The sequence below is a fragment of the Daktulosphaira vitifoliae genome, unplaced genomic scaffold, assembly GCF_025091365.1.
Source record: "Daktulosphaira vitifoliae isolate Bord-2020 unplaced genomic scaffold, ASM2509136v1 Scaffold_3, whole genome shotgun sequence".
Lineage (NCBI taxonomy): Eukaryota > Metazoa > Arthropoda > Insecta > Hemiptera > Phylloxeridae > Daktulosphaira > Daktulosphaira vitifoliae.
The window spans coordinates 43,227,705-43,299,793 of NW_026099574.1; the positions used below are offsets into that span (position 1 = coordinate 43,227,705).

The window sequence follows — 72,089 nt, forward strand, 5'->3', positions numbered from 1 at the left end:
CAGGCACCTGGAGCTTTACATAGAGCTAGATGGATGGCTAAGATTATCTATAGTATGAAAATCTACTTATTTAGATCACAAATCAAATTAACCGCACAAGAACTATCGTCACTACAACCTTTCAATATTTTTGTACTACAAGTTTACATAAAATTTTGGTACACTGCTCCTTGTAGGGAATCAGCCCCTTTCAACGATTTAAATCTATTGAAGGAGCTTAATATATATCAAAATACTCATGCAATTATAGCTGATGCTGCTATCAAAAGTTTCTCTAGGCATTTATAGTATTTAAGTGACACTCTCTTGGANGGCATTTATAGTATTTAAGTGACACTCTCTTGGAACTGGCTTTTTTTGACAGAAAAGTGCCAACTGAAATGAAAATAAAAATGGTGAAATCATTGGAAAACAAGGGAGCCGTCAACCAACAATGACGTATTAAAATCAAGTTGAATGCAGTTCACACAATGCAGTTGTGCGATTTTGTAACTAATAATATCTTAAAATTATTTACAGCGCTAAGTATACCACAAGATTTTTTAACTCAACATCCAAGTACTTGGGAAGAAAACGCTAATTACATTGATGGGCGTAAAAGGATTCAAAGTTTAAAAGTAGTAAACGACGCTGCCGAACGTGGGATATCTTTGATTCAATCATTTAATGGGATACTTACTAATCAAGAAGAACAAAAACAGTATCTCTTGCAAGTAGTTGAACAACATCGAAAACAATATCCTAACCCAAATAACAAAAACGGTAGCACAGTGGGTTCGCGGCATAGTGGAGACATTGCATAGTTGGGTTCAGTATAGATTTAATCTGACAGTGATTAAAATCACTATCATAAGAAACGCTTCGATGCAAATCTGTAGATAGTGTTTAATTCTAAGAAATTGGTGGATAATTACAAAAGCTACATTATCTGCTAGTTTCTTATTAATACCCTGATTAAGATAAAGTATGTCGAATGAAAAAGGGATTATTAAAAAATATTATTTCTCATAAAAAAATTGTGTTGATTCGTACACTTTTCAATGAGTTATAGCATTATAAAGTTAAAAATGTAACCAACCCAACCCAACATCAACTCCTATTTCCTTAATTATATCCAGATTAGTAATTATTTTAATTATATATTATATAATTTTTATAATTAATTATTTTCAAATTATTATTGATTTTTAATATGTTAAAAGTAATCATTTTGAACCTACTTCTTTTTGTTCTTTAAAGTGAAAGTTTTAATAAAAAAAAAATGAATTTATTACCATAACTTTTAACTCAACTTGCAAGTTTGAAATAAATATTATTAAATAGAAAAAAATGAAATTGGTAGATTATTTCAAAAACAACAATAACACTTATTCCCTTAATTTTACCCCGATTTATAACTATAATATATGAATACATAATAATTACAGTAATTAAATTGAGTATGAAAGTGGTATTCACTAATATAATATTGTAATTTTTACGGAGATATTATAAAAATAAAAAGGAGCTGTATATTCATATACTTTTAATGCGTATACAAATTTAAAGGAATTTATGCAATACTTTTTAATAAAAAAATTTTGTTACTTATGAATAAATACACTAAACAAAAGGAACTTTCATCAGAAAAAAAATATACTTTTCTAAATAAACTTTTCGTGATGTTTTCAAATGTGCAATTAAACTTTTTCTATTACTTCTAAGTTTTAATATTATTACTTATTATTAAAAAATAAGTATTTACATATAAAAAAAAATAATTAAGAACAAAAAAAATTGTATTAAATTAATACTGATTTTGATTTTTAATATGTTAAAGGTAATCATTTTGAACCTATTTTTTATTGTCTTTTAAAGTGAAAGTTTTAATGAAAAATACCTTCTCAGCTTCGCATCGAAGCTAAAAAATGAATTTGTTACCATAACTTATAGTTCAACTTGCAAGTTTGAAATTGACATTATTAAATTGAAAAAAATGAAATTTTTAAGATTAATATGCAATCTGGAAATTTTATAATTACTAATTACAGTACATTTGTCAGAAAAATTCGATTTTTTTACATTTTTATCGTAATAGATAACTGAAATAGAAAGAATAGTAATCATATCCTAATAACTTTTGGTGTTTAAAAAAATTCTGCAATTGAAATATTCAGAACTTAATTAATTTTAATAATTTACTTTAATTAAATGAACCAATCAAACCAAAGTAGTTAAAAAGATTTACTCAATTGAGCATATTATCAAAAATATAATTATAATTGTAAAACTCCATCGTTAACTTCAGGTGAAACTAAAAATCATTTTTTTTTTAAATTTATGATTTATATAGCAAAATATTACTAAAAAATTTGGCATATTATAGACTGGTAGTAGCACACAGAAATAGAGTTAAAAAATTAATAAATTATAAAGTAAAATTATTTACTTTTGTAGTTGAATACTTTTATCATATCAAATTTAATTCGACAATAAATAATTTAAGAATATTAAAAATTAATGATTTTAATTGTTTGTATGGACAAATCTAGTTAAGCTACTTTTTATTTGAATAAGGAATATTTTTTTGATTTTTAAGAGTAATAACTTAAACTAATCATTAACTTAAATATCATAAACTTAAATGAATCATTTGACGTATCGTTGAAAAAAGTAGGTCTAGTGAGGGTTGGCAAAATAAATCGTAGCCAGAAAAAGAACCACATAGTAAAATAATATTAACATGAATATCAATTTCTTCTCACGAGGGGAGACTATAGTGATAAGATCCTTTATATTTATTGAAATTATTGAATCTAAATGAGATAAATATCAAATGATTTGAAAATTCTATTCTAACTCAAAAAAAAAATGCAAAATTTTAGAAGCCACAAACGGATTTGAACCTCGTACCCTAGGCGTTAAAGATCAAGGTGTTACCCATTCGGCAACTATTCGTTGATTTTTGTTGCATGATAAAATTGGCTATTTAAGCTAACTCAAATTTAAAAATTACTTTTTCGACTTTAAAAAAGTAAAAAATGTTAATAAGTATAATATCATATGTCTTATGAACTTTATTCTATGTCAATGAAATTATATAATATTCATGAAAGTCAGTTTATTCCCCTAATAAAATATTTTAAAATAAAATAAAATACAAAACCTAGAATTTTAATAAAAAATAGCATATTTTTAAATACGGTAGCCTTTTGCGCATAGAAGATAGGTCGTCGGGACAAATTTTTTTTTTTCATTTAGTAGTACATAAAATAAGCTTTAATTTGATATATGTTTAAAGGACGCAGTATTTCCGGAACATTTTCAAAAGTTCAGTTGAAAAAGTTCTATTTTTTATACAATGTTTCAAAGTTTGAACCCCCCCTATATAAGGGGAAATTGTCTAATTTTAATAAAAAGTATGTCAAATGGAAGATGTACTTATAATGTATTTAGAAAAAAAAAAATTGTGCTGATACATGCATTTTTCAAAAAGTTATAGCATATTTAAGTTGAAAATTAAAAATCGAAAATCAAAAATTTTAACACAAAAATAGTGTTTTTTAAACTACGGCAACCGTTTACATGCAGAAGATAAAGTGTCGGGACAAATTTTTTTTTTTCATTTTATAGTACATAAAATAAGCTTTAATTTGATATATGTTTAAAGGACGCAGTATTTCCGGAACATTTTCAAAAATTAAGTTGAAAAAGTTAGTTTTTGTAAAAAAGTTGCAATTTTAAATCCCCCCCCATGAGCAGGTTAAGTGTTAAATTTTCAAAAAAATTATATCAAATGAAAGGAAAATATCTAAGGTTTTAGTTTAAAAAAAAATTATGTTGATTTGTTGATTTTTGAAAAAGTTATGGAAGTTTTAAGAAAAAAAAGTGAAAAAAATGACAAAATTTGTCGATTTTTAAATTTGTAATTTTTTTGGATATTTCCCCCATTTGCGGGGAACGAGGGAAAATTTTTAAATTTTTAAGGGTAATGTCTTCAACTAGATACAATTTGTGATCTTTTGACGTATTGTTAAAAGAAATCGGTCCAGTGAGAGCTGAGAAAAAGTAGTGACAGACACAAAAAAAAAATAAACGCATCATGGTAAAATTAATACCTTCTCAGCTTCGCATCGAAGCTAAAAATTATAGTTTGAGAGTTTTTTAAATAATTATATATATTTTTAAAAAAAATTAGTTTTTTATTTTTTTAATCTTTGTGATGTAAACAATTAAAAATAAAATCATGTCAGTAATTACTTTTATTTTTTGTTGAATTTTTTTATGGACCTTTATATTATAAATACATATAATAAAGCTTACCTCTATAAAGAACTATATTTTTCATCCTAGATTATATTTTCAAACCAACTGAATATATATATATTATGTACTTATTATATTACATATTAATTAGACTCCGCGTAAGCCTCTTCGAGTTGTCATCATAAGTAGGCCACTGATTCCGGTAGGGTACCCGGCTACGCAGGGCACAATAAGTGTTTTGCAGAAAAAATATTATTATCAGAATAAGTGTAACAAAAATATATAAAAAATATTATTATTAAAATCAGGAAAATTCAAAAAGAGAATATAATAAAATGTATTGGGTATAAGGTTGTCGTTTGTTAAGGAGGTATTCCCTTTAGGCCTATTCAAAAATTATTTTAGGAGAGTATTTAATATTTTTTACTTTATTAAACATGTTATAGAATTTTTTTTGCTAAAAATTAAATTAATGATGAAAAAAAAGGACATTAGGTCCTTATTTATTAGAAGTTGCCTAAAAAAAATATTGATAGCGCTGGTTCAAGGGAGGCCCATATCTCCCTTAAATACACCCCTGGTATACACAAAAATGATTAATATTCTAAATATAAACCTGTTTCTGTTACGACTTATGGATTCATATTTAGACCTCCTACTCATATTTTCTTTTGGAATCCTTAACCATCATTTAATTATTAAGAGTATTTTTTTTTTGTACTTCTGTTAATTTGAGTCTATATATTAGCTTCGATACGAAGCTGAGAAGGTATTGGTTTTACTATGATGTGTTTTTTTTTTTTTTTTGTATGTCTGTTACCACTTTTTCTCAGCTCTCACCGAACGGATTTTTTTCAACGATACGTCAAAAGATCACAAAACGTATCTAGTCGAAGACAATACCCTCAAAATTGAAAAAATTTCCCTTGTTTCCCGTAAATGGGGGAAACCTCCAAAAAAATTACAAATTTAAAAATCGCTAATTTTCGAAATTTTTTCAATTTTTTTAAATTAAAACTGCCATAACTTTTTCAAAAATGAACAAATCAACATAATTTTTTTTTTATAGATGCTTGATGTCTTTACCTATCATTTGGTATGTTTGTTTTATAAATTCGACCCTAGACCTGCCCACAGAGAGGGATTTAAAATGACAACTTTTTTACAAAAAATTAACTTTTGAAAATGTTCCCGAAGGTCTGACACTTTTATATATATCTTAAATTAAATCTAATGTAATATACATTAATCTAAAAAAAAAAAATTTGACCTCTGGACTTGTCTTCATGGTAAAAATGGCTACCAAATGCTATTTTGTAAAGTTTGGCTGGTATATATTTCTGTTTAGCTTACAATGTCTTCGTAAAAAAAGTGAAATTCGTCAGGTTATTCTTAAAAAAATTTATAATTTACAGGGACGCCCAAAAACTAAAAACATAAGGAAGTAAAAAATTAATTTTTTCCGATTGAATAATTTTTTTATTAAATTGTGAAATATTTTTTTAATAATCATGTTTATTTTTAGTAACATCTTCATTAGTGTGACGAATAGAATAGTGTAACATACCCACATTTTCTTGAAAAGGGCCCAAAATGCATATGTATTCCACAATTAAAAGTAAATCATCTCCTGTCCCTCTAAAAAAATTTAGATATAATATACAATTTTTAATTAGTCTAATAATAAGTATTAAAAAAAAAACAAAAATTAGAGAGTAACAATATTTTAAAGAGGAAATCGACCTAATAACAAACATATATATATAATCCTGGATAATAGTAAGTTTATTTTTTTCAATATCTGAGTTCGATTAACTAATTGGTGCAAATTATTTATTATATATAGAAATTTCATATACAAATAACGAAAAAAACAACTTTTCCTATTAAGTTTTTATTTAAAACCCTTCCTAGTATTTATAAGAGAGATTTAGAAATGTAATAGTTTAATACTCCCCTTAATTAAATAAGATTTAAAATTACAAATTCATTTAAAATTTTTCTTAAATTATTTCAATAAAAAATTTTTTAATATATTTATTCAAACTTAAGTTAAAACTAAACGCCATAAAACAAAATTATTATATTATTCTTGCAAAAAATGTATAAGTGCGACTTTAAACTATCATATACAAAATAACCCATCACTTTTTAAAATTTTAATAGCTTTTGATCTAGTAATTATTTTTCTTTACATTTTTTAAAAATAAATCTTACATTATAGACTACGTTGAAAGTATATTTTTTGTAATATGTTTATAATAAGAAAGAAATAATAATACAATTTTGTAACCATTATATTGTAAAAACTGTTTTACGAGTCGATAATAACTTTAGAATAAGTAATTAATAAGTTATAAGCATTTTAATAAATAATAAATAATAAATAGAGTAGTTATTTGATGTATGTGGATTAAGTTCGTACTAGTGTATACAGGGTGATTTTTTTATCATAACCCACTCAATTACTTGCAGAATAATAATAATTTAAACATTTTTTTTTTCATTATCTTTAGTTACATATTATTTTTGAATTTTTAACTATGTAATACTTTTTAAGTTCATCCCTTATGCCTTGGAAGGGGGTCAACTTTGTTTTTTTAAATGGTAACACATATTTTTAATTTAATAAAATGTTTGAGTTTTTAATTTAATAGTAAATGGCATTTGAATTTTTAATATAACTTTATTAGCTTATTAGATATAAACATTTAAAGTTTCAAAATTTTGAGTTAATATACATGTATAATACACATGGGATTGTAAATACAGGTAGCTAATTGGATTTTTATGACATTGCTGTCTCAGTCACGGATTGTTTATTATCAATTATGATTATCAATAGATATACTTTCTGTATTGTCAGTTAGTGTATTTATAAACTCATAACAATGTGCCTTACTACAATTGATAATAACAATGCTGTGTACCTGCTAATATCGATGTTATAAAAAACCAATTAGCTACCTGTATTTGTAATCCCTTGTGTATTATACCTGTATATTAATTCAAAAATTTGAAACTTTAAATGATTATATCTAATAAACGAATTAAGTTATATTAAAAATTCAAATGCCATTTACTATTAAATTAAAAACTCAAACATTTTATTAAATTAAAAATATGTGTTACCATTTAAAAAAACAAAGTTTACCCCCCTCCAAGGCATAAGGGATGAACTTAAAAAGTATTACATAGTTAAAAATTCAAGAATAATGTGTAACTAAAGATAATAAAAAAAATAAATGTTTAAATTATTATTATTCTGCAAGTAATTGAGTGGGTTATGATAAAAAAATCACCCTGTATATATAATACTCAATTCGCCCAAATATAAACTATTCTATTTAGTAAAATGCTTAAAATTTAATATGTATATTATTTCAAATTGCAATATAATGTTAAATGACAAATGAATCAAATATATTAATAAATTCCAATTGTATTTATTCTTGTGTTATTTATTCTAAAAAGCATTAAAACAATTTTGTCAGTCACAAATATTTCTTAAAAAAAATAAAATAAGAGTAAAAAATAAAAATATAATTATAGAAAGTCTACCTTATAAAATGAACTGACTATTAAAAAATATTTTTATTTGATTATAATAAATTTCATTCTGAAATTAAAACTTCCTTTTAATTAAAAAATATGATTTTCAAAACTGTTTTGACAATCATATTATTTAATGTCACACTGGTAAAATCTGATAACAAACAAAAACATTGCAGTTATTCTAAATATATGTGGAACTATTTTAAACTTAATGAACATTATTTGTTACAAATGTATAAAAATATTGAAATTTATACTGAAGAAGATTTAAAAAAATATGGACGAGCTATTCAAACTCATGGAGATGTTGTATTATTAATGATTCAAGATCTAATGAATATTGATAGTCATCATTTTCCATATGACTTAATGTCGGTAAATTTGTATTTAAACAATAATTCTGGTTCGATAAATGTAAAGTATAGATATGAGACAAGTAATAATATTGGATATAACAAAGTTTTTCTTGGTATACAAGGTTTAAGATTACAAAATTATTCTATGATGATACAGTTAGAACGTTATATCGATTCTTATTGTTCTAATGATTTATTATCACAATTTGTCGAATATCCTAACAATAATATATCGAATGATTTAAATATTGATAAATTAAACATATTTACAAATGATTTAAGAGAAAGAATGATTAGAGAAATAAATCCTGGAAAAGTTGAAATATGTAAAATAGCATTATACCATNAGAAATAAATCCTGAAAAAGTTGAAATATGTAAAATAGCATTATACCATCCTATAAATGTGTTATTTTACAATATAATGTCAATTGATTCTGATAAATATTTAACGAAAGGTACTGAATCAAGACAACATCAAGAATTTGTCTATGGTAAACCCAAAAATATTTTAGACCTACTTCGATTTGCTCCTCTTGATATACAGTGTACTGATGACACTAACTTGACTATACATGATATATTTCGTTTTGCTAATTATCAATATTTATCCATTGATATGAGAGCATTCCAAATACTTTTACTTGGTGCATCATTTTATCCTGTTGGAATACTTATAGCTAACTACGTACATTTAGTATCTGAAATAATTCAAATTGATATAAATCGCCATAATAACATAAAGAACGATATTTTTTCTATAAAATGTTTGGGTGAAAAAATTAAGATAACGCTACAAAGTTTTATCAATTTAAATATTTTCGTAGAACCCGCAAAAAATTTTCTTAAATCCCTCCTTAATCATTTATATGTGATTATATATTGGTTTCGTGGCTTACGTTCTATAGAAATAGAATTACCAAATGAAATCTTAAAAAAATTAAAAGATTTTATGAATGATATGATGTTAAAGTTCAATATAGAACCAGAAACAATTGTAACAGAGAGAAATCTAAAACACATACATGACATTATAAGAGAAGAAAATCATCAAATTCAAATATATGTTAAAAAACTCAAATATAATGCAAATTCATTTAATTCAATTTATGTCATACAGACTGTTGGAAGGCTTAATACTAAAGACATTAAATACATTCTAACACCAAATTTAATTGGTAAGCTTTAATATAGTAATATTTTACAATTTTTTAATTTGTGGACTCCTCGGCTTTATACAACAAAGCTAAAATATATTTCTTAATTAAAAGTATGATCTAAGTTAATTTATTCGATGTAAAATTCTATCAAATTTTTAAGAGACGACCACAATATGTTTGGATTAGCCTATGGTAATAATGATGATTCAAATTATAATAATGACGTATAAATAAAGTAATTTAACTTTAAATATTACCTCTTTTTATTATTTATAGATATTTTATGCTCAAATAGTCCGATAAATTATTGTAACAGTAATAACGATGAATGCGATACTAACGACAACAGTAGTGAAATTAATGTTGACGACCTAGGAAATAATGATGGTTTGGATGAATTCAAAACTGAAAATATTGAACATTTTAAAAATATAGCTTTTAAAAGAAAACAAAATGAAAGTTTGAATTTATTTATTGACATGAAGGACTTCCCTAAACATATGGTGGATTACTTTATTTGTTCTGAATAGAAAATTATATGCTCATACTAATATAGAGATTAGTATAAAATACCTTGTATTATATTAATACCCAGAAACTTAAAAACTACAAGGTTATCTAAATTTTGTAAGACATTCATGATCTTAGAATCTTTTAAATCTTTTTAAAGAGAAACGTTTAGAAAACTCTAAAATAATACATAATAAAGAAAATCCTTTTATTTCATTTTCTTATATAGTAGCCTTTATTTTTAACTTCATAATATAAGAGTAAAAAAATTACAAAGAAATTTAGTTTTTCTTTTTTCCAATCAACCATTTATCTTTTAGGATTATTTAAATATTTGGATTATAAATACAAATTTGGTTAATTTGGTTTTATAATACCAGTGGCAGCAATTATCTGTTTTAATAGCCCATAAATTATACAAAATGATTAGTATATCAAAAACCACTCGATTACCCGCAAAATAAATAATTGTAAGTTGATTTTCGTATAAAAAATGTAGTAGCTATCCAAAAAATTAAAATATTTATAAGATACAGAAAATATATAGCTCAAGAAAACAAAATCTGAAAATGGCCAAATTGAGCTTAATCAAGAGATTGAAGGCTTAAATTAATAATAATCTTCTTATAATTCGCTGACGTCGACGATGCGGTATCAGGTATGGTCATCATGAAAAGTTATTAGCGTTAATGACGGCGGTGCCCTGGTGTGGTATCAGTTCACCCCCTGTCCGGTCATGCAACACTGGAGCCGGTGGCGTACATTTTCAACGACATAAAGAATTCAGCGAATACTTGTGGAGGTTCGTCGTCGGCCGTGCGTCATTTGTTGGACCGCGGTGTTGGTCGAACCAAATATACGTAGTAGGGCAGCGGCTGGCATAGGTGTTGCGGGTATCACGAAGCGACGCAGGACTCTATCATGGATTACCTAAATTATTATTTAACATAAAATTTCAGATTTAAATGTAAATCAACTTTTATTTTTAATATTGCCATTTAGTTCTTAAATGTAAAAGCTATTTAAAATTAAAAATAGTTATTAAGTAAATTGGAATTATTTATTGACACGGCCCCGCGTGCCTTTATCAGCCGTCGCTCTACTATGAGTATTTATCTGACCAATACCGCGTGCCATACGCCACGGTGCAAAGTCCAGCAAGTGCCGGGCGCCCGACGACGATCCGTCGCAAAAGATACGTGGAGTTTTCTTCCCGTTGTCAATGTGACAACGTCGAGGATGTACGCCACCGGCTCCGGACGTGCCACACGACCGGACTCGACGAACCGATCCGCACCCGCGTACCTTCGCCATCAACGCTGCTAACTTTTTGACGTCCGAGATTCATGCCGGACACCATATCGCCGACGTCAGCGTAAGTGCCGCAATATTATGCGAAGATTATTGTTAACTGTGTCCGTCTTTTCGGTTTGTTTGGTTTTTTTTTTAAATGATCTGTTGTTGCTTATTAATAAACGGCCCACGGGTATTTGCCATCAAAACCAGTGTCGACTACATTATTACGACGTAAGTCGTGTCATTATTTTATATCGGATATTTCACAATATATTTCTAATAAATTAATAGAAAAATATATCTGGTTGCATCAAATAATTATTTCTTAATTGGAAAATCTTAAGACATTTATTATCACATGGAATGGATAAAAATGTTAAGGATTGGTTTAAACTTATAAGGTTAATTACTCAAATGATTGCAAATTTTTTAGAAGAGCAAAAATAAATGAAAATTACAATAATGACTAATGCTAATCACCACTTTTTTACAAAAAAAGGCTAATTTTTGCAATAAAATTGGCTCGTCATTTTTTGACACACGACAGAAAACATTTATACTTAATATTATATTATATAATATTTGAAAATATCAATTTCATAACTAATAACTTACAAAAAAAAGTCACAGAGTTAAGTGTAAACATTAGAATTTTAAACTTTGTGCTAAATTCATATATTTTCAATTAACAAAAAATTTGATAAGATAAACTATTGACTTATGACTTTAAGTCATGCTGAGAGTTCTTATTTTTTGAGAGATGGCTCAATAACTGAACCAGTTTTCTTATTATTCAAAACAATATTTTAATAAAAATTGCATAAATTAATAGAACTAATAATAATAATAATTTCTGTATTAATTTATTCGTGAAAAAATATTGCATTAGACTGTATTAAAATATTACGCAATAATCTATTGACTATTCAATAAGTCTATTAATAGTACTACGAGAGAGTGGGGCAAGTTAACGCTTGGGACAGGATAATATTCTTGAATATAAAAAATAATGTAATTTTTGCCAATATTTTATAGAAATATATTTAAATATACTAATCAAACAATGAATAATTTTTCGAAAATAATATCAATTACATATGAACACATTGTTTTATATCGAATTTCCACCTATTTTGCATAAACGACATAATAATGTTGATTTACATCATAAGGTTTTAACTTGAGTTTGAACAAATTAATTTACAATTTTTTTATTGAAATAGCTAAATGAAAATTTATTAATAAAAAGTATTTAAAATATTAAGATTTGTCTGGGTTTCTTTTCCTTAAAATTATAAATTATAAACTAAGTAAATTTAGTGTGCTAAGTAATTTCATATTTTCAATATTACGTAGAATTAAAATAAAACTATGAACCAAAATTTTAATCAACTAAGCTTTATGTCCTCTTTTTGAGAAATCCGTACTTAAATGTTGTCAAATATTTCATGAATTGTCTGAAAAAAATAAATAATAGACGTGGTGTAGGCAGTGGATCATTTAGTCGCCGCCTCAGCGCTGAGTTTCAGTTACGCTGTTTGCTGTTGGTTTTCAGATGGGTGACCATACGTGAACTTTAACAGTGACACATACATTGTCCCTTACTAGCTTTTTTAGCTATAACAAGGTTGTGTCAAGTCGACAGATGAAAAATTCCGTCATATCATTAGAATCAGAGCTGATTAAAATAGTTGGGATAAAGGCTATAGTGATGATGATTATTATTTAAATAATAGTAAAAAAATGTTTGACACATGTTTGAATATATTTGGGTATCTGATATTAAAAAGATTATTTAAAGTATTGAGACTAAAACTGATTGTTATTCATAATAACGGCGATTTTTTTTTAAATTAGAAAAGGATAAAAATTTGTTAAACCTAAATTATGTTGTTGTAATTCAGCTATGAGTAACACATGATATTAATGATTGTCCAAATAGTAATTGAAAATTATACGACAAACAAATCAATGACAAATATTTGATATGTAGTTCAGGTTTAAAAAAAAATTTTTCTAAGTATTCTATTTTTATCTTATTTATTTATAAATATACAGTGTGATTTTTTTATAATAACCCACTCTATTACTCTCAGAATAAATATAATTAAACAATTTTTTGCTTATCTTTAGTTACACATTATTCTTGAATTATAAACTATGTAATACTTTTTAAGTTCATCTTTTATGCCATGTAAGGGTGTCAACTTTGTTTTTTAAATGGGAATACATATTTTGAATTAAATAAAATTTTTGAGTTTTTAATTTAATAGTAAATGGCATTTGAATTATTTATATAACTTTATTCGTTTATTAGATATAAACATTTTAGGTTTCAAATTTTCGAGTTAATATACAATTATAATACACAAGTTATTACAAATACAGGTAACTATTCGTTTTTTATGATGTTGCTGCCACAGTCATGGAGTTTTTATTGTCAATTATGACTATCAATAGGTATACTTTCTGTATTGCCAGTTAGTGTATTTATGAACTCACAACAATGTGACATACTACTATTGATAATAAATGCTGTGTACCTGCGAATGTCGACGTGATAAAAACCATGTAGCTACCTGTATTTGTGTTCCTTATGTTTATATCTAGTAAATTGAATGGGTTATGATAAAAAAATCATTCTGTATATATATTTGTGTCTGTCACCACTTAAATTGTGAAAACACCCCAAAAATACTCCTAGTTTTAAGAATTTGAATTTATATGAAAATTAGTAATACATAAACGAAAGATTATGTTACATATTATAAGATAAAAAAAAAATTGTTTCGCCTACTAGTCTTCTATTTTCAAACGCTCTCTGAAGTAAACAAAACATGTTATTTTGGTAGAGAAAATTACCGTTTTTCGTGTTATAATTTTCGATTTCAATTTTATTTCAATTATTTGTGTCTATAATTTGAGTAAACTGTTTTGTTTTTTAATAATTACTTTTAAGGAATCACGGTAGAAACAATTGACATGTTCTCTAATAGTTCGATGTTATATTCTAGGGTAATATGTGCGTAAATAAAATTAAAACTATATTAAAAATATTATTAATTTAAAAAACCCAGCACAGGGGGGTCGCGGCACAGTGGTGACGTGGCATAGATGGATCAAGTATAATGATATCTGACAGTGATTAAAATCACTATTATAAAAAACGCTTCGATGCAAATCTTTAGATAGTGTTTAATTTTAAAAAATTGGTGGATTATTCCAAAAGCTTCATAAACTGCTAGTTCCTTATTAATATCCTGATTAAGATAAAGTATGTCGAATGAAAAAGGGATTATTAAAAAATAGTATTTCCCATAAAAAAATTATATTGATCAATACAATTTTCAATAAGTTATAGCATTATAATGTTAAAAATGTAAAAAATAAAATTGAGAATTTTCACACAATAATAGCATTTGGTAGCCATTTTCACCNTAAAAAATAAAATTGAGATTTTTCACACAATAATAGCATTTGGTAGCCATTTTCACCGTGAAGACAAAATAAAGTCCGAAATTTTTTTTTTACATAAAGTATATTACATTAGCTTTAATTTAATATATATAGAAAAGTGTCAGACTTTCCGGAACACTTTCAAAATTTAAGTTGAAAAAGTCAATTTTTTGTGAAAAAGTTGTCATTTTGAATCCCCCCCTGTAGGCAGGTAAAAAGTCAGATTTATAAAAAAAATATACCAAATGATAGGTAAAGACATCATGCATCTACAAAAAAAAGAATTATATTGATCCATACATCTTTCGAGAAGTTATAGCATTATAAAGTTAAAAATATAAAAAAGAATTTTTTTACAAAAATCGTATTTTTTTTATTAAGTTTAATGTCTGTTTTCACCATGAAGATAAAATAAAGTCCGAAATTTTTTTTTACCATGATAAAGTATATTACATTAGCTTTAATTTAAGATATATATAAAAGTGTCAGAACTTCCGGAACATTTTCAAAATTTAAATTAAAAAAATTAATTTTTTGTAAAAAAGTTGTCATTTTAAATCTCCCCTTGTGGGCAGGTTAAGGGTTAAATTTATAAAAAAAATATACCAAATAAAAGGTAATAATATTATGCATCTATATAAAAAAAAATTATATTGATATGTTCATTTTTAAAAAAGTTATGCCACTTTTAAGTAAAAAAAATTGAAAAAATTTCGAAAATAAGCGATTTTTAAATTTGTAATTTTTTTGGAGGTTTCCCCCATTTACGGGGAACGAGGGAATTTTTTTAAATTTTTAAGTGTAATGTCTTCGACTAGATACGATTTGTGATCTTTTGACGTATCATTGAAAGAAATCGGTTCGGTGAGAGCTGAGAAAAAGTGGTAACAGAAAAAAAAAAAAAAAAAACACATCTTAGTAAAACCAATACCTTCTCAGCTTCGCATCGAAGCTAAAACTTAAAAAATATTAAAAATATTTAACTCAAATATCACAAAAAAATTAATGAAAAGTTGCGGATACGTATTTCGGAAACAATGTTACCATTATCATTAAATATGTACGTAACACTCATTAAAAAAAAGGTTAGTAAAAGCATTCAATAAAATGATAAAATCCTATTTACTAACCTAAATTTGTGCTCAATAATAATTAGATTAAATAAAATTATTGTAATTAAATTAGATTCATAATTCTTTAAATAAATTATAATAAAGCATGCCAGAATATTGAAAATTACATGTAGGTTAATATGTAGATTTAAATAATATTATTTTTTTTTTAAACTTAAATTTTATACTTTCTATAATTTTACTAAAGAAAAATTTTATTACTGAAAACTGATTACAAAAAAAGCGTATGAAAAATTAATTTTTAACAGTAACAAAACTGAACATTCATTAAATTGATAACTAAAAATAAAATCAAAATTATAAAAAAAAATAAATTCAAAGACGTTCAATCGATCTAAAGGACATTTTCTCTTTGTTTGATAATCATTGGTAGTTTCAGTGGTTATCTAAAATTTTAATTGTATAAAAGCCGTGTACCAAACACTCTCATCACATTAACTACTGGACCACCGTCAACTATTTTCACTGTATTTTTTTTTTCTCATCGTTTTGTTCTATTTCTGTTTTCCCCTTAAAAATCCCCTTATTATTATTTTACCCCTATTTTTTAAGACCTGGGGGTCTATTTTTGAATCGTCCGTTCGTCGAACGTATACGTTCGTTGATCGGACACGTTCCTCGAAATACGTCCAACGAACGGACACGTTCCTCGAACGGTCATGTTCGTCAAACGGATTCTATTGTTCCATTAGGTATACGGTCTTCTAGGTATTGTTCGATGAACATTTATGTTTTACGATTGTTTGCAATTTATTGTAATAACATAAATAAATATTTTGAAAATTAAATTCATATAGCTTGATTTTTAATATTTTAATATTTATTTTTAATTAATATATTACTTTTTAATAACAATAATTTATTACTAACACATGCATTTATAACTTGCTAATTTAATTTATTTGATGTGAATTTATTTTAAGTAATTCGCTAAAACTATACAAATAATTTAATTACACATATTCTAAAAAAAATATATCTACAATTGCATACATGTTAAATTAAAAATTATTAATACACTTTAAAACAACAATACTTAAATTTTCGAAAATAAAGTGTTACATATATTTTATATAATTTTATTTTATTTATTCATTTTAAGATTAATTGATATAATTTATAAATTATGTTACATATAAATAAATAATAAATTTAATAAGATTTTAGTTCTTAATTGGAAAAAATGACACCCTGGTCACGGTCTACTCCTAAATACGCCACTGTTTTGAAAAGTTGTTAACATAATAAACATATAATTTCATGAATAATTTTCACAAAAAACTTAAGGTAAATTTTCAAAAAATGGTTTATTACGAAGTGCAAGGATGCAACCAACAAAATAGTTGTTACACGTATTACGAGTTTTAATTAATATTACTGACTGAGTAATCATAATATAATATTATGTTTCAATTTATTTAACATATTTACTGAAAAATGGAAATTAATTTATAATAGTGAATATAATATTTTAATATTTTGTACTTTTTTTTTAGACAACGTAATATTTAAAACATAAATATTACTTTTTTCTGCACGTGTTCAAACAATAGGGGTAAAAATTTTTGAGTTAATATACATGTATAATACAGAAGGGTTTACAAATACAGGTAGCTAATTGGTTTTTTATGACATCGATATTAGCAGGTACACAGCATTGTTATTATCAATGGTAGTAAGGCACATTGTTGTGAGTTTATAAATACACTAACTGACAATACAGAAAGTATATCTATACTGACTGACTGAGACGACTGCAATGTCATAAAAATCCAATTAGCTACCTGTATTTGTAATCCCTTATATATTATACATACAGGGTGTTCAGTAAGTTAGGAAACAGTTAAATTGTTACAAACAATGAGTACAATAGAAATTCGTTTCCTTATTTACTGAACACTCTGTATCGTATAAGGGATGAACTTAAAGTGTTACATAATTAATAATTCAAGAATAATGTGTAACTAAAGATAATCGAAAATAAAAATGTTTAATTTATTATTATTCTGTAAGTAATTGAGTGGGTAATGATAAAAAAAATCACTCTGTATACAATGTATTTTATGGTTGCATTTTTCAAGTGAATTTTATTAAATAATGTGATTTTTGTTTATATTACTCAATTATCTCAAAAAAGGTCTCGCTGCATTTAATGAGATCGTAAACAAATATTATGTATCATTGATGCGCTGTAAGTTGCATTGAAATAATTTGGAAACTATTAGATAATAGTTCTATTTAAAACAATTTTTAATATTTAACTAAAAATTTTTGTTTGTAAATTTCAATCATTTTTTTCAACTAATTTATGTTTTGTATAACAACATAATTAATTGTAATAATATTTATTATAATAAATATATTTTTATTAATAAAAATATATATTAAATATTTTTTTTATGTTCATAAGTTAATAAGGAAATCTCACTCAAACATGAAGGAGCCTTAGCTCCCTATTTCCGATTATAGCTACTTCTACGAATAATTGATTTGTTTAATGAATTTATTTAATTAAAACGATTTTAATTCAAAATTATAATTAGGTAAATATGTTTGTCTAAAAGGTAAGTGTAAGGGTCAAACCTTTCTTTTGTTATTTATGACCGTCCGTTCAATCGACCGTTCGCTAACGGATGGTTTCTATTATCCGTTGTGACGAACGTTTTTTATTGTTTTGAACGGTCGTCCGTTCGATGTTTCATACGTTCCGAACGTGTTCACGAACAACGTTCGCCATATAAACCTATATAAAATAAAATCTGAACGTATACGTTCGTGAACGCACGATTCAAAAATAGACCCCCTGATCAGTGAGTCTATTTTTCAATTGTCCGTTCACGAACGTATACATTCAGATTTGATTTTATACTGAGTGTTCAGTAAGTAAGGAAACGGATTATTTTTGTTATTATTGTTTGTAACAATTGACATGTTTCCTTACATACTGAACTCTTAATATAGATTTATATGACGAAGGTAGTTCATGAACACGTTCGGAACGTATGAAATATCGATAGGATGGTCATTTTTAACAATAGAAAGATTTGGCCCTTATACTTAAACGTTTTAGGTAAACATGTTTACCTAAAATATAATTTTTAATTATCATCGTATTTAATTAATTGTTATATTAATTAATAATATAAAATAAATAAATAAAATAAAATTATAATATAAAAATATTTGTAGAACTTTATTTTCTAAAATTAAAATATTGTTGTTTAAAGTGCATTAATAATTTTTAATTCAACATGTTAAACGGGGATATAAAAGCCGTTAGACAACATAGTAATGTAACAGCAAATCAAGTCGCACATGTCCTTCTCGAAAATGGTAAACCTGAAAACAAAACAAAAAGAATACCAACGTACAAGGACAAAGAAAATAAAAGATCACTTATCCAAGCAGACTTTAGCAAAGAGGATTTAATAAATGCAATAAAACGGACGAAAGAAGGTAAAGCACCCGGAATAGATTTAATACAAACAGAATTAATAAAATAGAAATTGATATTGAAGTTTCTTAAAGAGTGCCGTAAAACATCAAAAATCCCAAAACAATGGCTAAAGGTAAAAGTAACAGCACTGGCACTTCATCTGGTCCCACTGCTTTATTTTTATTCATTGATGCCACAGCCTCCGATACCTCTTTCTCACTAATTAAATCTACCACTCCCTCATTCCACGAGATATCCTCTAACGATTCTTTTGGATACTCCTCATTCAGTAATTTTTCAAAATACTCTTTCCACCTTTTTTTCGCATCATCATCACTCCAGAGTACCCTATTATGAGCACTTTTTATACACCTTACATAACGATAATCTTTAAACCTTTTCTCTCTTATCTTTGCAAGTCTATAAATTTCTTTCTTGCCTTTGTTCCTAGCCTATCATATAACTCATCATACTTCTTTAACTTCGCCTTACTTTCTGCACACTTGGCTTCATTGCACAAGCGTTTATACTCCATCCAATCTTCTCTCCTTTTGCTCTTCTGCCATACTTAGAATTGCATTTTTTTACTTTATATGATTATTTGAACGTCCTCATCCCACCAACAGGTTTCCTTGTTTCCTGGCATTCTACTCCTATTCTCACCAACAATCTCCTTTGCAATATTCTTAACACAACTAGCAAATCTATTCTACACGGTCCTCTCTTTTATCGTCTTGAAAAACTCTTTTTAATTTTCCCCTTTCAATTTCCACCAACGGATTTTCAATTTTTCTCCCGTGTTCCTTCTGTTTTTGTATATTTTTTACGCAGTACACCAAAACTCCATTACCATCCAGGATTCTTTCTCCAGCCTCATTCTTACCGCTAAAACCATACCCTCCATGTACTCTTTCATATCCTCTCCTCTCATTACCTACATGTCCATTCATATCTCCACCTAACACCGCATCCTCATTGCCAGGTATCCCTTGCATCACCTCATCCATCTCTCTCCAAAACACTTCCTTGTCTATTTCATCACATCCTACTTGTGGTGCATAGACACTTATTACATTAAGCACTTTTTCTTCGAATATCAATTTCACGACTATAACCCTATCACTTTTCCTAGCTACTTCTACTACTTAATTTTTCATCTCCTTATCCATTATTATCCCTACACTATTCTTTGTACTAGACTTACCTTAGTATTTTACTTTATAACCCTCACTTATTTCCCTAGATTTCTCTCCTTTCCACTTAGTTTTCTGTACACAACAAATGTCAACTTTTCTCCTCTACAATACTCTTACTAATTCTCTACTTCTACCGGTTAATGTTCCAACATTCCAAGTACCTATTCATACTTTGTATCTATTTTTTTCCTACCTCATACACTCGTCCAGCCTAGAGTTCAGTGGTGATGTCCCTACACCGTTGACACTACAAGCGTTGGGTAGACCTGTACACATAACTGGTGAAACATCTACCGCACAAGTTGTCCGGCTGGTATCAAACACTTTATTCCTTAGGCCTTCTCTGTTTTTGACTACTTTCTGTTGTCCCCGCGTACATCCGAGATGGGACAATCCGCCTAAGTTTTGTTTAGGATTCCCACACTTTTTTGACAATAGTTTTTACACCGGCTGTCGACCTGACGCAACCTCATTAGTTGCCTCTTACGACTGGCAGAGGGGCCGTGGAAGTATTCTTAGCCTCTATCCACAGGGAAAATTAGTGTAATTAAATTATTTATATAATTATTATAATAAATTGCAAACAATCGTTTAACATAAAGTTTCATCGAATAATATCTAGAAGGTCTAATATACCTAATAGAACAATAGAATACGTTTGACAAACTTATACGTTGGTGGAAATATAGAATTTTGACCCTATACCAAATAAAACAATAAAATCCGGTCGACGAACGTATTCGTCGACACTTTCTACCGTATCTTCCAAATACATTTTGAAACGTATCCGATTTAGTTTAACTAATGAGATGCAAATTATTTATCATATATAGAAATTTCACATACAAATAACGGAAAAACAACTTTTCCTATTTTTTTTTTATTTAAAACCCTTTCTAGTATTAATAGGAGGGATTTAGAAATGTAATAGTTTAATACTCCCCTTAGTTTTAGTTATTATCGAGGTAGACATAATGCCCATGCACTGAGACCTGTTGGTCCATTATGCGCACCTCATACCGAATTGTCTTGATTCGGTTTACCCACCTAAATGTTATCACCAAAGTGTTAATACATTACCAACCATATAGTCACCTTTAAAGATGACCAAAGAGTCCTGTCTTTCTGGCGAAATTAAGTATCTCTCTGGGTTTTAGGTTTTTAATATCTAATCCTAACCCAAACATACCAAGTGAAAGGGTTGCTAACTTGTCACAGAGTAGTTAGCCGAAAGGTAAAGTGACCATTGGGATCCTCTATGGCATCTGGCACACCACAGACCCCGACTGGTCTACTGACAGGACATGGTCACCTGCTTAAACATCTTAACGCAATGGGGGTATCGGAATAACCATTGTGCAGGCAATGTGGAATAGAAGAAGAAGACTCATTTCACATCATGTGCGAATGTGAAGCCTTGTCCTCACTAAGATCAAACTATTTGAATAAACCTTTTCTTGAAAAAGAAGATATTAAAAACTAAACATCATAAATCTAGTAATTATTTTTCTTTACATTTTTTGTTATATGTTTATAATAAGAAAGAAATAATAATACAATTTTGTGTAACCATTTTATTGTAAAAACTGTTTTACGAGTCGATAATAACTTTAGGATAAGTACTTATTAAGTTATAAGCATTTTAATAAATAGAGTAGTTATTTGACACATGTGTATTAAGTTCGTACTAGTATATATTTATAATACTCAATCCGCCCAAATATAAACTATTCTAATTTATTAAAATTCTTATAATTTAATAAGTACTTATCCTAAAGTTATTAATGACACATCAATTTCTTATTTGCAATAAAATGACTAGAATATTTTATTTATTAATGTCAACAGCAACATGTATTATTATATTTTTCTTATTCGAAAAGAAATAATAAGAAATATTATTTGAACATAGTCCAATATTGTAAAAAATAATTTAAAAAAAGTAACACAAAATATTAACTAGATCAACAGTTTATAAAGATGTCCACTCGGTGAGACATCCTGTAAGTCATTTATAATATTTTTGAAAAATTTGTTATTATTTAGTAAATATACTTAAAAATGTAGAACAGTATCTGTTCAACATTCTGTGGTAGAATGAATACCATACTTAAAGTTAGCATTTTTGTTTTATTTCAAATTGCAATATAATGCTAAATAATAAATGAATCAAAAATATTAGTAAATTAATTTTGAACTTATTCTTATGCTATTTATTCTAAAAAGCATTAAAATAATTTTGTCAGTCACAAATTTTTCATGAAATAAATTATATACGAGTAATAAACAAAAGTATAATAATAGAAANAATTTTTCATGAAATAAATTATATACGAGTAATAAACAAAAGTATAATAATAGAAAATCTACCTTATAAAATGAGCTGACTTTTAAACATATTTTTATTTAATTATAATATTTTTTATTCTTATTAAAAATTCCTAATAATTAAAAAATATGATTTTCAAAATTGTTTTAACAATTATATTATTTAATGTCACACTGGTAAAATGTGATAACAAACGAAAACATTGCAGTTATTCTAAATATATGTGGAACTATTTTAAACTTAATGAACATTATTTGTTACAAATGTATAAAAATATTGAAATTTATACTGAAGAAGATTTAAAAAAATATGGACGAGCTATTCAAACTCATGGAGATGTTGTATTATTAATGATTCAAGATCTACTGAAAATTGATAGTGATCATTTTCCATATGACTTAATGTCGGTAAATTTGTATTTAAATAATAATTCTGGTTCGATAAATGTAATGTATAGATATGAGACAAGTAATAATATTGGATATAACAAAGTTTTTCTTGGTATACAAGGTTTAAGATTACAAAATTATTCTATGATGGTACAGTTAGAACGTTATATCGATTCTTATTGTTCTATTGAACAAATTGCAGAATTTGTCGAGTATCCTAAAAATAACATATCGAATGAATTAAATATTGATAAAATAAACATATTTACAAATGATTTAAGAGAAAAAATGATTAAAGAAATAAATCCTGAAAAAGTTGACATATATAAAATGACATTATACCATCCTTTAAATGTGTTGTTTTATAATATAATGTTAAATGAGTCTGATATATATGCAGTGAAAGGTACTGAATCAAGACAACATCAAGAATTTGACGTTGATGGTAATCCAAAAAATATTTTAGACCTTCTTCGATTTGCTCCTCTTGATATACAGTGTACTGATGATACTAACTTGACTGTACATGATATATTTCGTTTTATGAAGTATCAATATTTGTGCATTGATATGAGAGCATTCCAAGTACTTTTACTTGGTGCATCATTTTATCCTGTTGGAATACTTATAGCTAACTACGTACATTTAGTATCCGAGATAATTCAAAATGATATAAATATCCAAAATTACGAGGAGGAAGACTTTATATCTATACAATGTTTGGGTGAAAAAGTTAAATTCACTCTTCAAAGTTTTATTAAATTAGAAATTTTTATAGATCCAGCAAAAAATTTTTTTGTATCACTTCTTAAGCATTTATATGTAATTGTATATTGGTGTCGTGGCACACGTACTTTAGATAAATTATTACCAAGTACAATCTTAAAAAAATTAAAAGATTTTATGTATAATATTATGTTAAAGTTCAATGTAAAATTAGAAACAATAACAGAGGAAAATCTAATAGACATACATAAAACTATATTAAAAGATAATGCTCTAGTTGATTTATATCTTCAAGAACTCAGCTATTATAGAAATTCATTTTATTTGATTTATGTCATACAGCCAGTTGGAAGAATTAACATTAAAGACTTTAAATTCCTTCTGACACCAAATTTAATTGGTAAGCTTTAATATAGTAAATACATTACGTTACTTTAATTTATGAACAATGGATAGATTTTAATCCTATTATAACAAAGTTTTTTTTTGTAAACTTTATGTAAAAAATATTTTGAAATAGTAATTTTTTAGATTAAATTTTAAGAAAAAATATGATATTTAAATTTCTTGTTGATGTTTTTAGTTAAAATATCTATAGTAAGTTGTTATTGATAGCTTATAAACATTATCATTCTTTAGTAAAAATCCATATTATAATTATAAGTAAAATTATAAGAAAAATTAAAATTTTACAAATTATAATACACTAGATATTTAACAATAAAATAAGAAATTTCGGTATGCAATTTTTTCTTATCATTTATTTTAAAAATTAGCTAATCAATTTTAAAAACATTATACGTTAATTTTTAAAATTTTATATACTTAAATAAATCAAAAAAATATTATTAACAGGTGATTCTTTCAACACTAAAAAATAATATTTCTTAAATTATGACAGAAATCTAATTATGATTAGTGTCGCGAGGTGTAATATATAGAAGTAATAAACACTTTTAAGATTTAATAACAACTATACTATATTACAACGAACTAACAAATAACAGCGAGAGACGAACTGTATTACAACGAACTAATAAATAACAGCGAGAGACGAAGCGCGTGTAAGACAGATTGCGTAAGTGATTGACTGATCGACTGACTGACTGGAGCGACGATCTTGCCCTTAAATAGTCAGAGGAATCTTCTAGAGGCGGCGTCGGAACTCTCTAGACATTCGACCGCCACACGCTTATGTAGAGCGACGAATCTTCTAGAGGCGGCGGCGGCCGGACATTCTAGAATATTCGACCGCCACACCACCCCCCTACGGAGTGGAGTTAGCTAGGGTCAAAAATGTCCGGGAATCTGACTCGGCGGCCTGAGCGAGTTGTTCGTACTGGCTGTGTTGATGGATCGGTATTAGGCGGTTGTTTCTGTTTGGTCGTATCCGGGGCAGTTGCTGGTGGAGCATGTGCCTGGCTAACGGTTGTGCTTTCGTTCACCATGAGGTAGGCAGGTTTTACTCTATCAATCGTCACCGTAACTGATTGATTTCGAACTTTTATTGTGAACGTTTTGTCATTTCGGGCAATTACTTCGAAGGGACCTTGATATGGCGGTTGAAGTGCTGCTCGGACACCTCCCTCCCTGAGAAATACGTGTGAACAGTCCTTAAGGTCCGCAAAAACAAATGATCGTGGATTTGAGTGGCGAGATGCAGGTACTGGACGAATTTTATTCATAACACTGCGAAGACGATCTAGTAAGCTAGTAGGGTCGTTCGTACTGCTATTATCTTGCTTGTCTGTGAAGAAATCACCAGGAAGATTAAGAGGCTCACCATAAACAAGTTCCGCAGACGTGGCTTTTAAGTCTTCCTTAAACGCAGAACGTATTCCGAGAAGCACGATAGGCAGTGACTCAGTCCACGAGTCTTTTGCGTGGGCCATGATGGCTGCCTTTAGTTGTCGGTGCATTCGTTCGACGAATCCGTTTGCAGCAGGATGCCAACTGGTAGTGGGGCGAAGCGTAAAACCAAAACGTTTTGCTAAAGTTTTTAAAGTAGCTGAAACAAACTGAGTACCACGGTCAGTCGTAACGTATTGAGGTACTCCGAAGCGTGAAATCCAGCAATTGAGGAAACCCTTAGTGACATCGTCTGCTGTTATACGTTCGAGTGGATACACCTCCGGCCAACGGGTGAAACGATCGATTACCGTCAGACAGTACCTGAAGGACTGTGATGGCGGCAATGGACCGATGATATCGACATGAACATGTTTGAATCGGCGTGAAGGTGTTTCAAAGTTTCCCAGTGGGGCTGAGACGTGTCGGCTTATTTTCGATCGCTGACAGTGGACGCAGGCACGTGCCCAGGAACGGCAATCCTTTTTCATTGCTGGCCACACAAATCGTTCTGAAACTAAGTGAGCTGTTGCGCGTGCACCGGGGTGACTAAGGTTGTGTAACTGATCAAATGCGTGACGCCGGAATCGTTGTGGCAAAAATGGTCGTGGGCGTCCTGTTGACGTGTCGCAATAAATATAGATTGAAGATCCTGGCACTAGTACCTTCTCCAAATGAAGAGATGAATTGTTGTCAGTAAAATGTTTGAGTTCATCATCCGTGTCTTGAGATGCAGCAAGAGCTCGGTAGTCCAGCGGGAGAGACACAACTTCAATGCGTGACATTGTATCCGCGACGATATTTTCATCACCTTTAATGTGTTGAATGTCGGTGGTGAATTCGGATATGAATGTCAACTGGTTGAGTTGCGTAGGAGGTATCTTTTCTCTCCGTTGGGTGAAAGCATATACGAGTGGCTTATGATCGGTGAAAATGGTACATGGTTGTGCTTCGACAATGTGCCTGAAATACTTCACCGATTCATAGATGGCAAGCAACTCACGATAATACGCAGGCCACGCACTTTGTTTCACCGACATTTTCTTTGAAAAAAATGCTATGGGTTGCCAGATGTTATTGACTCGCTGCTGCAGACATGCGCCGATAGATTGGCTAGATGCGTCTGTGAATAGTCCAAGTCGTGCGGCTGGATGAGGATGTGCTAAAAGAGTAGCGGTCGCAAGACTTTCTTTGCATATGGTGAACGCTTTTTATAACTCGGGAGTCCATTCTATCGGTTGGGAACCTTTTGTCTTCGGGCCTTTGAGAATACCGTGAAGTGGTGCTTGCAGGTCGGCAGCTTTGGGAATAAACCGGCGATAAAAATTTACCATTCCCAAAAACCGGCGTAATCCTTGCATAGATTTTGGCAATGGATACTGTCGTAGGGCTTCGACGCGTTCCGGTGGCGGGCGGGTGCCTTCAGAAGATACTAGGTAACCTAGAAATTTCACCTCAGCCGAACCTAATACACATTTTTGCGGGTTAACGACAACACCGTAGTCAGAAAGTCTCCCGAAAAGAGTGCGTAAATGCTGTTTGTGGTCCTCTTCCGATTTAGAGAATACCAAAATGTCATCAATATATGCATAACAGAAGTCCAACCCATTGGTAACTTCGTCTATGAAGCGTTGAAAAGTTTGTCCAGCATTTCGCAATCCGAATGTCATAAAAGGAAATTCGTAAAGTCCGAATGGAGTGGTAATGGCTGTTTTGCATATATCGTCCGGATTAACAGGTATTTGATGGTAAGCCTTTACCAGATCGATTGTGGAAAATAGCGTGCAATTAGCCAGGTTGTGCGAGAAATCATGTATGTGTCTGACTGGATAGGAGTCTGGTATAGTTCGGGCGTTCAGCGCGCGGTAATCACCGCAAGGACGCCAGCTGTTCTCCCCTTTCGGTGCTAAATGTAATGGTGAAGACCACGGACTGCTTGAAGGTCTAGCGGTACCTGCCTTGACCATTTCCGCGAATTCCTGTTTGGCGATTTTTAGTCTACCTGGAGCTAAGCGGCGTGGGCGGCAGGCTATTGGCTGACCAGGTGTCGTAAGAATGTGGTGCACTGTTTGATGTTTTATTGTCCTGGGCAATCCGGTGGGACGTGTGATGTCCGGAAATTCTGCGAGAAGTGCAGCCCAAGGGGAAGTGTTGGCAACTGATTTTATGCTGCATTGATTTACAGAGGAAACCTTACCATTCACAGCCAAGCCTGTGACACCATCAATAAGACGTTTGGTACGGCAATCCGGCAGCAAGTGGTAGTATGCCATGAAGTCGGAACCAATGATAGGAGTACTCACGTCGGCGACAATAAAACTCCACGGGAAACTGCGTCGAAGTCCTAAATTCAAATTGAGATGGACCGTCCCGTAAGTTTTTATGGTACTGTTGTTGGCCGCGCTGAGGTCGTAATCGGTGGCATGGCGTCGTTCCCGTAGTAGCCGTTGAGGGTAACAAGATAAGTCGGAACCGGAGTCGACTAAAAATTGGCGTTTTGTTATTTGATCTGTAACAAACAGGCGGCTGCTCGGGTTCGGACAGTCTGTTGCCGCCGCTACTGACTGTCGTTGGAGTTTTCCTGATACTTGCAGGGAGCCTTACATTTGGCAGCCTTTTCTCCATAAGTGCTATGATACCAACACCATCCTTTGCCGTTAGTCAGTTCCACGTTTGAACGGTTACGTGACCTAGAGCGGGAACGTTGCGGGCGTTTAGCACATAATTCGCTTACCTGTTTTGCGAGTGCTTCAATGGCGGCTAAAACATCGAGTTCCTTTTTATTGTTCGTCGTGGCAACAGCATGGACGAATTGCGAGGGGGCTGGCTGCACTTCAACAATTTTGTCAGCCAGCTCGGCTACCTTATCCAGAGGAAGCTCTGATTGTGCGGTTAAAATAGCTTGTGCATGTGATGGTAGACGGCGGAGCCAAAGTTGACGTAAAATATTGTCTTGTAATGTAGTAGTGCCGGCAAGGGAACGGAGATGTCGTAAGAACTGTGATGGCTTACGGTCACCTAGTTCTTCTTCATTGATGAGTTGCCGCACACGTTGTTCTTCTGAGATAGACAACCGTTCAACGAGTTTTGCGCGTAGATGTTTGTAGCGTTCAGTAGGCGGTGGGTTAGTAATAATATCCTCTACTTCGGCGGCGTAACGCGTATCAAGCTGAGCCACAACATAATTAAATTTTGTTTCCTCACTTGTTATTCCCGAGATTGCAAACTGCGAGTCAACCTGTGAGAACCATAAGCTCGGTCTTTCGGACCAGAAAGGTGGCAACTTGACGGCAACGCGATTCACTGAAGCTGTTGGATATTGCTGTGCCTGTAGTGCTGCAAGGCGAGCGTTTTCTTGGCGTAACTCCTCCAATTGATTGCGTAGTTCTTCGGCGTTCATACTTGTTATCGTCGAGGTCACCAATGTCGCGAGGTGTAATATATAGAAGTAATAAACACTTTTAAGATTTAATAACAACTATACTATATTACAACGAAATAACAAATAACAGCGAGAGACGAACTGTATTACAACGAACTAATAAATAACAGCGAGAGACGAAGCGCGTGTAAGACAGAATGCGTAAGTGATTGACTGATCGACTGACTGACTGGAGCGACGATCTTGCCCTTAAATAGTCAGAGGAATCTTCTAGAGGCGGCGTCGGAACTCTCTAGACATTCGACCGCCACACGCTTATGTAGAGCGACGAATCTTCTAGAGGCGGGGGCGGCCGGACATTCTAGAATATTCGACCGCCACAATTAGAACATTAATCTTGGTAGTTTTTAGCTTCATATGTTTTTTGATTTATCAATTATTAATTACTTTATACTTTATTCTTTCATTATCTAAGAATATCTAAGAAATATGTCGATTTTAATTTTTTTATTTGAAACATACGTCTTTATGCAGCTTAAAAAATAAAAAGTCTTCATAAAGAAAAATAAGTTTTGAAAGTTTATTAAAAATTTAAAAACTGAAACAAATGTTAGTTTTTTTATATAAAATCATTTTTGAACCGCTCTGATCTTTTCATTGTGATATAAAAATACTTGTGTCTATTAAACAATGGATCAAAATTTACTTTTGACTTTAGTTTACTTAATTAGACTAATTTTAATTTTATAAGCTATTTAAATATGTATTTTTCCATTTAAAAAATATAACTGACATTCTCATAAGATATAAATAAATAAAAATGTGATTAATAACTAATAATTCAGGAAATATAGAAATACTTAGAAGTATCAAAAATAACTTTTTTAACGTTTAAAAAATCACTCTATAAATTGTTAAAATTGTAGACTAAAAGTTTTACAGGTCATTTAAAGTATCAGAAAATAAATTAACTTTAATATTTATTAATATATTTTACTAAAAATATTTTAAATAAGAGTTTTCTAGTTGATATGAATATAAAAACATATAAACTTAAGTTTATAATAGTATTACATAATTTTTGACTTTGAAGGGCGATTACTCATATAAAACTTGTATCCGCATCGTTTATGTTCTTTATAATCATGTAGTACATTAAATAAGGTGCAAATTGATTTAGTATTCAAGTACAAGTTGAAAATCGGCCATTTTCACAGAATGTTTTATGATTTTTGCTTTAATACTCAATAACTCCTGAAATTGATGTATTCAGATAATTCTTCTTTTATCGCCTAAGTAAATTTTACTAACTTTAATTTAACATGGGTTTAATAAAAGCAGGTTTTTGGAACATAATGAAAATTAATTTTTTTTATTTTTAAGCCCCTACGATGCTTTGATTATTGATTGGATTTGTAAGAACATTTATTACTATGTTCTTACCACTTATATTACACACGTTTTATTTCTATTTATTTAATTCGTAATACATATTAATTAACATAGAGGGAGATGCTGATGTGACAATTCTACCCGTCTGTAGCCTGGAGCTACTGACGTCGAACTAACAAAGGCCAGTTGTGTTTGAGTGGCTGTTATAAACATAGTTTTCAATACTATTACTTTCGTCTTATTTATATTATTATAACTTAACTTGTTTTATTAAACGACCTGTCTATTGTCAATTGTCATCATAGCTAACCAACTCCGTCTCACTTGGATATACCTACTAACCTGTAACTAATATAAGTTACATATAACTTATATTTACTGAACATCTAAAATATAACTTTACTTTGTCGTTGACATAAAACAATAGTCTAATTTTATTTAATAATCTATCCCCTATAACTAAGGTACACTAATGCCTGTGTCTCCTTCAGGTAATTAAAACTCATTTAAGGAGATAGGGACGATATTTGGGCAGATGTTAGGTAGCTTCCGATTCTTGGTTTTGACCAAGATCCTCAACTATTTAACAAGCTCCTAACAGATTTATAAAAAAGTATTTTATAAACAAAAAAATTATCTTAAATATTGTTAATAAAATACATCACAATAATCCAGTTTTCAAAAAGTTATTTCAATGTATAGTAAAAACTAAAAATATTAACATTAACTGTTTTATAACAATTATAATTTTGGAATATTTTCCTTTATTATAAGGATAAGGGAAATTTTTGAAAATGCTGACACTTAGACTCAACAAAATGTGTTTTTTTATTATGTATTAACCCAAAAAAAGAGATGCACTGAAACTAAATATTAAAATGAAAATATCTACTTAAAAGTGAACAAATTTATGCTGTTCTATGATTCTTGGTTTTAATTAAAAAGATAACTTGACAAAAATCTCATCTCAATATTGTTAAATTATACATTTTGATTAAATAATCTTATTTCAATGATCATAGTTTCACATAAAATATACGTATAAAGTGCTTTTGCTGAGAAAAAGTTCATCGTGCATTTAAAAACCTTAAAATATTTTGTCTATGTTAAAAATGTATTATTCTACTCGAATGTCTATCTTTTCATTAATCGTATTACTTAATACTTATGGCAAAACTACTTAAGGTTAAATTTATGTGGTTACTAACATATAATACAGCATTATGTATCAATACCATTATATATTGTATTAAAATATGTTAAAATAGTCCATCCAGTTCACAAACAGTTATTTTAATCAATAAATGGAAAATAAAAATATCAACATTGACTGTTTTATGATAAAATTATTTTATTAGGATATTTCTTTTTATATAACGATTGGAGAGAAATTTGTGGAATTAGGGCACTAAATGCTTCATGTATTTTTTTAATTAAAAGTATGATACAAAATATTTTAATCGGTGTAAAATTCTGTCAAATTTTGACGAATGCTGGGATGAGCCTATTGCTATAATGATGATTCAAATTATAATAATGATAAGTAAATTAAGTAAATAGGATTTTTATTATTTACAGATGTATTATGTACAGATAATCCAATAGGTTATTGTAACAGTAAAAATGATGAATGTGATACTAGCGACAACAGTAATGAAATTAATGTTTACGACCTAGGGAATAATGATGGCTTGGATGAATTCAAAACTGAAAATATTGAACATTTTAAAGAAGTAGCTTTTAAAAGAAAACAAAATAAAAGTTTGAATTTATCAATTGACATGAAGGATTTCCCAAAACATATGGTGGATTACTTTCTTTGTTCTGAATAGAAAATTATATGTTCATACTAATATACAGATTAGTATAATACCTTATGTTATTTTATGCATTTTACTTATACTTATAATTTAATATTACTTTAATATACAGCTGTTCAGTAAATAAGGAATCATATTATTTGTTATAAATTGTGAGAACAATAGAAACCGTTTTCTTACTTACTGAGCAGTAACATAAATATATATATATATATATATATTTAAAATCCTTTTAAAAGAAAACATAATGAAAGTTTGAATTTATCAATTGACATGAAGTATTTCCTAAAACACATGGAGGATTATTTCTTATTTTCCAAATAAAAGATTCTATTTTTTTGAGGAGGTGCTCTATTTGACATAAAGAAGTTTTTTAGCTTCGATTCAAAGCTGAGAATTATTTTTACCGTGGTATTAATTTTACCATGATGTGTGTTTTTTAGTGTGTATAATTGAAGACGTTACCATTAAAAATTGAAAAAATTCCCTCGTACCCAGTAAATGGGGAAAATTTACAAAAAATTACAATTTTTAAAATTGATAAATTTCGTTACTTAAAACTACCATAACTTTTTCAGAAATTATTAAATTACTTATTTTTTTTTTATATTGAAACCTTAGATGTTTTGCTTTCATTTGATATAATTTTTTTGAAAATTCAAAAAATCAATTTTTACACACAACTTAAGCTTTTTCAATGTAATTTTTGAAAATGTTCCGAAAATATTGACACTTTTATTTAATCATAGTAAGTTAAAGTTATTTAAATTTTTTTGCTTTTTTTAAGTCGAAAAAGATAGCTTTGAAATTTGAATTAGTTTAAATTACTATTTTTTTCACTTGACGAACCGAGTCGGTAACACTTGTGTCTTATGCACTTGGGATACAAGGTTCCAACCCATGTACAGCTAGGAGTTTTTTGCATTTTTTCTTAATTCTTTTTTATGTTAGAATAAATATTCAACTCCTTTGATTTTTATCTCATTTAGATTCAATAATTTGAAATTTTGTATTCATATTAAAATTATTTTACTACATTTTAGGATTTAGCTTCGATGCAAAGCTGAAAAGGTATTTTTTTGTGACTATCATTTATTTTCTCTGCTCTAGCTTGACCTACTTTTTTCAACGATACGTTAAAAATTGAAACAAAATTCTAATTTATCAATTAAACAGTTACTTATCCCATGTTCTCCATACAGAGAATTAAAATCATTCATTTATAATGTTTTCAAAATATTTATTGACGAATCAAGTTTGATATGATAGGTTTCTATTACAAAATTAAATAATTTTACTTAGTAATTTAATAATTTTTTTAATCTATTTGTGTGTGCTACTACTAGACTATAATATTTCAAATATTTTGATAACATGTTGCTATATAAATCATTTGTAAAATAAATGATTGTTAGTTTCTCCTGAATTAACAATGGATTTTTACAATTATAATCAAATTTTATAAGACGCTCAATTGAGTAAATCTTTTTAACAACTTTATTTTGATTGGTTCTTTTAGTTAAAGTAAATCATTAAAATTAATTAAGTTCTGAATATTTCAAATGTAGAATCATTTTAAACACCAAAAGTTTTTAGGAAATGACTACTATTATTTCTATTTAAATTATCTATTACGATAAAAATGCAAACAAATATTGAGCTTATCTGATAAATTTACTATAAATAGTAATTATAAAACTTCCTGACAGCATAACCTTAACGATATAATTTTTTTAATTCTCATAATATTTTATATTTAATGATGTTAATTTCAAACTTGCAAATTGAGCTAAAAGTTGTGGTAATAAATTAATTTTAGCTTCGATGCGAAGTTGAGAAGGTATTGGTTTTACTATGTTGTGTCTGTTACCACTTTTTCTCAGCTCTCACCGAACGGATTTCTTTCAACGATACGTCAAAAGATCACAAATCGTATCTAGTCGAAGACATTACCCTCAAAATTTGAAAACATTTCCCTCGTTCCCCGTAAATGGGGAAACTCTCCAAAAAAAATTACAAATTTAAAAATCGCTAATTATCAAAATATTTTCATTTTTTTTTTTTTACTTAAAACTGCCATAACTTTATCAAAAATGATCAAATCAATATCATTTCTTTTTATAGATGCATGATATCTTTACCTATAATTTGGTATATTTATTTTTAATAATTTGACCCTTTACCTGCCCAAAAGTGGGATTCAAAATTAAACTTTTTCACAAAAAATTTACTTTTTCAACTTAACTTTTGAAAGTATTCCGGAAAGTCTAACACTTTTATATAAATATATATATATATATATATATATATATATATCTTAAATTAAAGATAATGTAATATACTTTATTAGGTAAAAAAAAATTTCGGACTTTATTTTGTTTTCACGATGAAAATAGTTACCAAATGCTATTTTTGTATGAAAATTTTCGATATTATATTTTACATTTTTAACTTTATAATGCAATAACTTATTGAAAAGTGTATGGATCAATACAATTTTTTTATGAGAAATAATATTTATACCCTCTTTCATTCGACACACTTTATCTTAATCAGGATATAAATAAGGAAATAGAAAATTATATAGCTTTTGGAATAATATACCAATTTTTTAAAATTAAACACTATCTAAAAATTTGCATAGAAGCGTTTTTTTGGATAGAAATTTTAATAACTGTCAGATATCATTATACTTGACCTAACTATGCCACGTCAACACTGTGCCAAGACCCCATTGTGCTGGGTTTTTTTTTATATGTAAATACGTATTTTTTAATAATAAGTAATAACATTAAAACTTAGAAGTGACAGAATAAGTCTAATTGCACATTTAAAACATCGCGAAAAGTTGATTTAGAAAAGTATATTTTTGTTTCTGATGAAAGTTCCTTGTAGTCCAGTGTATAAAACTTATAACTTTGTTATAAGTAACAAACATTTTTTATTAAAAAGTATTGCATCAAGCCTTTTAAATTTTTATATGCGTTAAAAGTAAAAAAATATACTACTGCTTTATTATTTTTACATCTTTGTAAAAATTACAATATTAAATTATTGAATATCAATATCATACTAAATTTTATTACTATAAAAATTATTTATTCATATATTATAATTATAAATCAAATAGGGGTATACTATGAATAGTTATGGTAACAAATTTAACTTTTATTATTATAAACTTTCAAAAAATCAATTGTAAAAGTCCAAAAATACAGCTTAAAAATTATATTTTTCACTCATTACTTTTAACATATTAGAAATCAAAATCTGTTATAATTTAAAAACAATTATTTTTCTATCGTAATAAATCATTTCAAAAGAAATATTAATAATTTCTATGTATATAATTTTTTTTCTACACAGGGTGATTCATTAAGGATAAGACACTCGTTTACTCAGTAACTATTGAAAATTTTAAATTTTTGGTAAGGAAAATATTGTTTGATCCAAAAATCACTACAATAATATGTAGTAAAAACATGATATTTTTCATCCCTTCAAGGTTAAAAAACATTAACTTGAGTTTTTTTAAATGAGAACACATATTTTGAATTTAATAAAAAATTTTAATTTTTAATTTAATAGCAAATGGCATTTGAATTTTTAATATAACTTAAAGTTTCAAATTTTTGAGTTAATATACATGTATAATACACAAGGGTTTACAAATACAGGTAGTTAATTGGTTTTTTATGCCATTGATATTAGCAGGTACACAGCATTGTTATTATCAATGGTAGTAAGGCACATTGTTGTTAGTTTATAAATACACTAACTGATAATACAGAAAGTATATCTCTTGATAGTCATAATTGATAATGAACAATCCGTGACTGTGACACCAATGTCATAAAAAACCAATTAGCTACCTGTATTGTAAACCCATGTGTATTATACATGTATATTAACTCAAAAATTTGAAACTTCAAGTGTTTATATCTAATAAACGAATAAAGTTATATTAAAAATTTATATGTCATTTACTATTAAATTAAAAACTCAAACATTTTATTAAATTCAAAATATGTGTTCGCATTTAAAAAAAACTCAAGTTAATGTTTTTTAACCTTGAAGGGATGAAAAATATCATGTTTTTACTACATATTATTGTAGTGTTTTTTGAATCAAATAATATTTTTCTTACCAAAAATTTAAAATTTTCAATAGTTACTGAGTAAACGAGTGTCTTATCCTTAATAAATCACCCTGTATAATATAATTTCTATGTATTAATAATTTCTCGGTGTTTAAATAGATGATACAATTGAAATATTCAGAACTATTTTTCTTATAGTTATATCCTATAGTTTTTAACTAATTAGTAATAATATCGAAAATTATTGGTGATAGAAAAAATATAATTGCTGATTTGTTATTAGCACGAAAATTTGAATAATGAAAGTATATTTTTGACTCAGATGATAATTTTTTGCAGACCATTTATTCATAGTTAACAACAAATTATTATCTAAAATGTTTTGTGTCAAGCCTTTTAATTTTTATAAACGTTTGCCATAAAATTAATAACTATTTTATAATTTTGTATAAATTCTCCAAAAAATTTCAATACTAAATTATTAAATATTAATTTCATACTACGTCAAATTACTTTAATAAATATTTATTCATAAATTATACTTATAAAGCAACTACTAGTTAGGATTAATGATAAAAATACGAGTTAATTTTGCTTTAAAAATAATCAACCAATTTCTTAAAATTAAAAATTATCTATAGATTTGCATCAAAGCGTTTTTTATGATAGTGATTTTAATCAAAATCAGATATTATCTATACTGTACCCAACTATGCCACGCTCACATTGTGCTACGACCCCACTGTGCTACCATTTTTAATTTAAAATTTGACAATTCGATGAAAAGATTTGTATGTAATAAAAAGGTATTAACCCTTTAAATGGTTAACTTGCGCGAACAGATACAATGTCAATATACTAGAATTTGCATTCTCCACTAATAATTATACATTAAATAAATTATTCTAACACGTTCATTACTTGTTTAGGACTTGTCAATTGATTTTTGTTTAAAAAATGTAGTAGTTATCCAAAATGTAAAAATTTAAAAATAATACTAAAAATATAACTTAAAAAAACAAAATCTGAAAGTGGCCAAATTGAGCTTATTTAATAAAAATTATACAAAGTGATTGGTTTATCTTAAGCTATAATATTACTCGCTAAATATTTCATGATTTATAAACTAATAATTACTTTTTAGTATCATCTCTTATAACTTAAAGGGGTGTCAACTGTATTTCTTTAATATCAACATACATATTTTAATAATATATACAAAAGAAAATAATCTGATTAAGAAATTTAATGGCCAATAACATCTTTTGGATCAGTACTTCGAAAGTTATTAGAATTTTTAAAAATTGAGTGAAGTAGAGGTGTTGGTTATATTATTTTTATCATTACGCATTATTCGATACACTCTTTCTCCATTCTGTATTTAAAAATATTAAATGATGGTGGGAGGTATAGTATGACTAGGATATGACTAGTGACAAAAATAACACCTTCGTTTCACCTCTAGTTAAAACTAAAAAATGTTAATAACTTAAACCAAAATTATTGGTCAAAAGCCGTTATCAACCTGCCATTTTTTAAATAAAATCATTATCTATATTATAATCTCATTAATTATATATGTTGCCATTCGAAATACAAGGATAATACTCCTATAAGTTATAAGGGATGATTTTAAAAATGAATTAATAGGTGATAAACTAAAATATATATATATATAAACTCAAACCTTTTTTTAATTATTGTATTTATTTTGTTAGTAATTGAGTGGTTTTTGAAAAACCGAATACTCTGTATATTATAATAGTTGTCAAGAAAACTGTTATTTTAACATTCTATTCTGTTATATTTTTATGTTATCGAAGTTAATAAAAATTGGTTTATTTGGCGGGCTACATATTAGATGAATTAACGTGTTCACAGTTTAACAACAATTATAAATTGATAATATTTTGGAACTCAACTTGCTACAAATCTAAGAACCAAAACATTAAAAAATTTGTTGAATATATTAAGGCTTTTGCATAATGTAAATTACACAATTATTATCAAAATTAAGTTAAACAGTTATAGCCCCAATTGTATCGATTAAAAGTATTTAGTTCTGAGATTAAAATGTAAAACCATTCATTTAGCGTTTTCTTTATATTAATTATACATAAAAGCTTCATACTTTCCGCATAATTAGTGTAGAGATATTTTTTTTAATAAAAAAATATTAGATTTATTATTTTACATTAATTTATTTCGAATATACCTTCCTTCTCTTTATACAATTGTATTCTTATTAAAAGGACTTACCATACGTCAATGGCTGTTTGTTTTAGAAAAATATAAATCAAAACGTAATATTATAACAATAAAGTTATTTTTAAGTGAATTGTCTTTAGAAAATTTGTTTTTGAGAAAATTAATAATGCGATTTACAAATAGTATTTTTTATATAACTATAATACATAGATGGTTTATCTACTTTTAGTTATAAATTATATAAAACTAATATTACACCTTTTAGAGAAAATTGAAGTTAGAAAAATTAAAACACAATGTAATTGAATGCATTGTGAATATAATAGATAGATAGATAAATTCTATTAATTAACTCTAAAAAGCAAGATTTTCTATAAAATTAATTAAATTTTAATAAGGTTATTTGAGATTAAAGGAATTAACTCATGTTAAAAATGTAGAACATCAACGACAATATCAAATTTAAAGTCTGTAGTTCTGTTTCATTTCAAGTAATATAAAAGTAATGATTATAAAAAAACAATATGTATAAAATTTATTTATAATTATTTTTATATAATGCCAAAAAATACAACTGAAATTATAAAATAATAATTCAAATTTTAAAAAGTTATTATAAGAAATAGGTAGTAATTATCAAAATAATTTTGTCGGCAACAAATGTTTCATAAAATAAAAAATCTAATAATAGAAAATCTACTATATAAAACCCAACCTATATGATATTTAACAAATATTTTTATTTAATTATAATATTTTTTATTCTTATTAAACATCCTGTTAATTAAAAAATATGATTTTTATAACTATTTTAATAGTTTTATTATTTAATTCCAAAACAGTGAATTCTACCTATTATGAACGACATTGCAATTATTCTAGATATATGTTGAATTACTTTAAAATTAATGAACATTATTTGTTACAAATGTATAAAAATATTGAAATTTATACTAAAGAAGATTTAAAGAAATATGGACGAGCTTTTCAAACTCACGGCGAAGTTGTATTATTAATGATTCAAGATTTACATAAAATTAATCAAGATTGTGTTGCGCTTGACTTGCTAACAGTGAATTTATACTTAAACAATAATTCTGGTTCGATAAATGTAATGTATAGATATGAGACAGGTAATAATATTGGATATAACAATTTGTTCCTTGGTATACAAGGTTTAAGATTACAAAATTATTCTATGATGATACAATTAGAACGTTTTATTAATTCTAGTTGTTCTAAAGAACCAATAGCAGAATTTGTCGAGTATCCTAACAAAAACGTATCGAATGAATTAAATATTGATAAATTAAACTTATTTACAAATGATTTAAGAGAAAAAATGATTAAAGAAATAAATCCTGGAAATGTTGAAATAAACAATATAACAAAATTCCACCCCAAAAATTTATTATTTTATAATATAATGTCAAATCATTCAGATAAAATTGAAATAAAAAATACTGAATCAAGACAACATCAAGAATTTAACGTTGATGGTAATCCAAAAAATATTTTAGACCTCCTTCGATTTGTTCCTCTTAATTTACAGTGTGCTGACAAATCATTTTTGTATGTTACTGACGTATTTCGTTTTGTAAAGTATCAATTTTTATTTGATAATGTAAGATCATTCCAAAAGCTTCTACTTGCCGCTGCTTTTCATCCTGTTGGAATGCTTATAGCTAATCATATACATTTTGGATCTGGAATTGTTCGAAGTAGAATAAATCCCCAATATTACAAAATAAATGGCAAAACATGTATACAACATTTGGGTGAAAAAATTAAAATAATTCTTTATGAGTTTATTGATTTAAACATTTTTATTAAATCGTCAAAAAGTTTTCTTACATTTATTTCTAACAATTTTGCTGTAATTTTATCTTGGATTGGAGGCACGAGACTTAAAGTAGAAAATTTACCAATTATAACCTTGAGAAAACTAGAATTATTCTTTACTGATAATAAATTAAAGTTTAATGTAGAATCTGAAATAATCGTTACGGATCAAAGTATAATGCCTATATATGACTTATTATTAAAAAAAGTAAATCAAGTTGAATTATATGTTCAAGAACTCAACAAATATAAAAAATCATTTGAATTGATTTATGACATACAGTATTTAGGAAGAATTACCAATAATGATCAGAGATTTTTCTTGGTACCAAATTTAATTGGTAAGAGTATATATATTTTTACACTATAATATACGATTAATTTCAGGTGAATCAAGAAAATATGACAAATCCATAAACTTTTATTCTAGTTAATATATAACGTTACTTACACTTTAAAATAATTGTAGTTTCTTTGTCTCCAATTTGTATATAAAAATAATGTATTTTTAATTAATGTAAAAATTTTTTAAATTTTAAATATGTATGCAAAATATCAAATAAAGGTGTATTAAGGTGTATGTAGAGCCTATTTATAAAATAATTTTTAAGAAAAAATTTAATATTTATATTTTTTTATGAATGTTTTTAGTTAAATATCTAGAGTATTTAAAGTTGTGTAAAAATTTAAATATTTGGTATATATTTATGGTATTCAACAATAATATTGTTATGAAGAAATACATGAAACTCTTTCAAGTTAAACGTTTTTTTTTTTTTTATAAAAATTCATCACTCGAATGAACACTGATAATTTTACCGAATTTTATATTGATAGTAACTGATGTGAAATTAGTCGTGTAACATTATGTTAACAAAATGTTTAATAATTGATGATATCGGATTAAAAGTTCTCTCTTTGTTAAAAAGTCAAAGTAAAATACTCTAGATATTTAACTATAAAACACTAAAAGTGAGTGTTGATATCAAACTTTTACTTGAAATTTATTTAAAAAAACAAAAAGAACGACTTAGTAAAATCATTAATTTTTCAGTCACGTTTCGAAAATATTTTGTTAATTAATATTTTGTACAAAAATATTATCCAAATCATTTAATGACGTGTTAAATAAAGTAATTAGACGTTTTGTATGTTGGATAATTTTAACAATGTTAAAATCTATTGAAATTAGTTTTTCCTAATTACCTAAAAATTTAAACAACAATTTTAATAATTTTTATTATTTACAGATGTATTATGCGCAGATAATCCAATAGATTATTGTAACAGTAAAAACGATAAAAGTGATACTAGCGACAACAGTAATGAAATTAATGTTTACGACCTAGGGAATAATGATGGCTTGGATGAATTCAAAACTGAAAATATTGAACATTTTAAAGAAGTAGCTTTTAAAAGAAAACAAAATAAAAGTTTGAATTTATCAATTGACATGAAGGATTTCCCAAAACATATGGTGGATTACTTTCTTTGTTCTGAATAGAAAATTATATGTTCATACTAATATACAGATTAGTATAATACCTTATGTTATTTTATGCATTTTACTTATACTTATAATTTAATATTACTTTAATATACAGCTGTTCAGTAAATAAGAAATCATATTATTTGTTATAAATTGTGAGAACAATAGAAACCGTTTTCTTACTTACTGAGCAGCAACATAAATATATATATAAATATATTTTATTGTTCACTATACTTTTAGATTTCTTTTTTAATAAATAATTTAAAAAAACATCTTAGAATCAGTGGATATAATTTGTAAAATTTCAATAATATATTCTAGGAATATTCGTATATAATACTATAACAAGAACAAAATGGAAAAATTTCAGTAATATCGTTCATAAAAAAGATATAACACTTTTTTTTTATCTTAACTTGAGCTTACTATTTATAATATATTTTTTTGCTTTTGAAATTTAAGTAAAACGCTTTGGAATACTAAAACTGACATTTTAATAAATTTAAATGATATCATTAATATGAATTTTTTAACTAGACGTGTATCCTACATCATCATATTCATTCATTAATTTCATAAAAAAATTGTTTTTGACATTATTTAATTTTATGTAATTCTTGATTAATTAATTATTAATTTTTTTAAATTCATCCTTATAACTTATAGGAATATCAATATTATTTTTTTAAATACAAAATACATGTTTAACTAGCTTACAAAATAAAAAATTATCTAATTAAAAAAATTAGCCGACCACAAGTAAGTAAGGTTAAAGAAAAAAAAAATCTAATTAAATAAAATTTGATCAATAACAACTTTTGATCAACTATTTCGAAATTTATTAACGTTTTTAAAAATAATGGAAGGTAAGGTGAAGGGTTATATTATTTTTATCATTACTCATTATTTGAACCAGTACATTGAAAGGTATTCTCATTTTTATAGCTAGGCGAAGAATATAGCAGTAAAATATCTAGTGCAACAATAGCAACACCCATTCGTCATCTTCAGTTCTTCTTTAAATTTTCTTAATAGATTATTTCCTTCTTCATATGCTAGTTAAATATGCATTTTGAATTTAAAAAACAATATAGTTGACACCCCTTTAACTTATAAGGGATGATTCTAAAAAGTTATTATTAGTTGATAAATTATGAAATATATGCGACCTAAAGTATATATAGGACATTATATCTATTCACGCAAGTTAACTATTTAAAATGTTCATATGTATTATTATAGACAAAACTTTTCATCGATTTGTCAAATATTAAATTACAAAAAAATATTGATAGTTATTAAAAATATAGGACAGATCAAAAGTCATAAGAGTTGTTATTAAGATATGCTACACTCCATATTGTTTATTATAAAGGTACTGGTTATATCAGATAGTAATATCACTATTTGTGTCTAACGTTGACTATGTAAAGACAACATAAATAACAAAAGAGCTGTAAAAAATTATATTAGCTTATTTGAATAATAGTATAACATTTCAATATTTTTTTTTATTTAGGCATACTCTAAACATTCATTGAATCTAATCAAATAAAGATTATTTGAGTTAAAAATAAAACATAATCACAAACAAAAATATGTGATTAAAATGTAATATTAAACTCTATTTTGAACTTAATTATCTTTATTTACTAACTAATTCTCATTAAAGATCTAAAACCATCAGATATGTTTACTTTGATGTATATCCTAAAAAAACTTTTTGCGTCAGATAAAGCACTTATTAACTAGGTTTAATAATCAATAATTTCTTATGCTTTAATAATATCAGATATCATTTAACACAAATTTTTAAAGGCAGTAATACATTTTTAGCATTCGTCTTTTACTTAAAATAATACATGAATTTAGAAGATAAATATAAATATTAAACTAAAATACTTATTCTAAAACGTTGCCTAAAATTTGTTTAAAGTTTCTTAATTACTTAATTACGTATTGTTAATAAGTGGCTGAAAACTGTATTTGGTGCACAACACATGTGACTTGTGGAGTCTCATCTTATCAAATATTCATAATGTGTTAAAGGCTTCCACATGAATGTATGTATAAGTTAAAGTTTCATATAATATATTATATTAAAACTGCATACAAAAATGTATTAAGCACACATATTAAATTATCTGCTCTATTTTTCTTACTACAAAAATATTATACCTTAAATAAAAAAAGTCACCTAATATTTTTGACAAATGATTTAAATATTTCTAAATATGTGGAAAAAATGGAAAAGCAAATGTCTTTAAAAAAATTATTAGAAGATGTGTAAGCGAACTACAAAACAAATTTATTCTATTTTGCTAACAAAAAGATATGTCTAGCCTATAACAAAACGTAGCCAGGATGTTTAATTGATATATTCGACCATTTATTTATAGACGATTAATCAAAATTTGATCTACTCGTTTAATTATATAAATTTTAAATAGATATTTTATCTTCAAATATTTAACTCTGTAAATGCAAATTACAATATAAAAATTTATCATACCGAAAACGTCGAATTTCGGAAAATTATTGACATACCCAGAAAGCAATTAAGAAGGCAGAAAGAATAATTTTATAAAAACATTATTAAGATATAATGCTGTCTGGGTGTGTGAATTAATTGCATTCTCTATAATATTGAACATTTTACATGTATTAAATTTTATTGCTGTAATGATTTATAGTGGAGTTTTACTTTTGTTACTGAAAGAATGTAATAATTTCGATTATTCTATATTTATTTAACATTTTTATAAATTATAGCAAATTATTTATTTTAAAGCTTTATTAAAATAAATTCAAAGAACGCACTTTGAAAGTCTTTAAATATGTATAACAAAAAATATTTTTTGTGTTATAGTAGCACCATGAAATATAAGTTTAAATCATAATTTTCCTAACAAAAGTATTTTTACTTTACTATTTATTCATTTAATATGTAGAAAAACCAATAAAGAATCATCTTTAATGCATGTGTTTCTTTCTTATTTTCATTCATCTCTTAGAACACAAAGGCTGACAAATATTCATTGTAGTAAACCATTTATTAGAATAAAACCCTTAAGGAATGTATAAAGTGATATAAGCCATTATTTTACTTTACTTGAATTACAAAAAAACATTACTATTATGGAGCATTAAAAAAAAAAAATTATTCCACAGTGTTTATGAAATATGTTTACTCATAATCATAATACATGTATTATATTAATTCTTCATATATATAAAATAAATTATTAATTTTTTGATACTTAATTATACTGAAATTAAAGCTTATTACACAAAGTATACAATTTGTTTGTTTTAGAATGTTTTCCGATATGAAAGTTTACTTTATTATTTATCGTGTTTATTATTGTAACGAAATTACTAGTAAATTATTAAGTTAATTAAACATCATTAAAAATTAATTTTATCAGTTTTTATTAGAATTACTATAAATAACAAAAATAAAAACTACTACAGCTTATAAAGTTTTGTCCAAGAATATTAAAAAAAATGTATTTCCAGAATATAAAAATATAATTATTTTTCGTCAATTTCAGATACATGAGAAAAATCTTGTTTTTTTGTTTTCTCTAAATAGTCATAGATATAAATATAATCACATTGAGCAAATAAATTCTCTGAATTATTTTATACTAAAAATGATCCAATAAATACTTTCATGCAGTATTTAGAGCTTTTAGGTAAAAATATAAATTAATGAATAAATGAAAGATTAAAACGTTTTGCTTAAAGTAAAATAAACGTCATAATTGTTGAAAACAATTACTTTGATTTTTTAGAAGTTTTCTTAATAATTTTTTGAGTATAACTCAGAAAAAAAATATTGATATAATGTTTTATTTTATTTATCATTTGTTTATCATATCATGCACAGAGAGTACAGATTATGTACATTTAGAATAAATGAAATTATTTTAAAAATTACAGTCAGCTTTATTTTAATGCTTGTTACTTATACTTTCGAACATATTAATATTTTATCAGCACAATAAAATAATTAATCTCTTTATTAATTGCTCAATATACAAAATTGTTCTGTTTGTGTAGCTATAAATTATATAGGTACTCAAAATATGTTTGAAGTTATAATGAATAGGATTTCATCAGTTTTTTGTGTACATAGCAAACTATATAATCAAGAGCTTGATTGGAGGCTCTTGAAACAGTGACACATAGATGATGAACCATTGTTGCAATTATGTGAATGCCATAGCTTTCATCAGTAACTACGTTACTGTCATTTTGTGCAAAAGCTAAAAGCCACTGATATTTTACGGTATCAAATATAATTTAATTTGTAGACGAATACTATACTACACGGGTTCTTCCACAGTCTAGGGAAAGTCGTTTATCGTTGAATAAGCCCAAATGAACATAGTGTATTAAAGCATCGAAAGCAATATTTATTAAAAACTAGGGATAAATGATTCTATCATCCAAAAAATCATACACTTTTGTTATTTTTTTGAAATGATTGGTAAAACTTTCAAATTCTCATTGAATTTCATAGCGCTTTCCGGCAACTAATTTAATATTTCCTAAAGTCATACATAAAACTTTATATACTCTATATAGTTTTTCATTTTTTTTACCAGCAGTTGTTTTTTATCATAAATAATTTTACAAATTATAATTTTTTTACATCAATTTATGATAATAAGAGTTTTTAATTGAACACGTGTATAGATTTTGTTAAAATTATTTACATTTTAAATTTATTTTAAGTATGCACAATCGCAAGCATAGAAGTCTACTGAAGTAAATTAATACATGTATATAAATTTTAAATATAACATATCAAATATTTTGGTAAATTATATCTTGACACTTAAATTTTTTTTTTTCAAAACTTAAAATACAATATAAAAAAGTCTATCAAAATTATAATTAAAGTTTATTATTCACTAGGCTTCACCCCAGACCCTGTACCTTGCAGTACTCACGTGAAATGGGCGCGTTAGGTCTATAGGGCTCTTCTTTTAGGTAGGCCACTGATTCCGGTAGTTATTATGTAAAAAAAATATAACTCCAAAAGCAGTTTACCAGAAAATTATTCTCACCTGTTAATTGAATAATATATAATAATAATAATAATATTACACAAAATACTTACACGTATTAACAATCATACCTCATAATAATTATTCCAAACAACTGATTGACAAAAGAAAACTAAATAATCATTAAAAATAATTTTTAAATACCTTGTTATTAGGAAAAACTACACACAGTTACATACAATTTAAACGAAATTGAGATGTTCAAAGAAAAATCATTTCCTATTGCGTGTAGATTTTTTACCTTCCTCATAGTATATTACAGTGATATATGAATGAAACAGAAAAAAATCGTTTTCATAAAGAAAAGTGGCGTAAGAAATTCGGGCGGCGCTGCCTCGAGTACCGAGAAGAGAAATCCTCATAACTCTGTGAAAAATTAACAGATATCAACGAAGTTTTCAGGATACCTTTGGAATGTCTCTGAGTAAGCTTGGTAAAATTTTAAATCGTAAAACGCTGTCGGCAATGAGCGTTTTTGATAGAAATTTTTAAACGCTCACGATGTGATAAAAAAAATGTTCACATCTTCGCAAATAATATTTCTAATATAACGTCGTCCAGTTCTTTCATAAAGAAAAAATTTTTGAAAATCGTACTTGGTTAAGTAATTTTTCGAGCATTGGCTAATTTTTATTGCATTATTTTTTATTATAATTAGTATTAATTATATTACTTAGCTATTTTACTTTATTATTAAAGCATCTCCGATAGATGATTTTACGTCTCTTGGCTGATATTTTTTATACATTCAGTTGAAATTCCAATGAAACCTTAAAGTACCCCATATGTGTGAACTGTAATGTAATATGACAACGATCGATAGTGACGAGTATTCTTCGAAAAAACCAAGACTGTAAGATGTATCATCTTGTGTTTTGTGAGTATTAAAAATCCTTTTTGTTATTTGAGCTGCAGGTGTGAACATCAAATGAACAAAAATAAGTCCCTTTTGATGTCAGATCACCGGTGTCACGATCCATTGACGTGTGATGTAAAGTCACAATCATACTATTGAATGTGTTTCGATCTGGTCTAAGAATGTTCGTTGAAACGTATGATTTTATTTCAACACCAAAAACTTTTTTTATATTTTATAAAAACTATTATACGAAAACGGCGGCACGGTTTTTGGAGGATCAGAGTTTCTTAGTTTCCAAAGCCTTCCAAATCAGTAGGCTATTGTTGTACTGTGATGTCCAGGCGTTTATCCATAGGCGTAGTGGTCGATAAACAACAATAATGTAACGTTGGCACAGTAGTCACCCGAGGGGATTTCTTGTGATGAGCACAAACGGTAAAACTTTTCCGCACCCACTTATACGCCGAGTGGTTTTTATTTTATTTTCTTACTCTATTGAGTTAAAAGTAATCGGGTGTAATCTTTTTCGGAACTTGAAACAAACAAATGATAAAACATTTTTATTATCATTTGCTCTATTTCGGGTAGGTTTCATTGGCTAAAAAATTAAAACATTAATTATAATAACTGCGTTATAAAACATTTGTCTGTCGATCAGCGATTAGCAGTGTAAAACTCATTTAAAGATGAATAAAAATATTTAAAAATTTCTTTATCAAACAAAACGTGCACTTAAGTTTTTTTTCGTTCAATTATACACTCTATTTAATGACCCTTAGTAGTATTTTAACAGTCTGAATAAAAAGCGTAACTGATAAATCTTATCATTAATGACTTGTGTTATTAAGTCACCCTCTAATATTTTTATAAAAAGATTCATAACATTATGGGAAATGTACATTGCAAATGGGGAATTAATTCTACCGCTGCGACTTGACTTAGCCTTATTTAATAATATTTTAATTTGTTCGCGCATTTTAATGTTTCTCTCGGAAACAATAAAATGTTCCATTTTTTAATTGCCCAGCGTTTAGATTTTGAGCACTCTTCTTTAAAGCATTCCATTGCAATTTTGTAAACATCGCACACTTCACAAAGCACACGATGCATGTCTAATTTAGTAGCTGTAATAAATCTCACCAATGTGTTTTGTATTTCTTTTTGTTAAATCTCTGTTGAGCACAATTGTTTTCGACTAATTTTCAACATTCGTGAATTGATTTAACAAAAGTGTATTTACATAGGATGACAAGGTTTTTTCTGATGAGTACCGATTTTTTTTATTTTTAGGGAGTGGTTTTATCTCGGTTTTTTCTTCTACACAGAGCTGAAATATTTTCGTGTATGACCCGATTATTCCTATATGGTCCCACCAATGATGATGCTGTCATGTTTATATCAAACAGCATAATAATATACATATATTAAAATAATAACAAATATTAAACAGTGAATTATGTTTTTACGCTTGTATAATGTACAAGCATAAAAACATACTTCATATATACATACTTTATTAATATGAAGTATGTATAAAACATTAATAAGAGTTAGAAAATAAAATTATAAGTGTGTGTATTTAACTATATTTATGTTTTATTAATTTTATTTAGTAATGAAAAATTCATAGTAAATTTAATTTTGTATTTTAATAAATTTAACAACTAACGTATACACAACGCGAGTAAACATGTTATGACTTAATCAAAATAACAGCACAGTAGACTGTTTTTTTTATGAATATTTTGTTAGAGTAAAATTTTATTTCCAAATGCATATAAACTATCATTAAATACATTTTTAACTTTATAGTATGAAATTTTATTAAAGTAATTCTTTAATTATACTAATTCCTAATAAAATATGTAGAAAGTCTTTTTTATAATAGCGAATACAGTTATAAACGTTTTTTTGTAACGCTACAACCACAATTTACCAAAAATTTACAATTTTAATAGATTTAATTTAGTTAATTCATTTGAACAATAAAACCACGTTCTTGGCCTTACCGTTAAAAATTATAAAATTGTCTTAACCTGTTATCTATAAACTTTTTTCCGCAGACTCATTGAAAAAAAAAGATTTTCAACTTTATCAACAGATAAAAATCTGTTCTGTAGGATCAAATAACTTTGCAATTATTGTAACATTTGTATTTGACTATATTTAACCTTAAACTTTGAATGAAATCTTATAACTTAAAGAAATCAGCGAAAGGAGTTAATAGAATTTCTAGTATTTGTTGACTTAATTGAAAAAGAAAATGAAAACCAAGTATATTATCATCTTTAATTGAACAAAACAGACGTTTTATCACAGCCATTACATACAAGTCTCTTGGGTTTATTATCAGGAAAAAAATATAGTAGTATGAAACTTTGTATTTTAATATTTGCTTCCTGATACCAAAAGCCACGAATGTCCTCTACGATCACTATTTTATTCTCCAAATTTCAAAGCTTGAAATTCAATCAACTGTCGACAGTTTCATTGAAGTATGTACATATATTTACATACTGTCAAGTCTGCGGTTGGACGAGTTAACCAAACAGTCATCGTGTATGCATTTAACTTAAATAAAACTATGAGGTTTTAGTGCTTTCGGAAACTGTCGATTCTATAGCGCGTGTAATTATTGTTTTGTTTTGATTCAAAATAGGCAAACATTGTTTTACAGTTGTTTGTTTCAAGCTTAAATTAAGTGTTGATGGATTGTTAGTTTGTGACTGCGGGCGATATAGTGATTTATCAGTCATTGAAAAAAGAGAAACTGGCCCGTAGATTTGTATGTTTGATAAAATTACACACTCGCCTTAACGAGAAACATAAAAAAAATAAATAAACGCAGGGTGACGTTGACAACGTTTTTTTTAATTCGAAATCCATAGACAGCGTTACAAGCCGATACTTGATTTTAATCACCTAAAGTAAGGAACTTGCAGTCATTGAAAATTTGATTGAAAACCCTTTAAAAAGACAAGGGTTTTTAAATCAAGATTAATGAAAAAAAAAACATTATCTCGTTATTGTCACTTATAAGTGACTTGCTCCTCTGAAAAGATTACAATCTTAACTAAAACAAATTTAAATAATCACCTACATGTTAAACATGTCAAATCCTAAAATGCTTGTAAGATTTAAAATATTTCCAGTTTTATTTTTTCAACGAGCGTTGTATTCTATACCCAATGTAATACAAATAACATGATAAACTAGTATTTAAGAACAAATATGAGTTCAATTAATATTATATATGTGTGTGTGTGTGTGTGTATTTATTTAACATCAACAATTTTTTTTGATGGAAGAAATCATTTGCTTTCAATATCTAAAGATTGAAATGTTTTATACGTGACAGCCACTTGAATATTTATGTAGTAAAAATATGATTTCCACGTTCTACGCACAACATCTGTCGTGAGTATGGAAATGTTCGAGCCTTTGTGGATTTATTATTTCGACGGTTTACAGCATAGATATGTTTTATTCCTAAAGAACACCACCACTTTTCCGCATTTGTTTTCGTTTCCCTTCATAGAATTTCAATTCCGATCTTCATCCAGCGAATAACAGAAATTTGCTTTCATAAGAAGTGCAAAGTTCACTTACGTTAAATTATCGATTGTATTACTTGAGCCCAAAGAAAATTCCGCTCACCGTGTCTCCGCCACCGTCGGCTTTTATTGAATTCGTCTAATAAAATGATATAAAATACTCGTCAGATATTCTCACGAAGCACATACGTTCACAATGACTACGTTATGTTCGTGCTAATCGGTATGACGGCGCCGAGGATCATTAAATCGCATTATACGAAGTAACGAAGTGACAAGCGTCTGCTTTAAATTTTCTACTGTGAAAATGAAAATAATTAAGTTAACGCGATGAACTGAAAATTAACTTAATTAATTATTGTTGTCGTAAAATAGATGTCTGCTGATTCGATATTATTCTCGTCTTTAACATTCGCTATTATAACACGATAATTAACTTAAAGAATGTCAGTAGTTGTTTGAAAATTTATAGAATGTTCAATATTTGACTAAATAAATAATAATTTTGTTTTTTTTTTAATGAACCAAAATACTTCACTTTGGTGTGCTGATTACGTTCATATAAAAAGAATTTTGTTAGTTTAACAAAAAGGGAGATAATCATGATAGTAATAATTCATTGTTATTATTACAGAGCACGTCCAGGAAACATTGATGGGATATCACATCTTAAACGAAAAACATGCTTAAACCAATAGCACTGTAAAGAACGTTAAGATTATAAGCCGGCCGGAAAACAAAGTTAACGATAGTATAGTTAATTCGGAAGAGGGTGAGTATACTTGACGTGTTAAGCTTCACAAGTAAGGTAAAATTAGACATTTATACAGATAGAAGCAAAACTCTTATTGCTATTGCGATTCTATGAAGATAGAATAAAAAAGTCGAAGAACTTCTATCAACGGGACATTACCAAAATAATTAACTTATGCCGTTTTGCATATGTTTAATGCAATACGGTTTTTTGTTTGACATCAGCATAAGTTGTTCTCTTACCACAACTTCTACGTTACCATGAAACTTAATCATTTTTTGATCATTTGAAAAATAATATAAATTCTTCTATGATCTTAATATTTTTATCCATTACAGTTGAATAAAATTCGTATGTTATGTGTTGCCAACTTTTTTTCAGACAATGTATAGTGTGTTATGACAGTTGTATTATAAAGTAAACCAGAAGAATATATAAAGGCTAGACGATAAAATATTTAATATCCGATGACTAAAAGTATCTACGCTTTATTTGAAAATTATTTCTAAAAAATAGGGATTTTCTTTGTCTGTTACATGATTTTGTGTACATTGAACATTTTAATGGGCGGATCTCGATTTTACCATTCAAGACTGGGAAATCTTACGTGCGTTTAAAATCATCATGATCGTACATAACGATTCAACCGCAAATACCACAAGAAATATGCAGCGATCGATTACACTTCAAAACAGACTGGTCATCAGAGTGAGACTGCTTGTGTAATCTTAGATCACAAAGTATCAGTTAACCAGATTGATCGACTGGGTATCGAGAAATATAATTTTCCTATATAAACCTAATCATATATGGTTCGTTGGGTTTTATACTTGGATATTTTTAAATTATATTTTATATTACTTTGTTTGGACAAGATGATTTACAAGAATACTAAATAATTTTTTTCAACTATTCTAATAACTTCGCATATATAATAGTTCCGTTCTATCCAAAAAACTATTTATTGTGTTATATAATATAGAATGTCCTACCGCGATATGCTAATTTTAACATTAGATTATATAGTCAAATTAATAAATCACGATGGGATACTCTGTATATAAATGATAAAATTGTTTTTGTTTGTACTCCAATTAAAATTTGATTCATAGTAACCGTATATAACTATTAAGACAGTGAATAAAGATGATTAGAATTGTTTAAGTTAACAATTCACTATAATAATAATAATTATAGTAAATTATTTCAAAATAAAACATAAAAGAAATAATATGAAATAAATATATATTGTGTTGTCTTCACTGTTATTTTATTTTATATTTATTGCATAAATTATAATCCTCAGAGGCGGACCGTACTCAACTGTTTGATAGTATAAGTTGCCAAATTTGGTTTTAATGGTTTTATTACACGCCAAAAGTAAAAAATTAAAAAGGCACTGTTTTCAGAAATTGCATTTGGTTGTAAAAATATTTATTTGAAAAATATTTAAATTTTAAGTCTAAATTATTTTTGGAACATTAAAATTAAGCAGTTGAACAATCAGCATTTTTCAAATCATTGTTTATTTGCCAGCTAAAAAGTTTTTTACGACAGACTAATATTTACTTAGTTAAATAAAGTATGACATTGATTTAAATCCATAATAACAAAGAAAATATAGATGTTAATAATTTTATTTTGTTTAAATGATAAATATATTAGTGTATAATTATACTTTTTTTTTTTTATGTATTAATAAAGTATTCCAAAACTTCAATTAAAAAAAAAAGAATAACTAATTATTTAAATAATTTCCTCAATAAAATTGCATTAAAAATGTACTCAAGAATAGAATAAGACTGATAATAGTTAAACTGCATTTCTTCAGTATTTCTACTGAAGATATTTATTTTTCTATATTACATTGCGATTAACAGATAACTTAAATTTTTATTAAAATCTTATATATTTAACTTACAATAATAACAATAACTTTCATAATATGTAGTGTATTATCAAAAGCACATTAATATATATATATATAATTGTTTTCTTTACTACATTTTTAAACTTATATTGGGATATTGCAAAAGGGAAATAATAGTGGCGAGACGTCTAACCACAAATGGTCTGTTTATTATTTGACCGTTTCCCCGAAACACCATAGCTCCTATATGAGATCTCATTCGTGAATCATTGTACATCCCCAGGCGAGTTTCCACAAATTTGTAGGGTGCTGGAATAAATAAGGAAAAGTAGCATATAGCTGTCGCTAAATGAAGGGTATTCCGTGTCCGCTCGGCCCTCAAGGGCACAAAAATAAGGGAGACAAAATACCCTAAGACGTGCACGTATACTCACATATACACATACTATAGGCCTTTAATTTGACAACAATGCAATAGTAGAAATAGTAGCTGTCTATATTGTTCGGCGTCTCCTCTCAAAATTTATTTCCAAAAGTAGAGCGCACACGACCTTTAAAAAATGACTGTAACCCAGCAGCACTTATTGTTAAAACGTGTTATTCAACCCCATTTTTGTTCACTTTTCTTTTAGCACTTCTCTTCGTTATTTTTTTATTTTTTTTGTGCCTGCTGCCTCAAACTTTATAATTATTATATATGTATATACATCGTCTCCAATTATTTTAGGAATAAATTGGTGAATCATCAAAATCAGAAACAAGAAACTCTTACCAATATCAGTTATTCTCTCTTCCTAATTTCAACAAACTTTTTCTTTTTAATCTATTTTTATTGAGTTAGACATTAGAAATAAAAAATTCAAATTACTAACAATTTATCTGGTATTAATATTTGGTATAGAGAGAAATGGATTATCATAAGTATTGATCACTGTGTCGTAGTGAAAACCAGGGTACTTAATACTTTACAAGGATAAACCAATTCAATCGTCACTATAGCAGATGTTAACCGATCTAACGATCGAAAAATAAAATAACAATGGCATGTAGAACTTCACTAATATTTCTGATTAGTAACAATTTTACGAACTTAAGTTCTAATCTTAGAATGGCTAAACAATTTAAAGCAAAATATTCAATATTTATAGAATTTTGTCAAAACGAACTCATTTTTTTTCTTCTAAGTATCATAAAATTCAGAAATGTATTTTTGCAATCCTTTCGAAATGATTGATCCATATAAACTACATTATCCACACATTATTAGTGGATCTAAAACGGATGTAGAATGAATTTCAAAAGACATTATGAAGTAGGATACTATAAAATGTACACAACATTACTTTATGGAACATTAGAGTAAATCTAAATCGAGACAAATAACAACTATAACTTTTGATTAATTTTCGTTTTAAACTATTTTTCAAAAATAATCCCAGACCGGTATTAAAAGATAACATGTATTTTCTTTTGGTTGAAAAATGGCCACCATAAAAACGTTTCTAGACCAAAATGTCACTTAACTGTCTTACGGGCAACCCAACCTACACCAATGTAATTTATTGTTCTACTTGGCTTTTAATCCCGGAATCCTTACTTAGTAATAGCCGTGGATTGAGTAGGTTTATTTTAGTTTAATGCTATATAAATTATTCTATAATGATATTTAATTTGTTTAGAAAGCTTTTACAATCGTTTTAATTGTACCTTATTTATTATTTGGATGAATTTACAGATCTGCTTCAGATTTTTGCTCATTGAAATTATGTTTTAGATTCGATGTGATATTGAGAAGTTATTTATCTTTTTGTTACATAGGTATTAATATACATATAAAAGGAGGAGATCTACATAGAAAAGTATACAGAAAAAACGAAATGAAATTATAGGTCATTTTTCAAGACACGAATGGTTACTAAATCTAAACTTAAAATGAATGATCGATGGTACAAATCATAGAGAAAAACCAATTTCATTTTAAGTTTTAAAGAGGAAGGCAAGTGACAGAGGATCATGAAAGTTTCTGCAAACCGATCATAAGATTGAATACCTACTACAGAAAAAGAAGATAAAAATGAATCAAAGAATCACATCATAAAAAGAATACTTAAAAAAATGAAAGTATAGTATATAGTGTTTGATATGAAAGTCATTGCGAGTTAGTGTAAGACAATCTTTTTTTTTACGCTTTGACAGTCCATTAAGGATCATTTCGGCCTCTTCCGAAGATAAGGTTTCTTAATCATGTATACTCCACGACGGGTAGTCAGTGCGTCACTAGATAGAGGGACAGCGTTTCTAATTACTGAATTTATCTCTCGCTTGGTAAATGGAGCGTCCCATAACCTAGTCTCAAAACAGTGCGAATCAGGCACACGGTATATCCGACTCAGCCACATCGTCCCATTCAAAATAATAAAATAAAAATGTATATACATTTATAAATGTGACAATGAAAATAATGTATACATTTCACAAAAAATATTTAGAACTTTAAATCAACTCATAAAAATATTAAAATAAATATCAAATTTCCATTTGATTATTAAAATTATTAAATATGAATAGTATAAATTAATAAAACTTTAACAATAAAAAAAAAAACATAGAAAAAATTGATATTTAAAAATTAAACATATTTAATTATCATCTCTTTTTTGACACTGAAAATACATTAAATGTTAGTATTATTAACTGTATTTATATTTTATTTACATATTTACTGATGTTCAGTAAGTATGGAAACGGGTTTTTATGGCTCTCATTGTTTATAACAATTGACCTGTTTCCTTACTTTTTGAACATTCTGTATAAGTTTCATATGAAAATAATACTATAATTGTGAAACAAAACTTTTCGTATGACTCTTACAATTTTTAATTGCTTAAACTTTATTTTGGCATACATCACATAGTAAATCTTTAAATATTATCCACTAGATTTCTCTTAAACTAACAATAATTTAAAAATTATTCTTTTTGGTATTATTAAATTCAATGTTTTTCTTGATTTAATAATTATAACATTTTTTTCAATTCATTCCTCATACCCTACAAGGGTGTCAACTTTATTTTTTTAATGACGATATTTACATTTAACTAGCTAACTCGTAAAAACTTGATTATTTAACACATACAAAATGTATTGATTTGAAGTATTATATTTCTTTGACATTAACATACTATATTATTACTAATAAAAAAATAACTAGAAACATTTAGTCATTTTCAAACTTATTTTATTCGACAACTTTTAATTAGTATTTAAAATCAAAAGTTAGGTTTGTTATATCATTGTTAATGTATTTTTAAAGTTAAAGTCTTTATATTTTTGGTGGAATCCAATATTAATAAAATAATAATTATTTTAATTAACAAAGTGAAATGAAAATAATTGTTTGAATAATTTGATAAAAGTAATTTTACCAAGAATCTATTATGGAAAGTCCCCATGTCGATTTCAGTCTGAATTCCAATAAAATAAAAGAGTCAATAACGTAACAGAATAAAGTAACAGATAAGAATATTGTTATTTTTGTTACAAGACACGTCCGATATGACCTTTGTTAACGACTTTATGCAAATTACAACAAAACAATTCAGTGTATTTATTATTTTTATTTACTCATAACATAGTCTAACCGTATCCTTATTTTTTGCTTTTATTGCTGAAGGGACAAACGCTGTGAATGATAAACCGCTTGTTTCATCATTGTATTTATTATTTCCAATAAGGAAAAATACCGTCTTGAATATCGTACTATGTCATACAATTTGGCAACTACTACAATATAATGTAGTTGTGATGGTCCAAAAATGAATTACGACTGGTGTTTCTTAAGTCTGTAAGTTTTATCATCTAGGGCTGACCAACAGATCAAAATTATCTTGAGCGAAAGAATTCGTGACTCACAAAGGGTAAAAGAAGTTTCTGTTTCACTGCCGTTAACATATCTGTGCTTCTTTTCTCTCGAAAACAATATATTACACACTGTTGTATGCATAGTAAATAAAACTAACAATATAAGTATTAATAAAATAACTATTTTATTCGTGTAAAAAAGAAAAATGACCATTCTAAATTATTTAGAATTGTCATTTATTTAATGATTATTATTCAACAGGAAATTTTCCATTTTATACTAAAATTAAATTGAATTAACTAGTTAAAATAAATATAAATATGTTAGCATTCCAGAAATTTTAAAGGAAAACAAATGTATATTTTAATGTAAATATGTAATAATTAGAAATCAATTGAAATTTTAATTTCGACTTGATACTATTACAAAAATAGTAGTAATATTGCGCTTTAACAACTGAATTTGTGTAAGTACACAGAATTATTTATTAACATTTTTTACTCGAACTTTATGTAACGATCATCGAAATTACATCCGAAAAGAGGGACAGAACAGGTGTCGGTTTCGGTGGTACCGGCTGTAAATCTTAGGTTAGAGAAGCGACTTAGAAAAGGAGGGTGTAATGGCGAACTGGGGCCAGGGTATGAATAATTTATGTTCACGCAGTCTTCGGGAAATCAAACGGCATAAGAAAAAGAAAAATTCAAGGCAAGAGCAACGTCAACCATTCTGATGTCTTCGAGGGGAAAATGATGCGCACGCGTACATACCTTAGCAAAGTTGCTTACTTCATATTATGTAATGCCTCAAGTTATCGTGGCAAAGTTAAAACTTTTAAAACATGTTTTTATGTAATAAAAACCTGGTATCTAGTGTGTGGTATTTACTTTTACTGTATATAAAATAATACAATAAATATCACTAGTTCTACATAAATCATATTTAACACGAAACCTTCTAATTTAAATACTTAATACTCAAAACTAAAATTATAATTCCTAAAGAAATTAATACAAGTATCTTAAAAAAAAAAAAAAAATGATAAACTAAGTTAACTATTAATAAAATTAATTATAAAAGTAAAATTCCGGACACTTTTTATTAAGGTATATCTTGTATGAATATAGTTGCATAAATCTAAGAAGGTATACAGAGTGTTCAAAAAGTAAAGAAACAGGTCGATTGTTACAAACAATGAGAACAATAGAAACCCGTTTCCTGACTTACTGAACACTCTGTATATAGTTAAGTTAAAACAAATATTAATAATTTTCAAAACTATAAATAAACACTAGGTCTATTATGGATTGAATATGTTTTATAAGCAAATATTTGTGTAGGTTATGTTAACACAAGTACTACACTATTGTATCTTCTTCAAAAATTCTTATGTTACACTTTGATTTAGAAAACAATTTCAACAGATTAGAAGGTATTAAACAAATTATACATAGTTTCTTAAAAATTTTAATTTAGAGGGTAACTATACTATAACTATATGAACAAATGATGTAACCTCAGGACATAATTTTTATAGTAATAAAATTTGTTTTGATTTTCATCATGATTGTTGAAAGTGGATGCAACTTAACTCCCAAAATTTAATAAACATATTAGGTTACCCGTTATTTTAAAAATCGTAAAATTATAAAAGTGCACCTTGGAAATATTTTTCTATACATCTCAAATAAATCTACAATTTTTGAGCTTCTTATGACATGATTAGTATAATGCAATCAAGATCAAAGTTTAGTGAAAATGTATAAAATTGAAGTTTTATGGATTTTACTGCTTAAGTTTTAACTTTTCAGAAAAATCATTTGAAACTACATTTTTATTATTAAAAAAAGATATCCCATTTATTCGAATTATACAATTTCACGATATAAAACACAAAAAAGTCTTTAATAGATTAAATTGAATTAATGAATTTAACTGAAACTTAAATTTTTTTATTATTTCAGCAAATAAAAATACTCATAAATCTACTTATAAAATAATATTTCATCAAAAAACAATTGACAAGAACTAGTTACCCTAAAAACATGTTTTTTGCCCCGTATTAATTTTGCTAATATAATAATTTTTAAGTAGAAAAAAATTACTTTGAATATAATTTACTTTTTTTCTTTAAGTGAAATGAATCTCTATATTATTTAAAGTAGTGGACAAATAATTTGTTGTTAATTAATTGTTATAAAAGTTACAAGTTCTATAACTTAATTAAATTAGCTGGATGTTTGAACTTCATTTTAGTTTAAACGAATTAATGTTCAGCCTTGTTTATAAGAATCCTATTTGTATCATTTTTATTTTAAATCAATGAACTAATATTTAACATACATTTAGAATACAAAAACAAAAACATTTTATTGGTACTAAAATGATGGTACAGGTAACCTTACCTGTTGTTACAGTAAAATAACTGAGTATTTTTGATTATGTGAATGTAATGTATTGAAAACTAGCAAATGAATCACTAGAGTTTTCATCTATTGTTTTTAAATTCGAACTATGTACACTAAAGATGATCTAAGATAGAAAACTTTACATAATGTGTAATATTAATTATAGTAAAAGTAGTTTGTGCATATGACAATAGATATTAAAATAATTTGTGTCCAAAAATTACAATGTCAAATGAATGTATAATTTATGTTACACAGCACTATAGTGTTATTATTTAATCATTATTATTAGATAATTAGTTTACAGATTATCCAGATAAATATTTAAAAAAAAAAAATTTGTGTCAATTTTTTCAAAAGTGTTTTTTATATATTTATGAATAATAAATAAATTTTATTATAATAAAAAATAATATATTTTTTAATCATATAGTATTTAAAATTTGTTAAGAATAAATTTTACAATGACTCTCATGAAGATTTTACATAAACAGTTTAAAGAACAAAGAAATCTTAGGACACCACATATAGAGGTAGTAACATATTTAACTGGCAACTCCTATAACTTTTGATATAATCAACATTTCTTTTTAATTTTTTTAATAGTTCATGCATTGTTAGACTTACGTTAAAATAATATTTTTCATTATTTGTTTTTAATAATAAAATAATTTTTTTTTAACTTTAAATATTTTCAAAATTTTAAAATAACCAACTTTTAGCAAATTTCTTACTAAAGTGATTAATGGGCCAATAACAATTTTAGAACCATTAATTATTAATTTACAATTATTTGAACACATGGAGTAGTTATATAATGCGAGTAAAATATATAGAATGTTCAGTAAGTATTAAAACAATTTTATTGTTCTTATTGATTGAAACAATTATCCTGTTTCCTTACTTTTTGAACATTTTGTATATTAGTATAAGCTGTACCCAACCGCGCAACATACTCACTCAATATATTAAAATGTTAGTAATGCAATCTCGTTCTAAAATTGTTATCGTCATTAATCATTTTTCCAAGAAAAGTGTTAAAATTAGCTATTTTATATCTGTTCCACTCTGCATCAAAGACGTATAAAAAGGGACGAGGAGATACTATTACCCCGGGCGGCAAATTTTAAGATTTTGAATAGTAGCTACACTGCCATTTTAATGTTGATAATAATATTATCAAAAGTTGATCACATAAAATCATAATAATGGGTCTATGATAAAATACATTTTTTTTGTGGGGGGTTTGTAGGGGTGGCAATAAAACTTTACCTGGATTCGTTAAAACTCTAAATACGTCTTTGCCCTGCATGTATGCAAGGTGATTCTTTTAACGCTAGCCACTCAATTTCTCTTAAAATAATAATTATGTTAAATAAATTAGTCCCTTTATACCTTATAAGAAAATCCATTTTATTTTTTTAATATCAGAATATATATTTAACTATGTAATAAATTAAAAAATGATTTAATTTATAAAACAACTGGCCGATAACAATTTTTGAACCAATATTTTGAAAGTTATTATCATTTTTATATTCAGGCGGTTAGAGGATTGCGGCCGAGAAATATCTATTGATAAAAATGTCATACCTGTGCCTCATCTTCAGTATATACTTTAAAATGGTAATAACTTACAAAATAATGAGTCTAAAATTATTATCGACCAGTGATTTTCTTAATAAGATAATTTTTAACTTTAATACGAAGCTGAGTACGTGTTAATTTTACTATGATATTACTAAGATTTAATATATTAATTTTTTTCAATAATACTAGTAGATATTATGTACTAATTTGATGATATACAGTAGTTTCCATTATTTTTAACTTAATGCGTATTTCACAAACCTAATTAAATTGAATTTTAGCTTCGATGCGAAGCTGATAAGGTATTAATTCTTTCGTGTTTTTTTTTGTCTTTCACCACTTTACCACACATCTCACCGTACTGATTTTTTTAAAATGATACATCAAAAACAAAAATCGTATCTAGTTGAAGACATTGTCCTTAAAAATTGAAAAAATTTCCCTCATTCCCTGTAAATGGGGGACATCCCCCAAAAAATTATTATTTTTAAAATTTGTAAATTTCTACTTTTTTTTTCTTAAAACCACGATTACTTTTTCAAAAGCTAACAAATTAAAAAAAAAAATTTTAAATAGAAACCTTAAGTATTTTCTTTTTATTTTTATTTTATATCATTTTGTTGAAATTCTGACCCTTTACCTACCCATAAGTGGATTTCAAAACAGAAAATTGAACAAAAATGTATTATTTGTGTATAAAATCATCTATTGTAATATTATTTTTTTACTTAAAACTACCAAAACTTGAAAAATGAATGTATCAAAATAACTTTTAATATATATACCTTGGGTAATTCCTTTATATCTGATATAAAGCTTTAACAACCTGACCATCTTACTTGCCCACAGGAGGAGATTCAAAATGGTAACTTTTACACAAAAATTAACATTTTCAACTTAACTTTGAAAATGTTCCAGAAAGACTGCGTCCTTTAAACATATGTGTCAATATGTATATTATTAAAATTAAACACTATCTACAGATTTGCATCGAATCGTTTCTTATGATAGTGATTTTAATCACTGTCAGATATCATCTATACTTGTCCCAACTATGCCACGCCCACACTGTACCTCGATCCCTCTGTGCTACCGTTGTTTTTTATTTTATAAGCTAGTTAAAATATACATATATATATATACATATATAAATTATTTTTTTCATGCAAAATAACATAGGAATTCTATTGTTTTGTAACTAATATCAGTGGTGTTGGACAGTCAATAGTTCGAGTTTTTAAATTAAAATCAACTACACTAGACCGTAGATTTTCCCCCATATGTATTCATCAAGCGAAATTGTCGTTAGTTTATCATGGACAACTTTTTACTTCTCTATAAATCATTTTAAATAATGTTCATCGAAAACTCCTTTTCCACTCAGAAATAAAATAAGACTTCAAATGTAATGATTAATGTGCATCTAAAAAAATCAGGTTTTTGATTATAACCAAAATTTTAGGAATTCGTTTTTTGAGTATAAAATATATGTTGATATAATTTTAATTATTCGTACATATTTTTTAATATAAAACAATATGATTACAATTTAAGATCGATACTTCATGAATAGTTTACTTTAAGTAATAATTTGTTTTAACTCAGTGATTATAAATGTAAAGTTTTTTGCACAATAAATCTTACTTAAAGGTTTTTATACTTATATTCTTGAATTACATTGTACACCTTTTGTTGTACATTTTTGGTCCCTTTTTAATTTTATTTACCATAAATCTGCTCTCTTTGTAATACACGTCTACTGAGACGGTTTTGTTGTTGAACGAGTCATGCATTTTTAAGCAGTTACTTGTTAAGTTACTCTGAAATTTACTTTATTTACCCTTCAGCTCAATAACCTTATGAATTTAATTGTTAACACATACATCTATGTATTAATTTATATGGATATACTTTAGACACTTATCTACATCGTATAGCAGGAAATTTCGAAAAGTGGCAAAGGTATATTAAATTAATTTTGTTCAATAATGATAGTAGATTTTATATATTGATTTCATGATATACAGTAGTTTCTATTATTTTTATTTAATGCGTATTACATAAACTTAATTAAATTGAATTTTAGCTTTGATGCGAAGCTGTGAGGTATTAATTTTACCATGATGTGTATTTTTTTTGTATGTGTCTGTCACTACTTTTTGTTATAATATATACACCACTTATAATTCAATAGTCTATAAATTATTGTCTATTAGTCATCAAATTAAATATATATTATTCATGTCTATCTTTTAAACTATTCTGAGAAATATGTATAACAATGCATTGATTCAAATCTAATGTAATAACTATTTTAAGTAAAATAATATGTAATAACTAATACATTCGAGTAATAAACAGATAATAGTGAAAGGTCGGGACACTTCTTGCATATAGATGAATTAATTTTAATATAAATAAAGCACAAAAATTGCCACTGCGGGTCACTAAAATATTTTTTAAATAAATTATATCGATAACGTTTGTACGAAGTTAACCAGCCTGGTCAAATCTTTGAGTAGGTAGCCTGTGTGGTCAAGAAAAATAGAGAACCCAGTTATGTTTCCATTAATACTCTTAATACATTAATATTTNTAACCAGCCTGGTCAAATCTTTGAGTAGGTAGCCTGTGTGGTCAAGAAAAATAGAGAACCCAGTTATGTTTCCATTAATACTCATGGTATTTATTGATATGACTCACAGTCAGCACAAACTTAGATAACTTCTGTTAAAAATGGTGTTATTATTAATTTAAGTGTGATAATTAATCACAATAATATCTATTTTAAATCATTATTAAATTAATAAATTTTTAAGTATCACTTTGTTTTTATATATTTTACATAAAACCCTCGTACATATACCCCGAAAGAAAATTATGTCATATCATTTTATTCAATATAGTACCTTAATTATTCTCATGCTCATACTAGGTTTTTTTTTGTGTCATTTATTTTTCTCAGCTCTCACTTGACCATTATTGATGAACAATATGTTAAAAGAACACGATTTTTATCATGTTGAACTTATAATCGCCAATTACTGAAAAAAAACCTTTAATTTTAGAAATTTAGACAAATATCTCAAAATTACTCTACCGTAAAAAAAAAATTTTTAATTAAGCATCTGCAAATTAATAGGAGTATAAAATTTCATTTTATACTGAATTACACAGTAGAATCATATTACTAAAATGAACTATTTTTTAATGATCATAGACCAATATCTACTTTACTAAACAAAATTTTAAGCTGATTTCAAGTCTGAAATTAGATTTTTTCTATCACCTATTTTGTGAGATTATTCCTTATTAGAAAACAAGTATTTACACGTGAAAAAAATAATTAAAAAAAAAACTTTTTATCAAGTTATTATTGATGTTTAATATGTTTAAAAAAAATTTGTACAAAATTTCGATTCAATATGTCATATTTAACCTATTTTTATGGTATTTTAAAGTTGATTTATGGGATAGTTTATCATTTAAAATTGTTGAACTTTTAAAAACTTTTTTAGCTCAACTTGCAAGTTTAGAATTAAAAATTTTATGAGGTTTTAAAAATTGTATTTTTTAGATTGATAGGTAATCAGGAACTTATATAATTACTATTAACAGTAAATTTTTGAGGAAAACTCAACATTTCTAATAGATGCTACAATTGAAATATTCAGAACTATATTCCGTATAGTTATATTCTATAGTTTTCTATAATATTATTGATATTTAGAAATATTCCGTGCCTAGTTTCACCAATGATTTCGTCCGTTGTTGTGTTATTGAATTTCATTAAACTTATATTTTTTTTGTATGTTAATACACGTTTTTAACTAATTAGTAATAATATCAAAAATGAGTGGTAAGGAAAAAAATTAATTGCAGTTTTGAAATTAGCGCGAAAAATGATCAAGAAAAGTATATTATTGACTGATAAAAATTCCTTCATTTATTCTTAACTAACGACAAATTATCTTTTAAAAAGTTTTTTATCAAGCCCTTCAGCTTTTATACACATTTGCCATAAAAAACAACTATTTTATAATGTCACTGTAAAAATTACATTACTATGATAATGATTTTAATTACTGCCAGATATAATCTATACTTGTCCCAACTATGCCACGTCCACACTGTGCTACCGTTCTTTGCTATTATACTATCAAGGTAAAAATAATAGTTCCTATTTAAGAAAATTAAATAGAAGGATTTTTTTTTTTGTTTATTATTTTAATGTTTTCTAAACTTTTCTCTTTACAAAAATCTAAAATGTTTAATAGTTTCTGAAATAGTAAATGTCTTGCAAGATTTCGATCACTCTGAAGTTTTTTAATTTTTATTGGTATTAAAATAACAGAGTATTATACCAGTTTCTTTATTAATACAAAACTATAATTTTCTTTTAGGAACAAATGAAATAATCCTCCATGTAAAACACGTGGAGGATTATAACTAATCTCTATATTAGTATGAACATATAATTTTCTATTCAGAACATAGAAAATAATCCACCATATGTTTTGGGAAATCCTTCATGTCAATTGATAAATTTAAACTTTTATTTTGTTTTCTTTTAAAAGCTACTTCTTTAAAATGTTCAATATTTTCAATTTTGAATTCATCCAAGCCATCATTATTCCCTAGGTCGTAAACATTAATTTCATTACTGTTGTCGCTAGTATCACATTCATCATTTTTACTGATACAATAATCTATTGGATTATCTGTGCATAAAAGATCTGTAAATGATAAAAAAATAGTAAAATTTAAGGTGAAATCTCAAGGCAAATAGGAAATATTTAATAGGCAAATAGGTAAATATTATTTTCAATTAATTTGATTAGTGTTATAACTATCCAAGATACAAAATTACTAATTTATTTATTTACTTGTCATTATGTTCCAAAAACCTGCCTTTATTAAATTAAAGCTAGTAAAATTTACTCAGGCGACAAAAGAAGAATTATCTAAGTACTTCAATTTAAGAAATTATTAAGTATTAAAGCAAAAATTATACAACTTCCTGTAAAAATACCCGATTTTCATTTATGTTGTTGAAAAATTAAATCAAATTATAGTTTATTTAATATACAAAATGATTATAAAAGACGATCCGAATATTGAATTTCTCTGAATAATCGGACTATAAAGTCAAAAATTATGTAATACTTTTATAAACTTTACTTTACATGTTTTATATTTATAGTAGCTGGAAAACTCCTATTTAAAATATTTTAGTAAATATTTTAGTTAATTTATTTTCTGTTTAGCTGTAAACATTTTATTCTTGTATTCATAACATATATTACATTTATGAAAAGTTATAAAATTTTAAATATTAACATAAAATGTTTTAAAAATATATTAGTTGTTTCGTAAAATTAATGTGTAGAAAAATGTTGATGCCAAATTTTTTTATCAATGTTTTATGGTTAAATATCTAGAGTATTTTAAAATTTGTAATATATTTTACATAAATATTACAAAAAAAAAATATTTATTATATTAAAATTAAAGAATAAGAATCCAACAATTGTTCAAAATGAAAGTGACGTAATGTATTGACTACATTAAATTAATTTTATTTAAAGCTTACCAATTAAATTTGGTGTTAGAATGTATTTAAAGTCTTTAATAGTAATTCTTCCAACATGCTGTATGGTATAAATCAAATTAAATGAATTTGCATATTTTATGAGTTCTTGAAGATATAAATCAACTTGATTATAGTTTTCTAATATGATTTCATACATCTGCATTAGATTTTGATCTGTTACAATTGTTTCTGATTCTATATTAAACTTTAACATAATATCATTCATAAAGTCTTTTAATTTTTTTAAGATTGTATATAGCAAAATTGTGTTAATAGGACGTATACCACGCAACCAATTTAAAATTGCATGTAAATGATTAAGAATAGATACAAGAAAGCTACTTGCAAAATCAAGAAAAATGTTTAAATTAATAAAATGTTGTAGAATCGTGTTAATTCTTTCACTCAAACATTGTATAGATAGAGTGTCGTTATTTATATAAATTTGGGGGTTTATATCATTTCGAATTATTTCATGTACAAAATGTACATAGTTAGCTATAAGCATTCCAATAGGATGAAAAGTTGCACCGATTAAAAGTTTTTGAAATGCTCTTACATCGATCAATAAATATTGATACTTCGCAAAACGAAATACATCATGTAAAGTCAAGTCAGTTTCGTCAGTACATTGTAAATCAAGGGGAGTAAATCGAAGAAGGTCTAAAATATTTTTTGGTTTACCATCAACGTCAAATTCTTGATGTTGTCTTGATTCCGTACATTTTACTAAATGTTCATCAGACTCATTTAACATTATATTATAAAATAACATATTTTTAGGATGAAATAATGTTACATTGTTTATATCACCTATTTTAGGATTTATTTCTTTTAAGATATTTTCCCTTAGATAATTTGTGACTAAGCCTAATTTATCAATATTTAATTGGCTCGATATGTTCATGAAAGGATATACGACAAATTTTGATATAGGTACTTTAGAACAATGAGTTTCGATATAACGTTCTAACTGCATTATCATTGAATAATTTTGTAATCTTAAACCTTGTATACCAAGGAAAACTTTATTATATTCAATATTATTACTTGTCTCATATCTATACATTACATTTATCGAACCAGAATTATTGTTTAAATACAAATTTACCGTCATTAGGTCATATGGGAAATGATCTTTATCAATTTTATGTAGATCTTGAATCATTAATAATACTACATCGCCATGAGTTTGAATAGCTAGTCCATATTTCTTTAAATCTTCTTCCGTATAAATTTCAATATTTTTATACATTTGTAACAAATAATGTTCATTAAGTTTAAAATAATTCAACATGTATCTAGAATAATTGCAATGTTTTAGTTTGTTATTAGATTTTATTAATGTGACGTTAAATAGTAAAATAGTCAAAATAGTTATAAAAATCATATTTTTTAATTATTCGGAAATTTGAATAAGAAAAAAAAATATTATAATGAAATAATTTGTTAAGAGTCAGTTCATTTTATATGGTAGATTTTCTATTATTAGATTTTTATTTTTTATTTGTATTAAATTTATTTTATGAAACATTTGCGGCTCACAAGATTATTTTGATGTTTTCTACAATAAATAATACAAGAATAAATACAAAAAGAATTCATTAATATTTTTAAATATTAATAAACTTTATTATACATATTCTATTAATAAAATCTAAATAGAGTAGTTATGTAGAACGGGTGTGTAAGCTCGTACTGGTGATATTTATAATATACACTGCCATCGCTACATACTGAATATGTATTAGAATTCTTTCAACTCAATAAGTATATCCTAAAGTCATTATTGACTCATCAAATTTTTTTTTATTAAAATGGCTATAATATTTTATTTTTGTTATGTCAAGAAAAAAAATGTATTATTTTTTTTTATTAAAAACAAATAATAAAAAATATACTTTCAACGTAATCCAAAACTATAAGAATTAATTAAAAAGTAACAACGGTAGCACACAGAGCCGCGACATGGCTCTGTATGGACGTGGCATAGTTGAGACAAGTATAGATGATATCTTACAGTGATTAAAATCATTATCATAAAAACACTTCGATGCAAATCTATAGATAGTGTATAATTTTAAAAAAATGGTAGGCTATTCCAAAAGCAAGATGAACTCGTATTTCCTTCATTATTCCTGATTAGTAGTTCTTGGTTGTGTAGGTATAATATATCAATAAATACTAATTATAGAAATGAAATTGATGTTTAATAATTTAGTAATTTTTACGGTGAAACTATGAAGTTGTTTTTTTTTTTTTATGTTAAACATGTTTAAAAACTGAAGGGCTTGATATAAAACTTTTCAGATCTTCAAGAAATTATCATTAGAGTGAAAAATATATTTTTCATAATTTATTTTTTGGGCTTATTTCAAATTTTCCATATGATTTTTTTTATCACGTCTAATTTTTGATATTATTACTAATTAGTTAGTAATAGTTAGTTAGTTAAAAACGAGTATTAACATATAAAAATGTTACCAAATAATGAGTTTAATTGAATTTAACAACACGTCGGCGAACATAATCATAGGTATTAATAGGCCGGAATATAGTTCAGATATTTCAATTGAAGTTTCTTTTTAAACACCAAGAGTTATATAGAAATGATTAGTATTTTTATTGAAACGATATATTACGCTATAAATACAAAAAATATAATAATTGATTTTAACATAATTTTGGGCTTATTTTTATAATTTTACTGTTTATAGTAATTATACAAGTTCCTGATCATATAACAATTTAAACTAAACTATATTTAAATTTCTTCATGAAATGTTCAATTCTAAACTTGCATGTTGAGCTAAAATAGTGTTTAAAAGTTCAAAATTTTTAAATTATAAACTTTCATGAAAATCAACTTTCAAGGACAAAAAATAGGTTACATTTGATATTTTGATTCGAAATTTTGCACAGGTTTTTTAGCGAATTGAAAATCAAATTTTAAGTGTAAATTATAGTTTTTATAAATTAATAATACTTTTAAAACAAGAGACGTTGAAAAATTAAAATAGCCGTTTTGAAATCTGCTCAAAAATGTGGTTTAGCTAAGTATGTATTTGTCTACTATCATTAAAAAATTTCCATTTTACTGATATCATTTTACTGTGTAATACGGTAAAAAAAATGTATACTTCAATTTTTTATGGATTTACTTAATTATGAATTAATTAACTGTTAATTAACTGTCATGTAAGATAAGTTTTTTTTATCTAGATAACAAGTATATACATTTTTTTAGTAATAGAATTGTCATTTCTTAATCCAAGTAAGTACTCAACGTATCATTCAATTGTATTAAAAATAGATTTTTATAGATAATACAATATTAGTATTCGTAGATCCATTTTCCTATGACACATTTCATGTACTTTAACATAAAAACTGTTAAAATGAAATTTTTAAAATATTTATGTTTTAGTAATATACTGTTAAAAATGTTCTTATTCATAAATACTATGAAAAATATTTTATTATATAACAGGAATATAAAAGTGAATATTTCTATAATGGGTATTAGATATGAAATGAAATTTGGCTTGGCGCCTTTTAAATTACTAGTGTGATGGCTTTCAGTCAGCAATAACATATCCCTAACAATATTATTTGATATTAGAATAATTTTCTAACCACTTTTCATACAAATTATTAGATTTATATCAAAATATAGTTTTGGATAACTTTTGATGTAACTATCAACTATTTAAAATAAAAGATTTTAACTCGGCGAATAAATATGATTTTCAATTTAAATAAAGTTTGTATAAATAAATAGTGTAATCAGAGGAGTTTAAAGTGTTATAAAATACTCTACCATTTTCAATACATAGAATAGATTTAGATCTCAACAACAGAGTATGTAATAATAATGAGTCATAATTTTAAAAAAACTCCATTTATATAATAAATGAAAAAAGGGTTAGTTTTTTAAAGCTACATTGAAAATCATAAATTAAACAATAAATATTACTTAATCATTATCAATAATAGTATAAAAACCTTGAAAATACCGGTGGTTGTTCAATATTATCATTTACTTTAATCAAATTAGATCATAGAAAAGGAATACGGAAAAAACCATCGATTAAGGACAATAATGCATATCCTTAAGAAGAACAATTAAAAAATAGATTAACTTTATTGTTAATAAATTAAATTGATATTGTGAGAATAAATATTAATGATTAATTGTTCCTTGATTATTAAGTTTTAAAAACAATGAATATTTAATTCGATGGATTATTTAAAATTTTGTTTGACACTACAGGATAGATAAAATTACCAATTAATCAGTGAACATAATCATTTGGTTAGCAAAACATGTTAGGCATAAATATTCTATCAAACTTTATAATAATGATTGAAAAATATATAGATTAATAAATTTTAGTAATTAGTTATTGTTCCAATCTAAAATTTTAATTAAACACCACAGTTATAAAAAATAGACATATCAAAATATTAACTGAAAATTAGTATGTTTCTTTATTATTTACTTACTAAAGGAAAATATCTAAATATTCTATATGAACTTTAAACAGTTTAAATACTATAAAATATTAAAATAGTAATGATAGGAAGTGGAGGCAAGACGAATCCCGTAGACCACAGGTCAAGAACGCACAACAGTTTTCATTAGACAACGGT

At 26.5% G+C, this 72,089-nt stretch overlaps 3 protein-coding genes across 8 annotated transcripts in view; 2 read left to right on the forward strand and 1 right to left on the reverse strand.

Annotated features, from left to right (window-relative positions):
- Positions 1 to 8,509: 8,509 nt before the first annotated feature.
- Positions 8,510 to 10,098, forward strand: LOC126900504 (uncharacterized). The gene is made up of 2 exons (XM_050676268.1): positions 8,510 to 9,333; positions 9,592 to 10,098. The coding sequence occupies exons 1-2, from the start codon at positions 8,580 to 8,582 to the stop codon at positions 9,843 to 9,845; spliced, it is 1,008 nt and encodes a 335-aa protein (XP_050532225.1). The 5' UTR covers positions 8,510 to 8,579; the 3' UTR covers positions 9,846 to 10,098.
- Positions 10,099 to 22,745: 12,647 nt separating this feature from the next.
- Positions 22,746 to 42,096, forward strand: LOC126900498 (uncharacterized). Of its 4 annotated transcripts, XM_050676257.1 has the most exons (3): positions 39,022 to 39,037; positions 39,378 to 40,718; positions 41,628 to 42,092. In XM_050676257.1, coding segments are annotated over exons 1-3 (1,596 nt in total). In that variant the 5' UTR covers positions 39,022 to 39,036; the 3' UTR covers positions 41,882 to 42,092. The 4 variants fall into 4 exon arrangements, with proteins under 4 accessions (XP_050532213.1, XP_050532212.1, XP_050532214.1 ...); XM_050676256.1 differs by lacking the exons at positions 39,022 to 39,037; positions 39,378 to 40,718 and adding an exon at positions 22,746 to 24,186 and having other exon boundaries at positions 41,628 to 42,096; XM_050676255.1 differs by lacking the exons at positions 39,022 to 39,037; positions 39,378 to 40,718; positions 41,628 to 42,092 and adding exons at positions 22,746 to 24,186; positions 31,987 to 32,408.
- Positions 42,097 to 66,010: 23,914 nt separating this feature from the next.
- The window catches only part of LOC126900507 (uncharacterized), a 31,278-nt gene continuing 25,199 nt past the window's right edge, over positions 66,011 to 72,089 (reverse strand). The window contains exons 2-4 of one of the 3 annotated variants that reach the window (XM_050676274.1): positions 68,548 to 68,737; positions 67,437 to 67,593; positions 66,011 to 66,579 (exon numbers count right to left, since the gene is read on the reverse strand). In XM_050676274.1, the coding sequence (XP_050532231.1) occupies positions 66,326 to 66,579; positions 67,437 to 67,593; positions 68,548 to 68,737 (601 nt within the window). In that variant the 3' untranslated portion in view covers positions 66,011 to 66,325. Of the gene's footprint in view, positions 66,580 to 67,436; positions 67,642 to 68,547; positions 68,738 to 72,089 lie in introns of all 3 variants that reach the window. The other 2 variants (XM_050676273.1, XR_007702867.1) reach the window with 2 other exon arrangements.

Bases quoted from the DNA above. Each gene is read 5' to 3' on its own strand.
- LOC126900498 (XM_050676254.1), top strand. From the start codon at position 39,329: ATGATTTTTATAACTATTTTAATAGTTTTATTATTTAATTCCAAAACA. The intron at 40,719-41,627 runs GTAAGAGTATAT...TATTATTTACAG, and splicing joins CTTGGTACCAAATTTAATTG to ATGTATTATGCGCAGATAAT.
- LOC126900504 (XM_050676268.1), top strand. From the start codon at position 8,580: ATGTCAATTGATTCTGATAAATATTTAACGAAAGGTACTGAATCAAGA. The intron at 9,334-9,591 runs GTAAGCTTTAAT...TATTATTTATAG, and splicing joins TCTAACACCAAATTTAATTG to ATATTTTATGCTCAAATAGT.